We start from the raw sequence: 72,089 nt of genomic DNA on the forward strand, positions 1-72,089 counted from the left end.
CTGTTTTTGACGTGCAGACAGAATGAGAAAGTGTTCCAAAAAAAAGTTTGTGCACACTTCCAGAGCAGTGAAGGGGATGCCAGATTCATAAAGAACGTGCACCAGAATTCACGAATCTGGAGCACCCTGCACACTTCACAGGCAAACTTCACATAGTGGTCCACATTTATCAAAAAGTGAAGTGTGCAGGGTGTGCCAGATTCTTGAATTGTGGTGCATGTTCTTCACACAGTACAGAATCTGGTACCCCCCCCGGCACTGCTCTGGAGGTGTGCACCAACTTTTTTTTGGTGCACCTTTCACATGGGATGTGCAACACAATTCGGACACTGCATGATAAGTGTGTCACACAATCCAGCTGTGCATCGGAGCACCCCTTTCAGTACAGTATTTAATGTTGCACATTTGTGTCCTGGACACTTTATAAATACATGTGCAAGCAGTTTGAACTAACAAGAATGTGCAAAGTCAGACAAAAAAACTGGCTTTAATAAATGTGGGCCATTGTGTTTTTAGGTTAAGCATAACCAGAGATATACACTGTTAAAGTTGCAGTAACAAATGTGATTTTTAAATACAAATCTCAATGCCCAAATGTAACTTTAAGAGTAGAGAACTCCAGTTTTGTGGTCCGGATATCTCTGGTATGTGTTTCTAGGTGCCACAGTTCAGGAGATATGACCGTTTGAAGTGCGGTCTCCTCCGACCTGTCAGCTAAAGGAAGAAAGCATAAGGAGCTGCAGAAGACACTTTGCAAAATTAAATGCATCCTCTGCCTCCGTCTCTGAACCATGAAACCATGGTGATGGATTGATACTGTACATATTTATGTATGTTGGTGATGCAAATCAATGGGGGTCTCGTACAGCATGTACTCTGGACATGCCCTTTGATACAGCCCTATTGGCAAGAGATATGGGCTCTTTTCTACTGCTATAGATATTTTTACCCTCTTCTCAACCTATGGGCAAGAGGGCTACTAAGCTAATTCTGGAGGACCACAGCTACCCCTTCCCATCTGAACCTTCTCACCAGGATTCAGGAAATTTGCAGTATGGAAGTCTTGACTGCTTCTTTAAACAACCAGATTCCACTGTTTGATAAAACTTGGGAACCACGGGATAGATTTTGGATGGAGGAGCTGAGGCAGGAGGGAATGTAATTAAGGGTTGAGACTCCTAGTCTCTCCCTTTGTAAGTTGTGTCTTGTACAGGCAGTCCTCGGGTTACGTACAAGATATGTTCTGCAGGCTAAGTTGAATTTTTATGTAAGTTGGAACTGTATATTTTATTATTGTAACCGATGCCACATTTTTTTTGGTTTCTGTGACAATTGGATTTTAAAAATGTAGGATTGTCATAAGAACCAGGGTTACCAATAAAACTTAATTGCAGACACCTGTGATAACTGTTACAGCTGATTATTGTAGCCTAGGGATAAAGTACAATAAATTACCAACACCCAGAGGAGCGTTTATAACCAGTGGTCATCTGTAAGTCGGGTGTTCTTATGAAAGGGACCGCATGTATATGTGTGTAGCCCCCCTCTTGTTTTTATTTTTGTGTCATTGAGTTTATGTTGCAGGGATCTAAACACCTGACTGCCTTTGTAATGTTTAAATTGCCTTTCACCTAACTATTGGCCATTATGATATAATTTTACTATTGCTTACAAATGCAATTTATGTACTTGGTACTTTGTTCACTGTGTCTTATGCCATGTACTGCCTGACACTTATTGTTATATTGTAAAAAAATAAAAAAACACAATTTTAAAAACTGTAAACATAATTTTTCAGCTTATTGAAAAAAAATTTAATGGGGAAAAATTTGAATTGGAAAAATGACAAAAAAAATCATATTTTTTCACATTTTTAGTTATTATAGTCTGTGAATTATAAAAAAAAATTGTATTATTAAAATATCCTTTCAATTTAAAGTCTCACGTGTCATGAAAAAAAGCAAAGTAAAAATTGTTACGACATGTCAAGCGGTTCCAAAGATATTGCTATTTAAAGAAGTGAAGGACTTCAAAACTTGACCTGGACATTCAGACACGAATGACCCTTGGGCATCTGCTGTAAGATAGGCTGTACTGCTGTAAGGTAGGCTATGCTGCTGTAAGATAGGCTATTATGCATGCATAAAATTCTGGACATTTTTTGTAACTTTTTGGTAACAGTTTGTCAAGCCATCTAATATGTGCTTTCTGCTACATCTCATCTGCTTATAGTTCTCTTCATTTTTATAAATGATGAATTAATAACAATTGCAATCAACATAATTAGAAATTCTGCTATATAAAAGTGTAAATTGAGCAAAACCTTGCCAGGGGCGTTGGGAATGTATTGAAAATTGCAAAATGTGGTAAGCGATCTTCGCCTTGAAAAGTAGACTGTATGGCATTTTCACTGAGACTATTGTTAACTGTTATGTACTTATGAAACACAATTTGTCAATGGACATCACAGAGCCTAGCAAAATGTAGTATTTATTGCTTATCATTCACCCAAAGGAGCACGTGTTTGCCTTCAAAAATATAACCTAGCTGTGATAGAGCAGAAGTATGTCAGCCTAATACTTTACTGCAGTTATTAAAAAAGGTAGTTGCTAAATGGAACGCTGAACGCTTTAAAGCACTGTCTTAACTTGAGGGCATCTTTCTTGAAGCATATTTTCATTTCACTCAATAAATTATTCCATCCTGTTCACAAAACACAAATTACATGCGCTATTAGCATTTTCTAAGGCAACTTGAAGATCACAAGTGTTTTTTAATGTGGTGCATAGTACTTTAGGGGCTTTAATAGCTATTTGACAAGAGATTAGAGGTAGAAATATGGCATTTTATTAAAGTAAACATATCAGTATGCCTTGCATGATAAAATGAGCTAGTTTTCTTCACACACAAAAGTTTCTGTTGAGTGATACCTTCAAAATCCCTCCAGGGCACCCTATTATTCACTTTGCTCAGCAGAGAGAGCAACTGAAAATGGCCTCCAATTTTCAAAGAGTATTGCCTAGCCATTCTTTACTGTCAAAATGAAGAAGAGCATAAAAGTTGAGTCAATAAAGTAATATGAAATGCTTAATATAAAAATTCAAAAATGAATGATTAACCATAAAGATCTAACAGGAGCTACTGCAGCAGGGAAAAAAAATTAACATCCCCCCTGAAACCTATTAACACTAGCGATATACAATATAATTTCATGAAATATATTACCTTGCCTCATGCATTTTATGTGGAGCTTTCCTAAACCAATACATCATCACATATATTTACTTTCACTAATATCAAGCTTGTGGTGAAGTCACTCTTTTGGATGATCAATATTGTAGCTGTTCTCGATATATGTACAAAATGAAAGGGTTAAATTTTGGAAACTACACTTATTACCCTAATGTCCCCTGGCAAAAACACCTATCAAATTCAGCTCAGTTCATTAGTACTGTAAAAGCATTTTTGAGGTCATTTGTTAACTTGAAAAACATTGATATAGTATCAAAAGGAGACTTACATTGTTCTTCATGGTGGTATATATTATAAGAATGCTATATATCAATGTCAGTCAACTACAGGGTTCTAGCTTCAGAATAAACCTGATATTGCTTTCAGTAGATATTAAGGCTAACTAGTACTGACTAATATAGGGCTCTTATGTTTACCAGAGTAAGTCGAACTAACTAATTGACACTGGTATGAACACCAAGTAGCCTTGCAATGTAATTGTATTTATATTAAGCACTTGTACACATTTTGTGAACATAAAGGCATATGTGTTGACTTATAAAATCTCTTACTACAAAAAAATGTACTTTATTGAAAAAGTTACTTCAAAGGATTATTCCTGGTCAACTTTTTGCATTAGAGGCAGACCCCAGGGAACGTACAAGATAGGTTCTTTAGGTTTGTACTTAACCTGTCATCAGAAATAGACCTAATTAACTATTACCAGCATGTCGACAAGCAGCTGAACAAATTATAGGTCATGTTTCTTTCATGGCCCAGGTTTGTGGCCTCATCCAGAAAATCAACTTTGAAGTGAGATGTTAGTTGGTAGATTTTCTGTATGATGCCACCACACTGGACCATGAAAGAAACAAAAAATAGAAGATGCACAGCTGCTTATCAACATACCGGTGATGGTTTATTAGGCCAAATTTTGATAATAACTTCCCTTTTAGTTGAATTTGTATGTAATTTGGAACATGCATATTTTATAATTGTAGCTCTAGACAAAAACTGTATTTTTCCCTGTGACAATTGGATATTCACAACTATGTCCTGTCATCGGAAAAAGGTTTATAAATAAAACTTCATTACAGACACCTTGTAGCTGACCATTGCAGCCTGGGGCTAAAGTAAAGCATCCAAAGAGCTTCCTCAGAGGTCATAGTGGGCAGAGAGGTCCGTCTGTCACTAGCGGTCGTCTGTAAGGCGTGGGTATGCTTATGTCAGGGGCCGCTTCTATAATGAAGCTATTTATTTTGCAGTTCTTTTCACAATCTGCATTTTTACTCACTATTACTGCACTCAGAATTTGTGCTGCTGTTTTCAAAGTAGTCTTGTCAGCGGAATGCTGAATTTTATTTCCTACCATGATTAGAAAGGTTCCACACATAGAAAAAAATAATTCAGTGTAATAGTTTAGTACATATAGAAAGGTGTGTAAGAGGCATCAGAAAATCCACATCTATACATTTCCTTTGATATTCTATACAGAACCATGGGATCTATGTAAAGGACAGCAGAAGAAGAGAAACTCAGTCACCAATAACTCTAAATCTAAAGAACCTGACATATTCATATTTTTATTAATTAATTGTATAGTTCAAAATAAAAACATTTTAATGTCTAACACCTAAATATTTAGATTTGTTTGAATTAACAGCTCTGAATGGGAAATAACTACGATAGATGTGGTATATTGCCATTTATTAGCTAATTTATCACATGGATTGACAGATCCTATCCAAACCATCTCTTCCCTCCTGAACAATCTTTAAGGCTAATTTATAATAAGTCCTTCCCTAATGACATATGCCACATTTCCCCCTACCTATATTTCTCTTGTTGTCACTACCTTGCAGGGGCAAATCTTTTGGAGACAGAGAGCCCAAGCTACAACCAAAACCCACTTAGTCACTTAGTGCCAACATGACAATTTAAGCAGTAACTTATTGAACCCTGCTGTATCACAGGTTTCAATTAAATTTGGTGTCCTAAGTTCACCAATACAATTGAAAGATGATGGAAAAATTTGGATTGTAGCTTCCCACCAGGGTCCCCTGAAGAGGAAGGATCCGGTAACCCAGAGCAGGAGCTCCAACGATAATCCATCTCTAACCACACCTTCTTGATCCTCCTGTAGTCCTGGCAGCCAAGGATGTTGCTTTAAAATAGCACTGCGCTTGGCACGTCCTGTGTTGTATTGGATCACAGGGGAAAGCCTTCAGTCCTATCTGGCAAACTCTAAATTTGGGGGGAAGGCCTGGGTGCCCACAGAAAGGGCTCCGAGTGCCACCTCTGGCACCCGTGCCATAGGTTCGCCACCACTGGTCTAGTGTCTTCTTTGCAGGGTACCGAAGGGTTTTCTTTGTAGCATCTATATGATGGCCTAGTTCATATAAAATAGAGTAGGGTTCTTTTTATTGGTTTAGATTAGTAGACCTTGCAGACACCATATCAATTGAACTATAAATATACATTATTGATAAACCAAGAAAATAATTTCCAGTTTGTAGATCATATCATAGTAAATCGTGCATAGATGGGTTATTTGTTTGCCCCAGAGAGCTGTAGATCTAGGAATATTTAAGGCACTAGAGCTATTTTTGTTGGATAGACTTATTTCTCTACCTGCATCATAGTATTAATTCTGCATTTAAACTATGATAGTGTTGGAGGGGCCAGATCCTTATAATGTTGTTAAATACTGTTTTCAATGCTGTGACTCTATTCTAGCCGCTGCATTTAGAAAGAATTTGGATAACTAGGAGACTGCACAAGCAGGGAAGAGGTTAAAAAGTGTTTAATGCAGAAACTCTATATAAAAGGGATTGCTCCAGTGAGACATGTGATAGCTACATTGGGAGAGTGAAATGTGTTTTCCATGCTCATGCAAGTAGCATGACCATTGTTTGAAATCACTATTGCAAATTATAATTAATATTCATCAGGCTTAATCATTAAACTACCACTTTACAAAAAAGGTTTACCTAGTTAGAGGAGCTAACCTATTCGCGCGAGGAGCTGGGTTTTTTTTAAGAAAACAAACATGTTTTTCAACCTCCAAACAAACTCTTAAAGGCTGAAGGTGCAGTCGTCACACGTCGAGTTTACTGCATGCGATGTGTGACTGCACTCTGAAACATAAGCCTTCCCTGTGTTCTGGACTAATATTCAACCCTTCCTTGGCCGAACACTGTTGGGTAAACAGTTTATTATATTGTTTTGTTTGCAAATAATTATTTTAATGGTAAAATTTCTCTAACTTTTTTAGTAGTTTTTCTTTTTTTCTAAGCTACGAAGTTCAAGTCAAAAAGCAAAAAAGAGTTATTAAACTATTTCATTTATCAGCTTTGACATTTGATAGTTTGTTTCATGTATACAGCCGGGTGAAATATGTGCTTGTTACTATGTCTATATTAGAGACATCATTGGTAATAATGGACAATCGAAGTTGAATTATCTCTAATAGCCTCCAAGCCATCAATCAAATAGCATAGTGTTAGCAGTAGCAGGGTTTAGTAATGAGCCCTGTACAGTCTATGCTCACAGTGAAGGACCTTGAGTCACATCTCCTGCACCAAACCCAAGAGAATGGTACTTAGTGTATTTCAATGCACATTTGAGCACAACAGGAAGTAAACCTTGTGAAAGCTGTTGGTGCCTATCAAGGTCACAAGTTAACACGGTCATCTCCTGAGGGAGCTGGACTATGTATTCAGTCTATCAGACACCACCGAGTGCATCTTTTCTGGGAATTCCACAATAAAATGACTGTTATTTATCATTACAAACCCCTTTATCATTTAGTCAATAAAGGCCTCTCTCTCACTTTTTTCCATTGTGAGCACACAGAAATCTGTATTAGTCTCTCTTGGCCTGAGGGCAGGAGATGTCAAAAGCTAAATCATGATCTGCACTGGCTCTCTGGCTAAATTGTGTATGAAGACCTGAGGGTAAAAAGGTGGATTTGCTCATTATTTGAAACTGAAGGATTTTTTACCTCACTTCTTCATATTGGGACATAATATAACACAAATATGCATTTGGAGTATGAGACCTGAGTTATTCCATCTGAACTTATTCTGCTGTCTCATAGATAAATGCAATTTTTCTTTAGCTAAATTTTCATAATTGGTGAACGTGTCCAGGTATGTTTTTTTTACTAATTTTAACTTTTTCATTTTGATACAACACTTAAAAATTATCATCATGGTAAAATTTTCATTGGCACTTTTTAACAAAATTCTCTAGAAATGCAAATCCAGACAAACATATAAATTACAGTATATAATCTGAGTTTTTTGAGTTAGCATAGTGGTGAAAAAAGATTAAAGGTTTCTCTAGCAAAAGTAAGATAGAATAAAAGTACAAAATTCAGTTTCAGTCCCTCATACAAATTCCCCCCTTACCCACATGACCCTTCACCTACACAACCTAATTTGTTACTGTTAGCACCTAATAACTTTTTGCCATTTTGTTTTGCCGTTTTGTGGTGGTTTAACAGCTTTAAGCTTCTTATGTAGTGGGCTCCAAAAGAAAGTTTACCTTTTTTTGTGAAACATAGAGCTAACTGATCATTTACATATTTATAGACATTTTTCACTTTTAGGATTATTTGGGCAAAGCTTGTAAATACCTTATATACTCGAGTATAAGCCTAGTTTTTCAGCACAAAAAATGTGCTGAAAAACCCAAACTCGGCTTATACTCGAGTCAAAAAAATAAATATATCTAAACTCACCTTTCCAGCGACCCCTGTATATCTTCTGTGCAATCTGTCCGGCAGCGGCGGCAGGCTATATACACTGGGGCAGGGTCTGGCAGGCTATATACACTGGGGCAGGGTCTGGCAGGCTATATACACTGGGGCAGGGGCCGGCAGGCTATATACACTGGGGCAGGGCTGGCAGGCTATATACACTGGGGCAGGGGCTGGCAGGCTATATACACTGGGGCAGGGGCTGGCTGGCTATATACACTGGGGCAGGGTTTGGCTGGCTATATACACTGGGGCAGGGTCTGGCTGGCTATATACTGGGGAGGCTGTGACCAGTGCATTTCCCACCCTCGGCTTATACTCGAGTCAATAGGTTTTCCCAGTATTTTGTGGTAAAATTAGGGGCCTCGGCTTATACTCGGGTCGGCTTATACTCGAGTATATACGGTAGTTAAAAAAGGGGTCTAATGTACCTAATTTTCTTTTAATTATCATATTTACACATTGATGTGAAAAGTTGGTTCCCTATTATGTTATTTTTATTTTGATATATAACATGTAAAGGGATAGATGCTCATTTAGTGCTATTGATAGTGATAATTAATCTTACAAGTTTTGTTGAATAATTATTTTCACATTTGAATTTGAGAAGGAAACTAATTTAGGAAAGTAGTATATAGTATAGTTAGAGAGAGAGAGAGAGAGAGAGAGAGAGAGAGAGAGAGAGAAATACACCAAAATCAAAACGTGCCATTTAAATATTTTATTCAATGCATATACCAACATTAATTATAATTGTAAGCCCTGCAGTTGCATGTGTAGTCACTTTTCCTTTTCGTTTTACATATTTCTATTTTATTTTGTCGAAGGTTTGTCCAGGAATTCTATCTATACTGAAGAATAAAGCGACCTGAATATAAGCCAAGGCACCTAATTTTACTGCAAAAATCGGAGAAAACCTATTGACTTGAGTATAAACATTGGTCACAGCCTCCTCCCAGTGTATAGCTTGCAAGCCAGCCAGACCCCTGTAGTATATAGCCAACCCCAGTAGTACATAGCCAGCCTGCCCCCAGTAGGAAATAGCCAGCCTTCCCCCCAGTAGTATATAGCTGGCCTGCTCCCAGTTGTATATTGCAAACCAGCCACCAGTAATATATAGCCAGCCAGCCCCCTTCCCCCTGTATGCCCCGCAAAAAAATAATAAACAGAGTACTCACCTTTCCAACTCCCCCTGCAGGTCCTCCTCTTGCTTCCTGTCCATCAGTAGAGACAGCTCTGTGTGCGCTGCCCGTGCACACACTATAATGTCAGCTGCTCACATAGTCAGCGTGCGTGGACCCATTGCTGCCCACGCACACACTGTGATGTCAGCAAACAGCTAACATCATAGTCTTTGCACAGCCAGCATGCAAGGACATAACGCTGCTGGCGCATAGTAAACAAAGAAGGGGGGGAGTGAGTACTGGGTTTATTTTTGTATACAACCGAGTATAATCCAAGTGAGGATTTTTCAGCACAAAAATTTTGCCAATTAAGTCAGTTTATGCTCAATTATATTCTGTAAGTATTTTTATATATTTGGCTGCAGATCCTAGCTTAAAGTTAACTTATACTTACCTCTCTCTCTGCTCCTGTTTTCCTGCAATGCTGCCAATCACAGCCAGCTTATGTTTTTACATAAAGGGCAGTGGTACCGCAAGTCTACAGCTTTGCGTCAAGGGGAGTGCTTTGCATTTATTGGTAACTAGATCACGTAGAAAGCTATTATGTTCCCAGGATACATAAAGGATGGTCGCCCGGTAAGGTGTCCTGGTTTTTTCTCCCATAGGTCCTCAAGGATTAGGCGCGATACCACATATCCAGAATCACTAATTTATTGTATTTTTAAAAACCCTTCCCGACATTTGACGTAATAGTACTGCATGGCAGGAGGTGCGTTCCCACAAAATGCAGTACTATTACGTCAAACTTCTGGCCCCAGCTCCTGAATAGAGCCTGGGCCAGAAGCGGCGGGTGTCGGCTATATATTATAGCCGACACCTGCCTCTAACACCCGCGATCGGAGATTTCTCCGATCGCGGGTGGTAACCCCTAACACGTCGTGCTCGCGCTGACCGCGGTGTTGAGGGCATTTAAAGTGAATCGGACAGCCCCCCCCCCCCCCGGATCGCTTGTTCAAGCCTACCTGTAAAAGTAAATTATAAAAGTTAAAAACATTAAATAAAAACATTTTTAATTCACTTTATTTAATTAATTATTTTTGAGTCCCCTAAACACAAATATTCCCTATACACATGCAATAAAGTGAAAAAAGCACAAAATCCCCAAAAAACTCACATATTTAGTATCGCCATGTCCGTAACAATCCGTACAATAACTCAGAAACATTATTGGACCTGCTCGGTGAACGCCATAAAAACAAAACCCGAAAAACCCGCTAAAATGTAAATTTTTCATAAAATCTCTACACAAGAATGTTCTAAAAAGTGATCAAAAAAATTTATGTGCGCCAAAATGGTACCACTGAAAAGAACAACTCAACACGTATAAAATAAGGCTTAAAGTAGCTCTGTCAACAAAAAAATATTAAAGTTACATCTCCGAAAAGATGGCGATGCAAAAACAAATGAGATTTCCTCTATATTAGTTTTTGTCCAGTAAAATTGTAAAAATAAATGAAAAACTATATAAATGAGATATCACCGTAATCGTGGTGATCTGTAGAATAAAGATAATATAGTATTTTTAGTGTATAGTGTACGACCCCCCAAAAATACGAAAAGAAAGTAAACCAAAATTGACAATTTTCTTTTCACCCATACATTCAAGAGTTAATAAAATGCCATCAATAAGCTAATGACCCACTAAAATGAAGTATTTGTAAAGTGCATCTCAAGTCGCAAAAAATAAGCCCTTATATGTCCATATTGCCAAAAAAATAAAGATTGTATAGCCAATAAAAAGTGACAGTGCATAATCTGCTCTGAATGGCGCAGCTTCCCTTCGATGCCCTGGCGTGTGCCCATACAGCAGGTTACCACCACATATGGGGTGTTGTTATACGCGGGAGGGATTGGGTATCAAATTTTGTGGAGCGTTTTAATATTTTATCCACTGAAAATTTGTCCATTTTTTGAAAAACACATTCATTTAGCCAAAAAAATTTTACTTTCAAAATTGCATCTGATTTTGTTTTAACCCCTGTAAAACAATTAAAGGGTTAACAAACTTCATAAAAGTTTTTTTTACGTATGTTGAGGGGTGTAGTTTCTATAATGGAGTAATTTATGGGGTTTTACTTTTATTTAGGTTTCTCAAAGTGACTTGCAACCTGAGCAGGTCCCTCAATAGCAGGATTTCGCGTTTTTAATGAAAATGTGAAAAATCGCACATTACGTTCAAAGCCCCATAACATCCTACAAAAATAAGAGAATGCAAAAAAAACCTTGTCCACATAAAGTAGACATTCGGTGAATGTTAGTTATTATATAATGTTAGTATTTTTGCAGTTATGACTATATATGGAAAAAGTAGAACATTTTGAAGTTCGAAAATCAAGAATTTTTCAAAATTTTCACCAAATATCTGATTTTCTCATAAATAAATGCAAAACATACCACCAAAATTTTTCAACTAACATGAAGTCCAATGTGTCATGAGAAAACAATTTTAAAATCACTTGGATATGTTAAAGTGTTCCGAAGTTATAACCATTTATATTGACACAGGGCAGATTTGAAAAAATGGGCCGTGTCAGGAAGATGAAAAGTGGCTTCGGCGTTAAGGGGTTAAAAACATATAAATATATAAATTCATATACATTAGCAAGATGCGTTTCGAATCCGTAACGGATTCTTCCTCAGTTGCAGTCCGTTCCTGATTTGAAATGCGTCTTGCCAATGTATACTGCTAATTTGAAATAAAATATCTTTTACTTCATCAGCTGCCATTCCTAAAATGGCTGCTGATGGAGGGTCATGTGATCTTAAGAGTCCATGACCAATATATCTGCCATAATAAATACTATCATAAGGTCCTGGCAGTTAGACTAGTCATAGACAGTTATGATTACATGACCCTCCATCTGCTGCTATTTTAGGAACAGGAATGGCAGTTGTAGAGGTAAAAGGCCTCTCTGTACCAGGGGATTGATTTACATTTCAGGAAAGCAGTGCAGAACTTTTAATAGGTGTATACTGGTACATTACCTAACACACAAATTACAAAAGACATAAGGTAAAGTGTCCAGCCCCTTTAAGCTTAACTGACACCCTCAGCCCATATTTGAAAGAAAGACTTATGTTAATGACACTTGACATTGCACATGGCGGGAGACTTCCCACACACTTGAAGTTTACTCCAGCATTGATCATGCACCAGTAAAAATGGCATCTAGCAATTCACAGATTTCTCAGGGGCAGAACTCTATGGGGATGATTTACTTACCCTGTCCACTCACGATCCAGCGGCGCGTACTCTGCGCTGGATTCGGGTCCGGCCGGGATTTATTAAGGCAGTTCCTCCGATGTCCACCAGGTGGCGCTGCTGCACTGAAAAGCATTGGAACGTGCTCAAGTTCACCGGCCTATTCCTAGTGAAGGTAAGTGCAAGCTCCGCGACACATTTTTTGTTTTAAATGCGGCGGGTTTTCCGAATCCGTCGGGTTTTCATTCGGCCACGCCCCCCGATTTCCGTTGCGTGCATGCCAGCGCCGATGCGCCACAATCCGTTCGCAATGCGCCAAAATCCCGGGGCAATACAGGGAAAATCAGCGCAAATCGGAAATATTCGGGTAACACGTCGAGAAAACGCAAATCGGGTCTTTAGTAAATGACCCCCTATGTGTTATAGCTTAATAAATAATATATGCAACCCCCTGAATTATTAACAAACAGACCGCCCCATATATTACATTTCCTCCAAGAATTATAAACTAAAAAACAACCCTGCAAATTACCGTATTTTTCGGACTATAAGGTGCACAAAGAAGCCTATGATTTTCTTAGAAATCAAAAGTGCGCCTTATAGTCCGATGCACCCAATATATGAAATGGGAATAGCCATAGTGCAAATCACAGCTTATCTCCCTGTCCGACCACTCACCTCTGCACCCTGAGTCCTTGCTGCTGCTTGCAGAGGATGGTGCCGATCTGTGGCCTACGTTCTCCTCTGTACTCGTGTGTACAGGCGATCTTCATCATGCCCCCCGTCGTAGGTATGCACTCGGGGTGCTGCCGTGGAGAGTCGCTGCCGTGCATGGTCAGTTTACCAGTGCTGGTGGCGGAGCAGGCTCTCTGTGCGACCTCTCGGCATCCAAACCACGCCCCTGGACCCCTTCTAACCCAAGTAGCCGCCTGCGCCTTATGTATGGACCAAGACGTCTTTGCTGCTCTTTATTCTTAATGCGCCTTATAGTCCGGTGCGCCTAATCAGCCGAAAAATACGGTAATTATATGATATAACCTTATATACAGTGGTAACCTAATTGATTGTATTCCTCCCAAAATTATAGAATTGCAGCATCCCTTAATTTATTATATACTACCCAAGCAAATCATATTATATATAGCAACCCTATAAAAATTAACCCCTTAACGACTTGGCCTATTTTAGTTTTTTCATTTCCATTTTTCACTCCCCACCTTCAAAAATCTATAACTTTTTTATTTTTCCACATAAAGAGCTCTGTTATGGCTTATTTTCTGCGTAACAAATTGCACTTCGTAGTGACAGTATTTAATATTCCATGGCGCGTACTGGGAAGCGGGAAAAAAATTCCAAATGCAGTGAAAATGGTGAAAAAACACATTTGCGACGTTTTCTTGTGGGCTTGGATTTTACAGCTTTCACTGTGTGCCCCAAATGACATGTCTACTTTATTCTTTGGGTTGCTACGATTACGTGGATACCAAATTTGTATAGGTTTTATAATGTTTTCATACATTTAAAAAAATTAAAACCTCCTGTGCAAAACTTTTTCTTTTTAATTTGCCGCCATCTTCTGGCGGCAATAACTTTTTCATACTTTGGTGTACGGAGCTGTGGGTGGTGTCATTTCTTGCGACTTTTGATGGTGTTTTCATTTTTAGGACTGTGCGACCTTTTTATCACTTTTTATTAATTTTTTTATATTTTCCAAAATGGCAAAAAATGTTCATTTTTGACTTGGACGCTATTTTCCGTTACGGGGTTAAACGCAGTGAAAAACCGTTATTATATTCTGATAGATCGGACATTTTCGGTCGCGGCGATACCTAATGTGTTTAGGATTTTTACTGTTTATTAATATTAATATCAGTTCTAGGGAAAGGGGGGGTGATTAGAATTTTTAGGGTTTTTTATTGTGATTTTTTTTTTAAACTTTTTTTTACTTTTACTTTTACTATTTTTCAGACTCCGTAGGGTACTTTAACCCTAGGTTGTCTGATCGATCCTTCCATATACTGCTATACTACAATATGGCAGTATATGGGGATTTTACTCCTCATTCATTACAATATGCTGATAGCACATTGTAATGAATGGGTTAAAACGGCCTTCATGAGACCCAAAGCTGTCATGGCAACGGATCACCGCTCCCCGTGACGTCATCGGGGAGCGAAGATCCGCATCTTTTTGAAGCCTCCGGCAGCATTGCCGGCGGCGATCGAAGTGAAATCACCTGCGACTTACAAAGAGTTACCGGCTATGGAGAGGGCTCGGCCCGCGGGGTTAATATTACATGCAACAGCAGTCACTACCCCTGAAATTAATTATTTATACAACCCCCCTGAATTATACAATGTATAGGAATTCCCTCAAATAATTTAATTATTTACTGCACCTCCATATCTACATTGCAACCTAATTAATTATATATACACCTCAATTATAGTGAGGTGTATTATGTTAGGTATGAGGGGACTGCATATTCATGGGACCTCATGGGAAAAGTAATAAGAAAGTTTGAAGTGTTTAATATATTAACAAATACTCGAACATGTAATTGATATTGTTCCATCCATCACAAATGAACATAATATTGGTTCTGCACAGTGAATGTCATACTAAGCTGAAAATAGAAAATGTAAGAACTGACTCCAAATACCTCACTGCAATATATACAGGTACTTTATTTAATTAACATTAAAATATTAATAAGGAGATACATTGAGAATATAATTCATGGAGTTAAAACAACCAAGATAAAAACAGAGTGGGAGGTGGGGGGAAGGGTATGAAGAGATCCAACAGACCAATAAACCGATAGCAATAGTATATACCAGGACTGTATTTAGAACATCAAGGACGGGTGATCACCTAGGTGAGTGTTCATCAACAGTGGTTTTGTACAAATTAATACAATGATAAAAATTGCCCAAAAATTCATAAGTACATTTACCCCAGGACAGCACACGAAAAATGTTATCAATTTTAAAAGCAGTGACACTGAAACAAAAGAGCTAAAGAAGCTTTTTCATTATTAGAAACATAAATTTGCAAATAATCTGACCCACACAGATGATAATATAATAAATTGTATGACCTAGCGCTGCTTTTTCTGCATGCTGCAAAGAGTTGGCTCATACATTGCTATTTTTTCTGTTATATAACAATAATGTTTTTAGTAAAAACTCTTCCTAAAACGAAATGGTGTATACCTTGAAAAGTTGACTGCTTTTTTTGGACTGGTATTTTGTCAATACGGCTGGCAAGTCTCTGGGTAAAGGACATGATGAAGCGCTGAAAGCTTGATTATCATTGTGTTGCGGTTGTTTCAGGGCACTGATGAATCCTTCACAGCCTTTTTTTTACTATCTACAGTCTACAGTTGCTGGGGAGGACAAGAAAGACTCATAAAGATGACATGTTTGCTCTCCAGCTCCCTGATGGGGCTTCTATGTATTACCTGGATCTAATTATCTCATCTCCAGTTGACAGAGAGGTTTCCATAGAGCACTTTCCATCACCGGGAACCTTACCCAGGCTTCCAATGTTTTAAATTGTTTAAAAACACCAGGGAGATTACACTGTGCAACCTATATCCTTAGCTGTCTAATGACTTGATATATTTTTGGACCTTCTGCTCATTGGATGAACAAGCCAGAGCAAATCATGTATTGACCTCAAAGCATTTATAAACTGTGGAACATTATATTCTCATCAGAGCCATAGGGCCAGTAAACTATAGCTTCTCAGCAGTGAAACATGGTTTTGGTTATGCACTGTGTTCCTAGGGATGCACCAAAACAATAATATATCATTCGAGGCACACGTCGCCTTCTTTATTGAAAGGCAAAACAAAGAGTTGAGGACAAAAATCATTACTTCTTTAGCAATTTTTCACAAAATGCTTTTGTTTTATACTTGACACACAGAAGGGACTATACGCTGCAGTGAAAATGATGTATAGCTTGGTGACAAATGTAATTTTCTTTATAAAGCAGCAGCCATAAGGATATACACAGTTCAGGAAGTTATTTTGCCTTTTGAATTCATTTTTTAAAATGCATATAATCTCCTTACTTACAGCATTGGGTTTACATACACAACTACTTTGTAAACATGCAATTCAATGGCCTCATTGAGAATGTAACAACTTTATTGCACAATGAATGTTTTTCTTGCCTAGGGCCAACAAAGACTCACATCCCAAGGAAGCATGCAAAGGAATTAAAGGCAATTGCCTAAGTGATATAAGCAGCACAAAAAATATATATACATGTCAAGGCACAAAGATAACATTTTCTTAAGTGATATTTTCTACAACTGGTCCCCATGGAAAGGGTTTTATTTTGTACTTCCCTGGAAAGGGTTTTATTTTGTACTGTTTTCCCTGAACATATGTTTTGCACGGGGTATATATATATATATATATATATATATATATATATATATATATATATATTTATTTATATACACCGCAGATCAAAATTAGAGAGCACACAATTCCTAAATGTAAAGGTCAATGTGTGTATATCCCAACATAAAAGGTAGATGAATTTTCGGCACACACAATGAGTTTTCTTTGCTTAATTAATTTTTATTTGTAGTGAAAAGATTCATAGTAATCGGCCTTCACCATGAAGTAGTTTTGTATCATAACATCTTTTTTCAAACATAAATAGATCAACAATTATTACGACATTTCGGTCATCTCGACCTTTGTCAAGTGTGATCTTATTTTTTCTCATTTCAGAAAAAATAGAAATATTGAAATAAGTTTCTCCCCCACTACTTCAATCCGGATGGAAGAATATCAATTTTTTCATGTATATCAATGAACCTGTTTTTGATTTATATCGAAATTTTTAGTTGCTATGCTTAAGATTATGTGAATGTTTTGATCTTTTTGCGATCCAGATCATTTATGATACAATCTCTTTATTAAGATATACACTCTTACCTTTATTCATAGTGCTTCCTATTCATCACGACTTTCACACTACAACACTAAGTTCTTTGACATGCGCAGTAATACCCACACGAGGCGCCACACATAGTGTCTCTCTTCTTTATAACAATTCTTATTTTATATAACTTTATATTACACACAAGTCTTCTTTTGACTACATTCCATATCTTAGCTTTTTTATTAATATACACACTTACCTTTACAAATAGCGCTTCCCTGACATACTGCAACACCAAGCCTCCAGTCATGCGCAGCAGCGCCTATATGTTGCGCCACATATAGCGTTCTCCTTCCCCATAGCAACCTGTCTCCCTTCCGGTCATGCGTATCTGACTCTTGATGACGCCGAGTCAGTATATAAATAACGTGCGCACATGCAACTAGTGCTTCTGCCTCACCTCAACTCCATATACCTCCATTACAAAGTAAGTCTTCTACAACAGATTTCTTTTAACTCCTACATGCTGCTTATGTTAAATCTTGCTTTTACTAATGAGATGCTTTTGCAACTTCCATCCACCTCCCTGTAACCTGTTATTCCCCTTCACTCTGGCACTCAGAGCTTCTACATAGTTTTACCTGTTTCTAGTTACTACTTTATCTGGATCTTTCTTAAAATACCTGTCTAGAAGAAATTTTCTCTTTTCATGAATCACAATTATGTGACTCTTTCTTAATACGAAATTATGTTACCTAATCCAGACTATTATAAATATATATCTACTGTTATGTACTTTCTTTATGATGTTTGCCATTCATTTAACGTGAATAACACTATATATATCCTTTGTATAACACGATTATGTAGATTTACATATAGAACGATGTAACGACCCTTCCTAATATCTTGTTTATTATTAATTTTTCAGAATAAGATCACACTTGACAAAGGTCGAGATGACCGAAACGTCGTAATAATTGTTGATCTATTTATGTTTGAAAAAAGATGTTATGATACAAAACTACTTCATGGTGAAGGCCGATTACTATGAATCTTTTCACTACAAATAAAAATTAATTAAGCAAAGAAAACTCATTGTGTGTGCCGAAAATTCATCTACCTTGTATGAAGTGGACCGAGAATCCCAATTTTTTTGAGCACCACACATTCCAGTAGAGTGCGGTACCTCTGCTACTACATATTATATCCTAACATAAGTCATATATCAGTATTTTAAGCTTTTTTTTAAGAATAAAATGCAAATGAGGTAATTGAAAAAGAACACTGATTAGAATTAGTGAACACTTTCAGATACTTGCAAGTTTATTGGTGTTAGTCTGGTGCCTGGTGCTAACTTCCTTAATTATCCGACAAACCCTATATAACTTACAGCCTAACTTTGATGTTTTCACTTACTTTTGAAAATCAGTGTGCCATTCTAAAGTGACTGAAACCTTCCTGCAGCAGGTTGTCCAGGTGAAGGCCAAAAGGGGTGACTCTATCAGCCATAGCAAGAGATGTTGGTTTTTTCAAGCCTGTGATTTCGAGAATATTGCAAACTTATGTTTGTCCTTTGGAAGACAAATGCAAGAGAGGACAGGATAATGTGGAGAATTTCCATAAATAGTAGTTTCAACAATACAGCAGAAATTGCTTGCCAGTTCAGTACTGAACAGGGTAAGAATCTGTCTCATCATACCGTGTCTCAACTGGAAACCCACTCTGCAGTAACCAATCCCCTGAACAGCCACAACAGTGCAGGATGACACAGATGGACACAGTGGTCTGGAGCACCAATGTAGTTTGACCAGCCACTGAGTCTGTCATCTTGTGCACCATTAACCTCTACTAATAGCCTCTGCTGATGCATCAGTTGTTATATGCCGATGCGGAAGTGCGTCAGGCAGGGAGCTAGCGAACCATCACCTGTACACAAACTAGTTAGCTAGACAATCCAAGAAGGAAGTGAAGTTATAGATACTTTAAGTTATCCACTAGGCACTTGGTGAGGTCTCTCCATATATATAGATATAATTCTGTTGTATCAATGTGTGTCTAAGATATACTATTTACAGTGGCTTAAGCTAAAGAAACACGTGCGTGCAATGCCTTCTATTAAAAATATTATTTAAAAAAACCTATATTTCCATGTGAAACTGCATTAATCCATGCTCAGTCTATATGGTTAGCGCAGTGGCGCTACATTGTTATTGTGTTTTACATTGGAGTTCTACTTTTATTTGTGGCGCTTAGCATTCGGGTGCAGGCCACTGATTTACACCAGAGGCAGCATATTTTTCTCCCCACTCATTTCTTATAGTTCTGTCTGGGCTTTCTTAAATCTAATAAATGGATCTCTATATACCGAAACCCATATTGTTACCTTCACCCTGTGTATGAATAAATAAAAACATTAAATTTTCTATTTATCAAACATTATTCACACTCCAGGAACACATCAGTTCAAATATCAAAAAATGTTATCAATAAAAATCTCTTTATTCTAAGAAACCAAAATATAAAAAATGTGAAATTTTCAAAAAATATATCACAGATGGCAACCAAACATATTGAATTATGCAATTCTCTGACACATATTTTATACCCTTGCAAACTTTTTTGTTATTTATATGTTTAGATGTCTAGTAAATACTATATTATTGAATATGTTGAGAATAATTTTGCCACATTCCTGATGCAGCTGCTCTACTTTCATTATCTATACTGAGACAGTGTATTCTCATTTTTCTGTAGTGTCAATCATAATCTAAAGTATGGAGCGCATTGCCCTGATCCTCTATTAACTCACTGCATGAACCTGTCCATCTCATAGCATAACCCCATGACACATATTACCTAGATTGTGTATCGCTTCAAAGATGTCACATACTATCTTATTTATTAATTGATATTAGGAAATACTTTTTATCTATCTATACATCTATAATCTATATATCCATCTATTCTCTTACTGTTATTTATCTCTAATCTATTATCTTTCTGTTTATTATTTATCTTCTATCTGTCTATTATCTATTTATAGATATCTGTCTATTTTTCTATTCTCTGTCTATTATTTATTTCTAACTTATTATCTATCTGTACATTATCTATCAGATATCTGTCTATTTTTATCTATCTGTCATCGGTCTGTTATATATCTATAATCTATCTATATTTAATGTATCTGTTTATTATCTCCATATATATTTTATCTATCCTTTATCTATTATCATCTATTTGTCTATCTTTTCCATAATTATCTACTTTATACCTATCTCACGTTAATCTATCATTCATCTTTCATTAGGATATTTGCATTTTTACATTAAATGTAACGTTCGCATTCTGTAATCACATGGAATTATGTGTCACCTTTGGTGTAAAATAGATGATAATAGAACAAATTTGAATACACCTTTATGCTTCTACAGTGCAATTAAACATATTTATTTGTCCAGGAGCACAGGTGAGTGGACTTATAAAAATCACTGCAAGACAAGATGTATTGAAACCTGGCACCAGATGACAAATACGGCCGAGGTGCACCAAGAAGAGATGTATTGATTTTTAAATGATTAATAAGGAGAATATAATTGTGTTTCATTAAGATGGATGGGATTTCATTTAGTCTGTCTTCTCTTTTTCCACTTCAGATGTGAAAGGAAATCAAGCCATCATCAGCGGCACATCGTGTTAGTCTGCCATGGCAACAAGGTCATTGATTGAGTAAAAGTACTTTTGGAAAAGGCTAGCTATTTCTTAATGTGGATTACTTGTTACTAGAACAGCCACGATGTCTGGGGGAACAGGCCAAATTTTATATAATTGCTTAGAGAGTCACAGGAGACTTCTACAGCTGCTCTGTCTTATTACAGCTATAGTTTTTACCTCTTTTATAAGGTAGTGTATAGATGAGGGTGTTCTTTAGTCTATATAGTATAGTCTATACAATATTGTAGTATACAAGTATTTATTACACAACATACGTTTCATAAAACAGTAAAGCAACATCAGGAAACATTTAGATTTGTATGCATCTCTAGATATGTAGGGGCTCATTTACTTACAATCCCGCTGTAGTTCACCGAAAGTGCTTTGTTCGACAATAATGCACTGTGCCGTGATAAACTAAGATTGTGCGCCCGATATCCTGCATGTTTCGCTTCCCTGCTCAGGTCCGATAGAGTTCACCATCTTTTTAGTGGTGCATCTAAGTGCTTGGGTTTGCAACACAATTTGAAAGTTAAATCGCAGCGCTCAGTCCGAATCTCTAAGATACCTGTGCAAGCCGTGTAATCCCTGAAAAAGGTGCACAGTCCAACTAAATTGAGCAGCGCAACCCTTAGTAAATGAGCCCCATAGTGTAGAGCTAAAAGGTTTTTTTACTATAATTCATGCACAACTTCAGGTTCTAAAAAGGAAGAGAATAATGGAAATTTAATGGTGTTGTGAAATGAACACTTATATCGGTTCCGATACTGGTCCTCTGCAGAAGCCTGCTTTGCAGATAAGACAAAATTTTCTGCTTTGTAAGGTCATCCAATTTTTTAGTCCATTTAATTTTTTTTTACAGGGTTTTCACAATCATATACAGGTGTCAGTATTGGAGGGGAAAGGATTGTAAAGCCCCAATACTAAATCCCTCAACTGTCTCTGCCTACTTGACGACTACCCTAAAGGAAGGTCTCCAACCAGGTGACAACAATTCGGACACCAATCGATCAAAGCCTTTCCAATGAACCAGATACTAAACACCTTTCCTGACCTTCTAGTAATCCAGGATCTTGGAGACCACAGTTCTCAACTGTCCAATAACATCATTTAAAACAGGGTTCTCAGAAGAGGAATTTATTACTTCAACAGGCTTTTATGAAATACATTGTGTATTTTGAAACTCTAAGGTAATCAAGATGGAATGACACTGGATTAATCACTTTGACAATTTTATAGGAATCAATTCACCACAGAGCCAGCTTACCTGAAGGAACCTAAAAACCAGGACCCTGTGACCTCCCCTTGTCTGCATATTTTTTGTGAAGGGCCTGAGACTTTTCCAGGATCTTTAGAACCTGTGTCCAAGCTGTTCACAACTTCTTAGACTCATTCGACAGGTTGTTTAGGGTGGCAGAGGAGAATGACAAATAGCTAGGTTGGAACCTGTAATTAAAAAAATATGTTGACAGTCTAAGCATTAACAAAAAAGCAGATGAAATTAACAATTTTATATCCAACATGGTAAAAAAGGCCCTCAAAAATGCAGCAATTGGCAATATTAATTATACAGGCTACAGCTGACCATGGATTTCCACTCCACACAGCATTCTGTCTGTCAATAGTATAACATGATCAGGTCAATGAGCATAACATCTTCCGGTCCCTTTATGATACCCAAAGATCTGAAAGTTATCTGCTGTTTCCTGGATTTTTTTAGTGCAATAACATAGATGATTTTTATAATCCAGTGAAAACATGATTTTCCTTTTATAATTTTGTAAATTATCCTTTTTCATATTCATGTTTTAATGGTAAATGCTACTACGAAGAATTGAAAGTTGTTACAATTATGACTAGTTATAACATGTAACCAGTTTTCCACCACTGTTCTCAATTCATCTTAAGGAAGATGTGTGGTTCTCTATGAGCTAGAAATCAATGGCAGACTGCATTATATAGTATTCTGTATTTCTACAGTAGAGCTAGAATATTTTTAGTAGGATTGTGTTGAGAATATATTAGTTCACATAAGTTTGCATTTGAAAGGATTCAATCTCTAAATCGCAAGCAAAAGATTTATATCTAGTAATAGTTGTTAAACTCAACTACAAATGGTATTCTGTAGGATGAACATACTAAATCAAACTATGAATACAAAGAGATTAAGTGGTTTTCCATATGTGCCAACACTGATAACTGAGGATGGAGCCATTTCAGCAGTGCTAAACTGGTAGTGGATGTGAAACAATGCTTGACAATATATTTCCACAAGCTCAGTTATATAGTCTGCTGAGCTATTCGTGTATATATATCAAAACCCTTTGCTTGTAACATAAATTAGGAATTTTTTCTCCTTCATGGAAATCAGCATCAACTCTGGAATGATATACCAATCTGTATAGAGTATGTTTTTTTTAGCCATTTCCCTAAAGGAAACTAAGCTAAAATGAAAACGTGAATTTTTTTTTAACTTAGTATGTTTTCACTTTTTCTGGTGGTTCAAGTTGTATATTTTGTTGGTGTCTGTGATGAACCATCACTATTGAATTGTAAACATGGGGCATCTACGCTAGAGAGCCTCACAATTTAGTACATAAAACCCTGCCCATCTGCCAATCAAAAGTGCAGTGCAAACATAAAAACATACAATTGTCAGATAAAAAATGGTTACACACAATACATATATAAACAGTTATAATAATAAAAAGGGATAAAAACTAATAGCTTTGTTAATGAATAGTAGCAGTTGTTTGGCTGTGGATATCTTCACAGGCAGCCCCTTCATGCAATGATGAATTCCCCAAATGACTGACAATGGGCATTTGCATACCCCATAATTTATAGTTGGTGGATTTTACTCCCACCTTCCTACTTGTGACGTCACTGAGAGAGGGATATGCTGATATAAAATATAATGCTCCTTAGTGAGGCACATTTTTAGGTGAGTTGTTATAAAAACTCATAAAAATTTCCAGAAAATGGTTAGAATGGTGCAACCATCTTCATTTCACTGGGTACCTTATTTTTTATCATACTACACAAAATATGGGGCGGCTAAGCTTGAAATCCCAAATAACTTAAGTCCTTTAATTTAAAAGGCATGTAAAAATAAAAACCCCTTTACCCTACACTGGTTGTGAGGCCTCCAGTGTATTTGTAACTGGAATTTGTAATTCCTTTTATCCTCATTGTTACACTTTTGGCAGGAATGAAGATACCCCAAGCTCTTCTCTTTTGCTCTCATGCACAGGACACAAGGTCTGGAGCATTTTATTTTTACCACCAAGTATAAGACAACATTCAGTGTCAGCCTGGAGTGTTTGGGGCCCACAAGTGAAATCTTTTCATGTGTATATAGGAATCATCTGATTGGTCACCTGAATTTTAAAATCTATGAGTTTATTTAGGGACTCAGCAAATAATTTTTACATGTAATTGACTAAATATAAAGATTATTGTATAGATTAGTAATTATGTTTTTATTGTATACCTAATCAATTTCATGTTTTTCAAGTGACCTATAAGTTTAATAAAGCTATACATGCACATAAAGACATTCATCCAATATTTATCTGGTTTCTTGTATGCAAGTAAGATAAGATAGATAAGATATGATAAGATACTAATCTACTGGGGTAAATAGAACACCCCATTTCATTAAAACTTTATAAAACAAAATCTACATACACTTACAGAATATTATAAAAACTATTACAATGCTAGACATGTAAAATAGCACAAATGGAATAAGTACATAAATATATTACAAATAAAAATGAATATTAATCAGTTAATTATTGTTATCCTGGATACCCATACTTAAGCAATTTGCAGGATTATTAATGAGGTAGAGGAAGTTAGTCATACATTAATTTTTTATCAATACATCTATCACTTTTAATAATAATGGATGATGATGATATTGCAGATGGCACTGGATGTGTAACATACCATGAGACTTACTTAACATATCAAGAACAGTTTCCCACCCTTGTAGTGTTTCCCCTGTGATACGGCTACATTTCCTGATGAGTTTCTTACATTTACTTAAATAGTTTACTGATAAGCAGGACCTTATGCACAAGTGCCATAAAATAGGGTGCTCATAATTACCAACTCATATAATGTAACCAGAAGCTTGGTATTAATGTCAATTGACTTTAGTGAGCGGAGGATGAACAAATTACCTGCTGCCTACTTCCAAACCTTATCCACTTGTTTCTGCTTTTCATCCATTGTGACTCCAAGACATTTATAATCCTGAATGTGTTATTTTAATACCCCCTGCACCGCTAGGGGCTCTAAAGGTTCACTCCTATTTTGGTAAAATCAATTATAGCCCCCTTTGTCTATGCAAGGTTTAATTTCAGGCCATTCACAGTACACCATTGAGCAAAGGAAGCACAGTGCTCTTGTACACTGCATCAACTCTGTTCCAACAAACAATAGTGTCATTGGAGTAGTATTGCAGAAACATGCTTGGTCGTTTCTCCTAAAATCACCAGTATATACTGTAAACAAGAAGGGTGCTAGAACTGTTCCCTGCAGAACGCCCACTCTTGATAGAACCTCACTTGACCAATGCCTGCCAAGTCTCAGCAATTGTTCTTTGAGCCACTGAACTTTTGCAGATTTTTCTGCTAATAACTCAGGAGTAATGCAGTTGAAGGCACTGATAATGGAAAAGAAAGCAGATTGGATCACAGTGCCAGGTGTGTACACATGAGAATGTACACAATCTAGTAGGTATATCAGTACATCATCAGTTCCTAGGCCGAATAATAAGCAAACTGTAGAGGTTCCAAGTGAATTATCACTACAGCACTAAGCTGGGTCAAGTAACTTTTATTTCTAATGCTGTCAGCACTGTTTGTCTGTAATCATTTAAATTTGTTGACATCTCAGACATCATCTCATTGCAAAGCTGTAAGCCAACTGGAGAATATTGATAGTTATTACAAAAATAGACGAAAATTATCTAGGAAGATTGCAATGCTAAAGCCATTCTCTCTATGTCCCGTAGTATAAACAGTGATTTTACCACCTCAATACCAGTTATAATTGATATAAATCATTACATCACCTCCTTTTTACTTCCCACTGTAGTATCTGACAAAATTATTTAATTTTTACACAAAAATTCTAGTCTCCAGGGGTCTGTCGGTGGTTCCATCTTTATAGCCTCTTGACCCAAGCTAATAAGAGCACCAAATTCATCAAATTGAATTCATTAAAGTTTTTGTTAATAACTCCATCTTTACACCTGGAAACAAGGTTCTACCAGCTAAAGAACATGGACAGCTCAATGTGAAGTTGTTAGCAGAGTTTGAAAAGTTTGTGGTATTGGTAATGAAAGAAGTAATGATAGCATTAGCCACAAAGATGGCTACCACAGTGCAAGGAATTAGTCGAGTTGTTAGTACTATAGAAAGAACCCATGACCTTACAAATTGCCAATCAGCTATTGTCCACTGACAGTACCACATACCTTACTTAAATGATAAAAGGGTGTCGGGGTTCCCAATGCACAGTGTGCAGCACCCTGCAAACACTTTCTTGTGCCTGAGGCTGTGCTTACTTCCTGCCATCTACTCCAACAGTAGGCACTGACCATAGGGAAGACTGACCCACTACTGCCCCAAACTCTAGGACCCTTATTGTACCCCTCCTGAAATGCCCTCCTTCTTCTGTGAAGATCTCAGTATTACGCCAGCAGGCAGCTGTCTGGCAGGCACCTTAAAGCTGAGAACTACTGGGCTATTTCTCCAATTCAAACAACTTTCCTCCACTTTCCCTACAGGAACAATTCTGAACATAAGATGATGCCTTCCTACAGAAACAGATCCAGATCACAATACCTCCAAGATAGAGCATCTCACAGTGCCGGTGGCAATTCTGTTGACATACCAGACAGGACCAGCACAACATCAATTGGGACCTTACCACCACCACTTTTCCTGACCATCCAAAGGCTGTGCAGCAGATGATAGGAACAGGTCTAGGAAATATTGGGTAAAGGTGAGGGGGATGCTTTGTAAGCAGATACAGCGTGACAGCAGAGACACATAGGTGAACAAACTCACAAACCAGAAATAGAGTGAACAGAGTGACGAGCGAATAAATGATGGTCCAACTAAATGCAAACCGGATGGACTATCATGCCGCTGCAAGCTGCTGTGGTAACCATGCTGGTTCAGTATACCTTTAATTTTAAATAAATCCCCAACAATGGCACTAGCAAAACACCCCCACACCATCACACCTCATCCTTCATGCTTCATGGTGGGAAGCCACGCATATAGAGTCCATTCGTTAACCTTTTCTGCGTCACACAAAGACACAATGGCTGGAACCAAAAATCTCAAATTTGGAATTTCCTGTCTTTAGCAGTGGTTTCCTAGCAGCTATTTTACCATGAAGGCTGCTGCACACAGTCTCCTCTTAACAGTTATTGTAGAGATGTGTCTGCTGCTAGACCTCTGTGTGGCATTGACCTGGTCTCTAATCTGAGCTGCTGTAAACCTGTGATTTTCTGAAACTGGTGACTCGGATGACCTTATCCTCTGCAGAAGAGGCGGCTCTTGGACTTCCTTTCCAGGGGCAGTCCTCATGTGAGCCAGTTTCTTTGTAGTGCTTGATGGTTTTTGCAACTGCACTTGGGGACACTTTCTAACTTTTCCCAATTTTTTGGACTGACGGACCTTCATTTATTAAAATAATAATGGCCACTCATTTTTCTTTACTAAGCTGCTTTTTTCTAGCCATAATACAAATTCTAACAGTCTATTCAGTAGGACCATCAGCTGTGTATCCACCTGACTTCTGTACAACACAACTGATGGTGCCAATCCCATTTATAAGGCAAGAAATCCCACTATCCCACAATTAAACCTGTGATGTGAAAACCCAGGGCACCTGTGATGTGAAAACCTTTTCTGGTGACTACCTCTTGAAGCTCATCAAGAGAATACAAAGAGTGTGCAAGTCTCTCAGTGACTTTCCTCTCAGAAAACCAGGGTGGTGACTTACCTGCTGTTACTCACTGCTCCCATCCTTTCTCAATCAGTGCTTCTTACACCCAAATTGGGCAAAGATTGTAGAGAAAGAGGGAGAGCACATACTTATAAGATAATCACTATGCGATGTAATAAATGTTTGTATATGTAAATGTTACCAGATAAGCCAGCATAAGCCTCTCAAATGCAATATCACAGGCCAAAAAAAAAAGGAAAATAGAGGGGAAAACGCCAACTGACATACAAATTAATAAAAGGAACAAGCCAGGCAATATGTCCATGATTAAGTAATTATGATATAAAATAGGATGCATAACTAGAGTATTGCAGTGTGCTGTAAAATATCATATAGCATACGCCCCACAAAAGGGTTTTGCTCCCAAATCATGTAAATAGTGACAAATTCAACAATGCAATGTTAGATAAAGTTAGAGGGAAGGATAAGGATTGTATATTAACGGGCGTTCTGCCCGATGCGCGTTTCAACCACTGTTGGACTTTGTCAAGGGGTATAGCCAGGTAATAAATGCAAGGTATTTAAACCAACTCAGGACCAATCGTATTCTTGTATATAACAGACAATGTTTAGCCCACCTGTGTGTCCGGCGCATGATCGGCTGCATGTGATTTCTGGCGGAGGTAAGTAGGGGCCCATGATGTCAACCAAGGTGGAACAGCATCCACCCCACGTGACACCAGAGACACACCTCCCACCATCTGTCCAGAGACACAACAGCAGATAGAGCATGCACATCAGGGGTGCTCTCACGTTAAGTGCCGACAAACATAGAATTAATTAAATCACAATGAATATTGTAGTGGTATGCGGACAGTCATTAGATCACATTAAACTACAGTCATAATAGTATTAAAACAGTAAATATTTACCAAAAATAAATATTTATGATCATGATAAACAGAATTACATAGTATATAAATAGTAACATACAGGAAAAACATGCTAAAGAGAAACTGCATCGATTCCTCAATTTTTTCTAGACCTCTGCTTGCTGTTATTATATATGAAGCTATATTGTTTACTTCCAGTCATGTTATGTTAGACAGGTGCGCAAGTCATTAGCATCAGACAGCTCTGATTACTGTCTATAACACTTACGAGCCGTGCACCTGTGTGACATCACATGACCTGGGACAGATTTCTTTCCAATGCAGGTAAACTTTCTGTAGCACGTAGGATATATAGAAAGTATATTTTATTGATAAATTGTATACCTTTCCTTCATACAAACAATAACATTTATTTGCTGAAATAGGATTACTTCTCACCTGATTCACTGCTTTTTGGGAAAGGGAGATTTCATTCCAGTGCAGTGCTGATGCCTGTGACTCTTAGTAAGGTCTTCTGCACACAAGCGTATAAAAAAGGGTGTATTTACATCATTTCAAAGGGCAATACGGCCATTCCTTTTAATGGCCGTATTGTGAGCCATACCATACCATTTCCATTCCGTATGCCACATGTTTATGGGAATGTATAAAATATTGGTTGCATATGGTTGTGCACCCTATGCTGCCGTATGTATGTGCAGTATCCAGAACCAGTGTGAGGTGCATTCCAATAGTCAGTCATCCATCATTTGCCAGCCCACCGTATTTTATACAGGTTAAAAAATGTGTTGTATTTATGACCAAAATACAGCTTTATATACAGAACAAGAAAAAACATACGGTTGTGTGCATGAGGCCTAAATCTGCTGTGTACCAGCTGTGGGAATGTTAAGACTGAGGCAAGATGCACCAGTCCTTAATACCGTATATACTCGAGTATAAGCCGACCCGAGTATAAGCCGAGACCCCTAATTTCAACACAAAAAAACGGGAAAAACTATTGACTCGAGTATAAGCCGAGGGTGGGAAATGCATTGGTTACAGCCTCCCAGTATATAGTCTGCCAGCCCCTGTAGCATACAGCCTACCCAACTCCTGTAGCATACAGCCTACCCAGCCCCTGTAGAAGGAAAAAAAATAACACTGTACTCATCTTTCCGACGTCCCCCATAGGTCCTCTTTTGTCTCAGACTGTCTCAGACAGAAGAGGACCTGTGGGGGACGTCGGAAAGGTGAGTTTTGTCTTTATGTTTTTAGTTGACTCGAGTATAAGCCGAGTTAGGGTTTTTGAGCACAAATTTTGTGCTGAAAAACTAGGCTTATACTCGAGTATATAAGGCAACCCCCCCCCTTTATGTTAGAAGTTTTGTTTGGAAGTTCTGTGAAAATGTTATGATGATAATTTAATATTCCACTCATTGGGCTGAGAAGCACTACAAAAACATTGCACCATTTTTTCGATGTTTTGTCAAAATAAAACATCTCCTTTTATATAGTTGATAAACTGCTTCACTACAACATTGTGCCTCTGACAGTTTCCCATCCAATGACTTCGCGAAAGGTGACCCCCATGTGCTGCTGCCATTTAAATGCCTGTTTAATATTGCTGTATATAAAATGAGCAATCAGAGCTGGACATGTTTAAATTTCCTAATAAAAAATAAAAAAGGAAAAAAAATATTAAAAAATGTATTTTCCTCATTAAATTTAGAAAAAGTGTATATGAAAAATATTGCCACATCGGTAATAGTTGATTTAATGCTATGGGACAATGAACACTATGAAAAATCCATAATAAAAAATCTAAATAAAAAGTAATCAAAAAGATAAATGTATTCCAATATAGAACCAAACTAGCAATGACTGCTCTCAAACTGTCACATAAACTGCAAGGGCAACACAAAAACATTATTTTAGAATCAATTACTAGTTTTCCATGGAGTTATGGTCAGAGGTTACTTTACTAACATCTTATATTGGTCATCTCAGAACAAAATAATATTGTACTAGGCCTAGAGAGACCATTGTGAAAGAATAAATACACTTGATAGCAAGCTGGTTAACAGGCCGCTATTCAGGAACCTCACTTAAGTATTATTAAATACATTCATGGTTAAACCTAGGCTCGGCTAAGCTACATGGTTGAAGAAGAATGTAATATAATCTGGGCAAAATTCACTTAGCATGCGATCATTTACGTTTAAAAAAGAAAAGCAAGAGAGAAAAAGAATAGGTGCACATTGCTTCTATATTCCTGCGGCATCCGTAGCAGCTGCCTAATGACACATGTATCATTATATCCTGAAGTAGTTGCAGGGCATAAAACAGACTTGATTACACTACAGACAATTGTTTCACAATAATTCTGGGCTATTTTTCATTAGCTGTCTTTCCTTACAGCAATGTAGGGGATCATTTTTTAAAATGGAAAAGAAATATCAAATGCTACACCTCTCATAGATTCCCTTACAGTCTGGGATTTTTAATAATTCATCATGTGAAACATCTTAAACAAAATGTAGTTTTTTTAGGAAAAAACCTGAAAGGAGATAAATGGAAATAACTTGTTTTATATACACTGTGCATTAATGCAAATAATTGGTCCATTTGTTGTTATTGTAAATTTCTACATTGCCCTTAACTTTCTAGTCCACAGGCTATTGTTATTTTTCTACACAACAAAAGGGGAAATGATGACAAAAGTTGGATTAATGCTGGTGTTTACACTTATCTGAATTTCTCTGATGCCACAACTACAACCCCTATTATTTAGACAGCTAAAGATTGAATAATGACATAATTAAGGAAATCCTGGATGTTCCCCTGGCAACCAGGTGGTCACCAGTTATAAATGAAATCACATGTTGCTGTAAGACCTAGCTGTTCCCAAGTACAGACTCATTACAGACAGATTGATCCATTGTTCTCACAGTTCATTGACACACTGCCCTGAGACAAATAACATAATGTACAGAGCCTAATGCAGTAAAGCGTGTCCCTAAATGTTGTGGACATGCCTGTAAATCTAATGACAATGAATCACCCATACTGGCCTGTGCTTGAACAACATATTCTATGACTATAATATCGGATAACCACTTTTCTTTGCCGTAGTACCTAGAACTTCATGTAATAGAATTTGTTTTATACAAAAAGTTTGACATAAATGAAAAATCTTGTATTTCCAACATATAGCATAAAATCAGTTAAATGAACCAAATAGATGTTTCGTTTTTCAATCAAAATAAATAAATATTTTTTTGTAATAAAATAATAATAAATTAATAATCTTTATTTCTATATTTGTACGCTGCAGCCCTTTCCCTTTTTGCATTTCCATTTTTTACTCCCCACTTTCCAAGAAGAATAACTTTTAATTTTTCAATTTACAGAGCTCTATGTGTCACGGGTGTTCCCTTGACCCATATCGCGGGCCACAGGCTCACCCATGCCCCTCACTGGCCGCTGGCGCCACTAACTTGCGTTCGCGTCCCCGTGTCCTAGGGCACATGTGCGCCTACTTCAGGAGATTTAAAGGGCCAGCGCACCATTAATTGATGCTGGCCATTTTGCCACAAGGCTATTTAAACTTGCCTCTCCCATCACACCCTGTCGGATCTTTGTGCCTCCCCAGCGATATTCCTGCATTCCTGTGTGTTCCTGCACCTGAGTTCCCGTGTTCTGTGTTCCTCCTTTCCTGCATTCCTGTCTTCCTGTGTCCCGTGTGCCTTTGTCCCCATCTGCCTGGACATCCCATTGCTGACTTCAGATTGGACTTGACCTTGCATCTCGGCCACCTGCTTTGACTCTGTACCAGACCACGAGACTGCTCAGGTACCTCGACCTTGGCTGCCAACGCAGGCTAGTCGCTCCTGTGGAACAACCTTAGCGGCAGGCTCTGGTGAAGACCATGTGCCACTTAGATTCCGGTTCCAGGTGCCGGCTAGAACCACCTCCCGCGGTGGTCCAGTGGATACACTCATCCCGAATCCTGACAGTGTGATGGTTGGTTTTCTATTGAAGGTGGAAAACAACTCTAATTGCAGTTAATGGGGCACATTTACTAAGAATGTAGGAAAATGCACTAAAAGTGTTCTGCCCGTGTTTAATGCTCGGTACGCCAGAAATGTTTAATATGTCCCTTCCCTGCACTGGCCTGACAGAGTTCACCAACTTTTTTGTGGTGCTCCTTTAGGGTGTGCAACAGACTTTGCATGTGAAATCAGGCGCACGTCGGAGTAAGTGCCGGAATGCCCATTAATTTGTGTTGCATGGTGGCTATTGTAGCTGCGCCACAAAAGTGCTGCGTGCGACACATTTGCGGTGCAATCCCTATATCAATTGCCATCCTTTATCAATTGTCATCCTATATAGAACTACCAAATTCTTTAAAACAATTAAAGCATGTAACCCCTTGTAACCAATTCCAATATACTATATTCAACTTTAATCCCACTCCCATCATTCTCTCCTTGCTCCTAAAGATGTTTTAAGAGGAACTTTCACCACATCACTTATATGGAGATGAATAAACACAGACGAAAGGTAATATTTAAGCAGCTACCTACTCCATTCAACTGTTATATACTACGGCTCCTGGGTCCACCTCAGGAGTTTTGGACACACTCATTTTGGCAGCAGTCTGGCAAAGGATGAGATCAATCTTTTTAGGAAATGGAAATAAAAAGCATTCCTGAGAACAACCCTTTCATGACTGGATGCACTAACCAAATGCCTTTAAGTGCTAAATGGCAAATCCTGTGCGTGGATCTGCCATTAATGCATCAAAAAGGAACAAATAAAAGATCAAAGATCATAACTTGCAACTGGATATTGTGGAAGAAAGAAATGGAGAGGTGACTGAGAATTTGTGGCTTTCTTCATGAGCTTCAATGGGAGCTGTGAGAGTAGCAATTCTCAAACTTACAATTGAATGTTAGATCTCTTTTTGTCAATGTGTGTATTCCTACGTGGTCTGGCAAGCTCAGCACTGACTGGATGATGTTACAGTACACTCACCGGCCACTTTATTAGGTACACCATGCTAGTAACGGGTTGGACCCCCTTTTGCCTTCAGAACTGCCTCAATTCTTCGTGGCATAGATTCAACAAGGTGCTGGAAGCATTCCTCAGAGATTTTGGTCCATATTGACATGATGGCATCACACACAGTTGCCGCAATTTGTCGGCTGCACATCCATGATGCGAATCTCCCGTTCCACCACATCCCAAAGATGCTCTATTGGATTGAGATCTGGTGACTGTGGATGCCATTTGAGTACAGTGAACTCATTGTCATGTTCAAGAAACCAGTCTGAGATGATTCCAGTTTTATGACATGGCGCATTATCCTGCTGAAAGTAGCCATCAGATGTTGGGTACATTGTGGTCATAAAGGGATGGACATGGTCAGCAACAATACTCAGGTAGGCTGTGGCGTGGCAACGATGCTCAATTGGTACCAAGGGGCCCAAAGAGTGCAAAGAAAATATTCCCCACACCATGACACCACAACCACCAGCCTGAACCATTGATACAAGGCAGGATGGATCCATGCTTTCATGTTGTTGACGCCAAATTCTGACCCTACCATCCGAATGTCGCAGCAGAAATCAAGACTCATCAGACCAGGCGACATTTTTCCAAATCTTCTACTGTCCAATTCTGAAGAGCTTGTGCAAATTGTAGCCTCAGTTTTCTGTTCTTAGCTGAAAGGAGTGGCACCCGGTGTGGTCTTCTGCTGCTGTAGCCCATCTGCCTCAAAGTTCGACGTACTGTGCGTTCAGAGATGCTCTTCTGCCTACCTTGGTTGTAACGGGTGACGATTTGAGTCACTGTTGCCTTTCTATCAGCTCGAACCAGTCTGCCCATTCTCCTCTGACCTCTGGCATCAACAAGGCATTTCTGCCCACAGAACTGCCGCTCACAGGATGTTTTTTCTTTTTCGGACCATTCTCTGTAAACCCTAGAGATGGTTGTGCGTGAAAATCCCAGTAGATCAGCAGTTTCTGAAATACTCAGACCAGCCCTTCTGGCACCAACAACCATGCCACGTTCAAAGGCACTCAAATCACCTTTCTTCCCCATACTGATGCTCGGTTTGAACTGCAGGAGATTGTCTTGACCATGTCTACATGCCTAAATGCACTGAGTGCTGCCATGTGATTGGCTGATTAGAAATTAAGTGTCAACGAGCAGTTAGACAGGTGTACCTAATAAAGTGGCCGGTGAGTGTATGTTGAGTTAGGAACCTAAATAGAGATCCTGGAAGTAGATAAAAAGAACTTTCTTTGTCTGGCAGCTGTTGGATGATGGAGAGGACAGGTAACAGAAGGTCAGAGACAGACAAGTGTTCAGATAAGGACTCAGAAGGACAAACAACAGATACAGAAATAGAAAGATTAGTAGGACGGACACAGTTGCCATCGGGGGTGGGGGGGTCCTGACTAGAGAGGGAACCAAGGCATCCGGAGAATCATAAAAGTAGAGGGGCGCCAGCACAGCCTGCACTCCGTTGAGTACAGTACAGGCTGAGCACATCCCAGCGTTCTTATAAGTTTGGGATATGGCGGGTGAGGGGAATGTAAACAGATGCGCAAGAAGCACTGAAATAATATCGGTAAATGATAAAAGTTTGCCAGTATATTTTGTGGATTACACAGCAGGGTGGCAACAAAGTTAATAAGTTTGATGTGGAAGCCATGAAAACAACCCAAAATTTTGCCTGACACAGCTCTTTTGAAAAGGGGACCATGTATGGAGGCAGTGAACTAGTAGTAGATTAAAGGTGCTGCAGTTAAAACTATGTTAGTTGGATCTTGAGATGGAGCTGGCGCTCCGCTGCCAGGCGAGCTTTCGCCAATCCAAGCCCCTGTCTCTAGGCTACTCCCCAAATAGCACTTCTAAGAACCTTTTGTATAAGATCAAGTACAGTAGCGTTCTTATAAGTTTGGGATATGGCGGGTGAGGGGAATGTAAACAGATGCGCAAGAAGCGCTGAAATAATATTGGTAAATGATAAAAAAATTGCCAGTATATTTTGTGGATTACACAGCAGGGTGGCGACAAAGTTAACAAGTTTGATGTGGAATCCATGAAAACAACCCAAAATTTTGCCTGAACCAGTTCGTTTGATAAGGAGACCATGTATGGAGGCAGCTATATGGACGACTTTTGGAGGCAGCTATGGCGATGACGTGTGGAGGTAGCAATGGAGACAACGTGTGGAGCCAGCTAAAAAGACGACATGTGGAGGCTGCTATGGAGACAATTTAATTTGGATAGTGCCTGTATGTGGCAGTCCAAAAAAGTTTTCAAACCAGAGGAGCAGGTAGGTGGTCCTCCAGAAAAATTAAATAGATTGAGTGCCTGTATGTGGCACTCCCAAAAATAGCTTAAAACAGAGGACTGGGTAGGTGGCCCTCCAGAAAAATTAAATACATAGAGTACTATAGCTAGAGCCAGTTGGCCCTGGCAAAAAATAGCCAGTTTCCTCTGCTTTAGTGTACAAAGAGGAGGAGAAGGAGGACAATGAGGAGGAGGAGTGCATACATTATTCAGGTTGAGCTTCTTTCACCTGGTGGAGAATGAAAATCCGGAGAAATCCAGGCTTTATTCATCTTGATAAGCGTCAGCCTGTCAGCGCTGTCAGTCGACAGGCGTGTACGCTTATCGGTGATGATGCCACCAGCTGCACTGAAAACCCGCTCGGACATGACGCTAGCGGCAGGGCAGGCAAGAACCTCCAAGGCGTACAGCGCCAGTTCGTGCCACATGTCCAGCTTTGAAACCCAGTAGTTGTAGGGAGCTGTGTGATCATTTAGGACGATGGTATGGTCAGCTACGTACTCCCTCACCATCTTTCTGTAAAGATCAGCCCTACTCTGCCGAGACTGGGGACAGGTGACAGTGTCTTGCTGGGGTGACATAAAACTGGCAAAGGCCTTGTAAAGCGTATCCCTGCCAGTGCTGGAAAAGCTGCCTGCTCGCCTACTCTCCCTTGCTACTTGTCCCGCAGAAGTACGCCCTCTGCCGCTAGCGCTGTCAGAAGGGAAATACTGTTTCAGCTTGTGCACCAGGGCCTGCTGGTATTCATGCATTTTCACACTCTTTTCCTCTCCAGGGATGAGAGTGGAAAGATTTTGCTTGTACCGTGGGTCCAGGAGAGTGAATACCCAGTAATCGGTGCTGGAATAAATTCTTTGAACGCGAGGGTCACGTGATAGGCAGCCTAGCATGAAATCTGCCATATGCGCCAGAGTCCCAACGCGCAAGAATTCACTCCCCTCACTGGCCTGACTGCCCATTTCCTCCTCCTCCAACTCCTCCAACTCCTCTTCTTCTGCCCATACACGCTGAACAGTGAAGGAATGAACAATGGTCCCCTCTTCTGTCTCGCCAACATTCTCCTCCTCTTCCTCCTCATCCTCCTCCACCTCCTCCGATATGCGCTGAGAAACAGACCTAAGGGTGCTTTGGCTATCAACAAGGGAATCTTCTTCCCCCGTCTCTTGTGACGAGTGCAAAGCTTCCGACTTCATGCTGACCAGAGAGTTTTTCAACAGGCCAAGCAGCGGGATGGTGAGGCTGATGATGGCGGCATCGCCACTGACCATCCGTGTTGACTCCTCAAAGTTACTCAGCACCTGACAGATATCAGACATCCACGTCCACTCCTCATTGTAGACTTGAGGAAGCTGACTGACCTGACTACCAGTTCTGGTGGAAGTTGACATCTGGCAGTCTACAATCGCTCTGTGCTGCTGGTAAACTCTGGATAACATGGTTAATGTTGAATTCCACCTTGTTGGCACGTCGCACAACAGTCGGTGAGTGGGCAGTTGGAGGCGGCGCTGCGCTGCCCTGAGAGTGGCAGCATCTGTGCTGAACTTCCTGAAATGCGCACAGATGCGGCGCACCTTCGTGAGTAAATCAGACAGATTGGGGTATGTCTTGAGGAAACGCTGAACTATGAGATTTAACACATGGGCCAGGCATGGCACATGTGTCAGTCTGCCGAGTTGCAGAGCCGCCACCAGGTTACGGCCATTGTCACACACAACCATGCCTGGCTTCAGGTTCAGCAGTGCCAGCCACAGATCGGTCTGCGCCGTGATGCCCTGTAATAGCTCTTGGGCGGTGTGCCTTTTATCGCCTAGGCTCAGCAGTTTGAGCACCGCCTGCTTTCGCTTAGCGACGGCACTGCTGCTGTGCCTAGAGCTACAGACTGATGGCGCCATGCCCACGGATGGTAATTCGGAGGAGGAGGTGGAGGAGGGGTGGGAGGAGGAGGAGGCATAGTAGTCCTTTGAGACCTGGACCGAGGTAGGCCCCGCAATCCTCGGCGTCGGCAGTATATGACCAGCCCCAGGGTCAGACTCGGTCCCAGCCTCCACCAAGTTAACCCAATGTGCCGTCAGCGATATATAGTGGCCCTGCCCGGCAGCACTCGTCCACGTGTTCGTGGTCAGGTGGACCTTGTCAGAAACGGCGTTGGTCAGGGCACGGATGATGTTCTCTGAAACGTGCTTGTGCAGGGCTGGGACGGCACATCGGGAAAAGTAGTGGCGGCTGGGGACCAAATACCGAGGGGCGGCCGCCGCCATGAGGTTTCGAAAGGCCTCGGTCTCTACCAGCCTATAGGGCAGCATCTCCAGGCTAAGCAACTTGGAGATGTGGACGTTGAGGGCTTAGACGTGTGGGTGGGTTGCGCTATACTTCCTTTTGCGCTCCAGCATCTGGGGTATGGAGAGCTGAACGCTGGTGGATGCTGTGGAGGATTGTGGAGGCAAAGATGGGGTTTTCGCATGGGAGGTGTTGGGGCACGGGGGTCCTGGGCAGGGGGCTGACTAGCAGATGACACAGGGGAAGGAGCAGTGGTGTGCCCGGCCGGAGGTGAACGGGTTTGGTGCCATTGAGTGGGGTGTTTAGCATTCATATGCCTGCGCATACTGGTGGTAGTTAAGCTAGTAGTTGTGGAACCCCTGCTGATCCTGGTTTGGCACAGGTTGCACACCACAGTCCGTCGGTCATCCGGTGTTTCCTTAAAGAACCTCCAGACTTCTGAAAATCTAGCCCTCGCCACGGGAGCTTGAGTACAGGAAACATTTGGCGCTGATGCACCAGCTCTGGCCCTGCCTCTCCGTCTGGCCCCACCACTGCCTCTTCCAACCTGTTCTGCTATAGGACTCGCCTCCGTCTCAGAAGCACTGTGTTCACCCGGCCTATCAACCCAGCTTGGGTCTGTCACCTCATCATCCTCTGATCCCTCAGTCTGCTCCCCCCTCGGACTTCCTGCCCTGACAACAACTTCACCACTGTCTGACAACCGTGTCTCCTCATCGTCCGACACCTCTTTACACACTTCTTCCATTACGTCAATAATGTCATCATCACCCACAGACTGCGACTGGTGGAAAACCTGGGCATCGGAAAATAGCTCAGCAGCAACCGGACAAGTGGTTTGGGACTGTGGGAAGGGTCCAGAAAACAGTTCCTCAGAGTATGCCGGTTCAAATGCCAAATTTTGCTGGGAGGGGGCAGACTGGGGGGAAGGAGGCTGAGGTGGAGGAGCTGGAGGAGTGCTGATTTCGGTGACATGGGTGGACTGCGTGGAAGACTGACTGGTGGACAAATGGCTCGAAGCATTGTCCGCAATCCACGACATCACCTCTTCGCACTGTTCTGGCCTCAACAGTGCTCTACCACGAGTCCCAGTAACTTGAGACATGATGAACCTAGGGAGTGTAGCTCTGCGGCGTTCCCCTGCTCCCTCATCAGCAGGTGGTGTCTCACCCCGCCCAGGACCACGGCCTCTGACCCCTGCAGTAGTTGGACGCCCACGTCCACGCCCTCGTCCTCTACCCCTACCCCTCGGGTTAAACATTTTCCAAATTAAAGTGTAAAATTTAAGTTTTTTTTTTTGTGTTTATTTTTTTTTTATTTAAAACAAAACGATGCTATCCTATTGCTACGGCTAGTTTCTAACCTACACTGACAGCACACAACTGGATTTTGTGCTGTGCCTGATGACTTTGAGTTATAAAAAGAAATAAAGGTAAAAAAAAAATAAATCAGCAGACTCTGCCTAATTCCAATCAAACCCCTAATAAATTGTCCCACTTCGGTGTTTGAGGTGGATATGCGTGTCACTAAGAGCTAAACACAACGGTCGCAAGTCTCCCAGCAAATTCCTCACAATATGGTACTAGCTGCACTACTAATGCCAGCAAGCCCAGCCACAAGCAAACAAAAAAAAGGAAAATATAACGCTATTGTAGGCCTAAGTAAGCCGTTGGGGTTCTCCTATGGCTATTTTGTAGCCTACAATGAAAGCACACTGCTTTGCAAGATGACTTGAGCTATAAAAAGAAATAAAGGTAAAAAAAAATAAATCAGCAGACTCTGCCTAATTCTAATCAAACCCCTAATAAATTGTCCCACTTCGGTGTTTGAGGTGGATATGCGTGTCACTAAGAGCTAAACACAACGGTCGCAAGTCTCCCAGCAAATTCCTCACAATATGGTACTAGCTGCACTACTAATGGCAGCAAGCCCAGCCACAGGCAAACCAAAAAAAAGTAAAATAAAACGTTATTGTAGCCCTAAGAAGGGCTGTTGGGTTCTTGTAGAATCACTCCTGCCTAACACTATTCTAATAGAACACCCTAACGCTTTCCTTGACCAGCAGCAGCTTTCTCCCTAGCGGCATCCAGACAGAGAATGATGCGAGCAGCGTGGGCAGGGGCTAGTCTATTCCAGGGTCACCTGATCAGGCCAGCCAACCACTGCTATCGACGTGTAAGGGTACCACGTCATGCTGGGTGGAGTGCAGAGTCTCCTGGCTTGTGATTGGCTCTGTTTCTGGCCTCCAAAAATCACAACGGCGGGAGATGCCATTTTCTCGAGCGGGAGAAGTATTCGTCCGAGCAACGAGCAGTCTCGAGTACACTAATGCTCGAACGAGCATCAAGCTCGGACGAGTATGTTCGCTCATCTCTACCCATTTTCAAATCTGCACCCCTCGAACTATTAGAAACAGCTTTCAGGAAGATTGTTAACCCCTTGAGATCTTCATAGTAATTGAATCAAAATGGAGGTGAAATTTAGAATGGTCAAATTTTGTTGGTTATATGTTCATTTAGCCCTAAAATTTACACATTTCCAAAAGATAGAAAGAGAAAGCCCACCTTACAATTTGTTATGCAATTTCTCCCGAACACAGATCCCCCACATGTGGCCGTTACTTTTTTTATGGGTGCACGACGAGGCAAGAAGGGAAGGAGGGACCTACATCTTCCAGGATTTTAGTTTCCTCATTGGCCCATTTTGCAGGCTTTAAAATTTTAGCTTTTTCATTATTGGGGCCATGTGATGGCATTTTTTTGCGGGACAAGATGCTTTTTCAAGCGTTACCATTTTGGGGCTGGTATCCCCTATTATTGAAAATTTAGGAACTTTTTTTGAGGTCAGGAGTAGAAGGGCATCAATTCTGTACTGGATTTTTAACTTTTTTTTCTTTTTTTGTGTTCACTGTATAGCCTAATAATCATGATTTCTTTATTCTATGGCTCGATACAATTACGGGGATACCAGACTTGAATATTTTTTCTTATGTTTTACTAAATTTGCCAAATAAAACCCTAACGTGGGGGAAAATCTATCATTTTTGCATCGCCGTCTTCCAAGTGGCATAACATTTTTACTTTTTTGGTGACAGAGCTGGTTGATGGCTTGCTTTTTGCGAGACATGTTGTACAACAGTATCATTCTGGAGTACATATGTTTTGTTGATCACCTTTTTATTGAATTTTTTGTGGGATTCAATAGGTAAAAATCATAATTTTTGGCGTGTTTTTAAAGTTTTTTTTTATGGGGTTCATTGTACAGGTTCAATAATTATTTACTTTTATTTTACGGATTGTTACAGACTAGAGATGAGCGAGTATACTCGTCCGAGCTTGATGCTCGTTCGAGTATTAAGGTACTCGAGACGGCTCGTTGCTCGGACGAGTATTTCCCCTGCTCGAGATCGAGCATTTAATTAAAAAAACACAGTGAAGAACAATGAAGAATAGAATAAAAACAGTGAACACAGTGAACACAGGATCATTTAAGTGAAAAACACAGTGAAGAACACAGTGAAGAATAGATTACAGATGTTCGGCACATCTGCTTACTTGTCGGAAGATACGCGCGGAACGGTGCGAACAAAATAGTATGTGAAGAACAATATATATGTGTGAAGAACACGGTGAGCAGCACAGAGACATGGGGCAGCGGCAGCACGGAGACATCAGGGAGCGGCACGGAGACATCGGGGCACGGAGACATCGAGGGGCACGGAGACATCGAGGGGCACGGAGACATCGAGGGGCACGGAGACATCGAGGGGCACGGAGACATCGAGGGGCACGGAGACATCGAGGGGCACGGAGACATCGAGGGGCACGGAGACATCGATGGGCACGGGGAGACATCGAGGGGCACGGAGACATCGAGGGGCACGGAGACATCGAGGGGCACGGAGACATCGAGGGGCACGGAGACATCGAGGGGCACGGGGAGACATCGAGGGGCACGGAGACATCGAGGGGCACGGGGAGACATCGAGGGGCACGGGGAGACATCGAGGGGCACGGAGACATCGGGGCACGGAGACATCGGGGCACGGAGACATCGAGGGGCACGGAGACATCGAGGGGCACGGAGACATCGAGGGGCACGGAGACATCGAGGGGCACGGAGACATCGAGGGGCACGGAGACATCGAGGGGCACGGAGACATCGAGGGGCACGGAGACATCGAGGGGCACGGGGAGACATCGAGGGGCACGGGGAGACATCGAGGGGCACGGAGACATCGGGGAGACTTCAGTGGAAGAAGAGCAGCGGATCCCGGGACAGCGTATCTCCCGACAAGTAAGCAGATGTGCAGAACATCTGCAATCTATTCTTCACTGTGTTTTTCACTTAAATGATCCTGTGTTCACTGTTTTTATTCTATTCTTCACTGTTCTTCACATCTGTTAACTTGTCGGGAGATAATATACGCGCGGAACAGTGAAGAATAGATTGCAGATGTTTGCATACATCTGATCACTTATCAGAAGACATTCTTTTTCAATTAATTAACACATTTTATTCCCGAACCATGGTCCCTTTGAAAAATGCTCGAGTCTCCCATTGACTTCAATGGGGCTCGTTATTCGAGACGAGCACTCGAGCATCTGGAAAAGTTCGTCTCGAATAACGAGCACTCGAGCATTTTAGTGCTCGCTCATCTCTATTACAGACGCATTGATAATATATATGTGTGTGTTTATGCGTTTTGAGCGTTACATGTCTATTTATATGTTTTGGGGCTTATGGGCATTTTTATTGATTTGTAAACTTATCTTTTATTGAATAACATTTATTTTTATTTTTTACTACTTCCACCATGGGACATGAACACGCACCATCTGATTGCTTGTTTATGATAATACTCTGCAATACTGATGTATTACAGGGTATTAGCTGTGTCAGCACATGCATAGGCTGACACTGCACCTTTAAGATTACATCACTGATGCCATCTTAATGAAAGTGCCTTCAGGCATCTCGGGGTCCTGATCGGACCCCAGGGTGCTATTGCAACGATCGTCACCCCCCGAAAACGGCGGGGGGGCGATCGTGGGGGAAAGACGCTGCAAAGGCACTGACCACGGCATTAAACAGGTTAAACACCCGCGATCGAAGCCCATTGATTACTGCTGACATCCCGCGACCCCCGATGCCGGCTTGGTTGAAACACTGCTGTCTACACGGTGGCCTTAATTGGCAGTCTACGTAAGGAGAACTCTTACTTCCCGACAGTCACATAATGACTAGAAACAATATTATTCCTCATGTAAACACACTGGACTACTGATTTGAAAAGTTTGATACACTTTAAGAATTTTTATATCCTGGGGAAAACAAGTATTTCCCTACAAGACACAAGTCAGGAGAAATGTCAATTGTGTGTGTGGAATGGATCAGAACAATTCCTTATAGGGGAATTTTACAAAATGTGTGAAGAGTAGAGTTAGTATAGGGCTGTATATGACACTGAATTAAAGTCCTTATCTGTATTGTGCACCATGACATTTTGTTAAACACCTTCCAGGTTTTGTTAATAGAATTTGTCAGATGTGACCTCTTAATATTAATGCATTGAATTATTGAGGATGAGTAGCACACAAACCCTTGTCACCTGAAATGTTAATAATGTAATTTCATATAGACTAATTATTCAGAAAAGATAACCAAACAGTAAATCAGCCTTGCTTAATTCAGGCTAGTGACATTCAGGTTTTGGAAAGACTTTTTTGCCCTACGATTATATTATATGTGAGTAATGATGTACTTTACACTGGAGAGGACATTACACACTGTTTTTCCAGTCAGATTAAAACATTGAATTGTATGGGTAGATTGGACTTCTCTCATACATTTCAATAAGAAAGAAGTATGTCCACTCAGCATGGACATCTAGGATGGCCTCAGAAAGACCTAATTTTCCATATGCTTTCAATGAACAGTATAGTAGGCTTATTGCATAACTCACTGTAAAGTGTTGAAGTCGTGATAAGGCTGTGAAAAATAGAATATAAAAATATTGAAGAATGAGCCTTAACTTGCTGATATGTGAGGGTGTTGACTTCTGGGACCCCGACTGATCTTTGGAACAGGTTCCTGTCATCCTCTTGTCTTGGAGAAGAAAGCCAACCATGCACATTGCTTCTCTCTTTTTTAATTTATAGAACTGACTGACATATATAGGACAGTTCCATAGAGAATTAACTCCAGTGGTCAAATCAAGGATATTAATTTATCTTCGCACAGGTCCAACAGGATGGCCACCTAATAATTAACACTGATGACCATGGGAAAACAAAAATTTTAAGTTTCTTATCTTCCTTTATTATCAACATCTAGATATCCTCTGTCTTCTTAACACAAACGTAATACTTTATCCCATAGAGTAAGAAATAAAAAGTCTGAATCAATAATTATAAAAGTTGATTTTAGAAGCAAGGAAGCCATGTGTAACCAATATAAGAATATTATGGAAGTCACAGAGACACAAATGTGTCTGAGGTAAAACTATTCTAGTTGCCCATGGAAAGCAATCAGAGCTCAGCTTTAATTTTATAAACAGATGTTGGAAAATGAAAGCTGAGCTCTGGAAGGTTGCCATTGGCAACTAGAACAGTTTTGCTCTTAGACACTTCTATAATTAATTTTTCCCATAATGACTGGCTGGATCTTTCATGAGAGTAAGTCTCCCTGATCTATCATAAAGGATTTTGATGGTTGATTTTCTTTAACCACTCACCCCTGTGGGATCCATGCCTGGTTCATCTTAATGAATGTAAGAATGTCTGTGTTTGCTTTCTATAGGTGGATCTTCTTGTTGGTGATGAAACCCTAGGTGCTATACACAAACTATGACAGCACACTTGCTACATGGTAGGCCACCACCTCCAAGGCATAGAGAGCCATGCTTTGGGATCATTTACAATATGGTCTATTTGTAGTAAATAGAAAAATATGGCTCTCCAGTGACAATACTACACATATAGATATACACCTGACATCTATATACAACAAATATTAATATAAAAGTTACCAGCAATGACACATAATAATATCCTGCACATATAATTATATGCCAAAAATGAATATACTGCAGCATAAATATATATCAGCAGTAAATCAGTCAAATATAATGTCCCCTAGATACACTGTTACCTCTCAAATGTATTATAACATATACTACTGTATACTTATCCCTCTTTAATTCATAGTTAACACTAGCAAATCCTATTTAATTTAGATAGCAGGGCCTCAGTATATATGTAGCCCCAGTACATGCCTTCCATTATATATGTAGCCCCAGGCTCCCATTACATGCCCAGCACTATACAGGTAGCCCCCACATGTGCCCCAAGAGTATACGGGTAACCCCAACACATGGATAGGATGGTGCGTACAGAGTGGGTAGGCAATCAACTACTCCTCGTGCTGGCTCTGGGCCTCTAGAAACCCAGTGGGCCTGGAGCACTTGCTCCCCCTGTCCCTCTCTGGTAGCCCCCCCACTGGTTGGCTGTCTAGGTTGTTATAAACAGAGAGTACAGAGCTGGAAAGTGCTATGTGGAGTGCCCAGAACCTGTAACTTTTCCATGATTTTCCAGCTCAATGCTCTGCCAAGATCTCCCAGTGCATGAACAAACATACCAAAGCTAGGAACTTGTTGAAAAAAACTTCCACATTCAGCACCACAGGAAATCTCATTATTAAAATCTTTCTATATTCATGCAATCCCCATACATATTGCTTACCGGGTTGTACAAAGCATTGCAGACCAATGAGTTTCAACTGTTTAAATAGACGGTTAAACCGTTGGTTTGTAATGCATCTTAGACTGCTGTAAGTAATATGTATATAGGTTGCATAAATAAAGGAAGATTTTAATAAGAAGATTTCCTGTGGTACTGGATATGGATTTTTTGGGATATTTGTTCATGCACATATTGGCAGAGTGGAATTTCTTCCCGTTCAATAGAATGGGATCAATGGCTACAGTTACTTGAAGCTCAATGCTCTCAGGTTATATGGACAGACTCTTCAAGGTGAATACAATTTGTATTTGTTTAAAAAACAAATTTTTGTATTCAGAGTTGAACATGTAGTAATTATAGAGAATCTGAACCTGTGATACAAAAAACCATTGAGGTGCTTTTGGATAAATGTAAACTGAGCATGATAATTGATATATTGTAAAACACATCTATATATCTATATGTATTGTTGCTATAGATCTGTATTAATGTATTTGGAAAGCCAGACCAGTTTCCAGCGGAATACTGATTTTAAAGTACTATAGATGCCTGTAAGTAATTATGTGATAAAATGTTAGCATGGCAGTTCTTACTAAACAAAGAGCTGTGAGTACTGACATGTCATTTCAATAATGTTTTCTTGCATCCATACTAAAGCCTGAGAAAATTTCTGGCGTATTTTGAGGTTAACCTCAAAGCTGGTTGGAATCAAGTTTTGACAGATTCCGGTAAGAGGAAATCCTTTTTCCTAAATCACTTAAATGAAACATATTTGTTCAGAATCTGGACTCAGATAATGTTCTCATTGTAATTGAAGCAACAACCTAAATATCTTATTTAATTTGTTCTAGGACTTCATTGTTGCATAAGGTACATAATGAGATGTTGGGGGGGTTTGCCCAAATTCATACAATAAGTCACAGTAACCGACTAGGAGTCTGTACATGTACTTGGGAGTTTCTATTAAAATATTCATAACATTCTTAGCATACCGAATATTAGGAAACAATACAATATTGTGACTTTGGGAAATTAATTATTTTTAATAATTATTATAACAATTGATCTGAGATGAACAAGGACGAATGCCATATATGACAAATAATTACTGAATGTCTGAGTTTGGGAACAATGGTGCAGATTTATCAGAAAAGTTGTAATTACAATAATTACATTGCAGAGTTAGACAGTCTTATGCTATACCAGGTTTATCAGTGTGTCTTATGCTGAATGGTAAATCTGTAGTTTAACCCCTTCCCGCCGCGGCCCTTTTTCAATTTTGCGTTTTCATTTTTCACTCCCCACATTCAAAAATCTGTAACTTTTTTATTTTTCCATGTACAGAGCTGTGTGATGGCTTATTTTCTGCGTAACAAATTACACTTCAAAATGGTGGTATTTAATATTTCATGCCGTGTACCGAGAAGTGGGAAAAAAATTCCAAATGCAGTGAAATTGGTAAAAAAACCGAATTTGTGCCGTATTCTTGTGGGCTTGGATTTTACGGATTTCACTGTGCACCCCAAATGACATGTCTCCTTTATTCTTTGGGTCGGTACGATTACGGGGATACCAAATTTGTATAGGTTTTATAATGTTTTCATACATTTAAAAAAATTAAAACCTCCTGTACAAAATTTTTTTGGGGAATTTTGCCATCTTCTGGGGCTAATAACTTTTTCATACTTTGGTCTATGGAGCTGTGGGTGGTGTAATTTTTTGCGGATTTTGATGACATTTACAATGCTATCATTTTCAGGACTGTACGACCTTTTGATCACTTTTTATAGAATTTAAAAAAAAAAGTTAAATGGCAAAAAAGTGCCATTTTCGACTTTGGGCACGATTTTCCGTTACTGGGTTAAAAGCAGTGAAAAACCATTATCATATTTTGATAGATCGGGCATTTTTGAACGCGGCAATACCTAATGTGTTTATGATTTTTACTGTTTATTTATATTTATATCAATTCTAGGAAAAGGGGGTGATTTGAATTTTTAGGTTTTTTTATTATAATTTTTTTATTTTAACTTTTTTTTTATTTTTACTATTTTTCAGACTCCCTAGGGTACTTTAACCCTAGGTTGATTGATCGATCCTATCATATACTGCCATACTACAGTATGGCAGTATATGGGGATTTTACCACTCATACATTACCATGTGCTGACAGCACATGGTAATGAATGGGTTAATCCGAAGTAGCTTCGGGTCTTCGTGAGACCCGAAGTTACCATGGCGACGGATCGCCGCTCCCCGATTACGTCACGGGGAGCGACGATCCACGGAAAGATGGCGGCGCATGCGCGCCGCCGTCTTTTTGAAGCCGCCGGCACCTCTGCCGGCGGCGATCAGCGGTAAAACACCCGCGATCGGTGCCGGCAACGATCACGGGTGTTACCGGTAAGCCTTTGCTGCCCGCGAGCCCTCTCCATGTACCGGGACCCGACATGTGACGTACTATTACGTCACATGTCGGTAAGGGATTAAGACTGCCTAGTTGTACTTTGCACCTCCCATTACATGGCTTAGTTTACGCTGCTCAAAAATTCTGGTGCATTAGCATTATTTGTGGTGCATGAACTTATTTGCACACTTAATTTCCAGGCACTTTTACAACTGGTGTGATAATGTCTAAAACCCTGGATAAATGTGGTTTATTTCATAAATCATAAATTTGCCCCAATATCTCTATTTCAATGGGAAATACAGGCATCCATTTAATTGTCTCTATTTGCGACGGAACCATGATTCGGCCAGGCACTCATCTATCAATGGAGAGGGAAAGGGTAAGGAGCGCTCATTCCCCTACTTTTCTCCACTGTGTGCTATGCCCGGATTCCGACCCGAGTGAGCACATGGTCATGTGCAAGTAGCCTTTGCACTTATTTTCCTGTTATAGTAATGAATAAGTTGGTCCGCAATTCCCTTTTTAAAATTGTCATATCATTAAAAAGCCTCTTTCCTTGTATCTCATAGCACAAAAACTAAGCTGTGTTGCAGTTCCCCACAGAATAGGTGATCTGCAGTACACCTATGTAAGAAAAAACATTTGTTCTTCAGAGATTCCCTTTTAGGCTTTTTTGCACAATAGTGAAATTCCTACTCCTAAATTCTGCTTTGTTAACCATTCCTCCCAATGTAGGACTTTCCAGATAAACAACCATGATTGGGCGATCAAATATATAATGTGGCTCTTATTATGATCTCTATGATTCATACAAAAATAAGGGAAGAGCACTCTGTTCTGTGCTTCATGATTATGGAGTGTTGCAGTCAAGGGTAGCATCTGCTAGAGGCTTAAGATGTTTTGTTAGGCTGCTGACTACCCTGTCCACCAAATGTCACAAATGTCACATTGTCACATTGGCAATAGTGACCACTGGATCTCACACATTTTAAATTGATGGCCTAAACTCAGTTTTTTTTACTTCCTAGTTAGGAAAAATTGAAAATGTGGGAAATTTGACATAAAAATTATACAATTTACCTACAATGGTATTTCATTAAATATCAGACCTTGAACTAGTGAACTGACTTGATATTAATTCATCTCAGTAGTTACAGATGTGGTCTGGTAAAGTCCTATCAAGTCCATGTACGACAAGTTCTTAGGCACTTAAGGGCCAATCGTCTCTGTGCTAAACTGGAAAAGTGGCAGTTTCATTAGAAGAGTCTTCCGTTTCTTGGATACATCATCTTCGGTGAGGGCTTACAGATGGATTCAGCCAAGTTATCTGCAGCACTTCAGTGGCCTCGCCCAGTAGGACTTTGTGCCATACAGAGATTCCTGAGTTTCGCTACTACCGGCAGTTTATACCACATTTTTCCTCTCATATGTCTCCCATTGTGGCCTTAACTTGTAGCCGAAGAAGCATTTTTTGCAAGCTTAAATCTGCCTTTGCTTCTGCCCCTGTCCTTAGACAGCCTGACACTGAGAAACCATTTGAACTAGAGGTGGATGCTTCCTCTGTAGGTGCTGGAGCTGTTCTCGCCCAGAAAGGGCACATAGGCCGACACTCACTTGTGGGTTTTTCTCTAAAACCTTCTCTACTGCCGAGAGGAATTACTCCATTGGAGATCGTGAACTTCTTTTCTATTAAACTTGCCTTGGAAGAGTGGTGCTATCTTTTGGAGGGAGCTCGTCATCCAGTCTGTGTATATACGAACCACAAGCACCTCCTGCACCTCCAAACTCCTCAGCGCCTCAACCTACGACAAGCTCACTGGTCCCTTTTCTTGTCTCGTTTCAATTTCCTGATCCACTTCCACCCTCCTGAGAAGAATGTCAAGGCTGGTGCTTTCTCTCGTGCCTCCGATGTAGTTGGGGAAGAACTGGCTCCGCAGCATGTTATCCCTCCTGAAAAACTGATTCTTGCTGCTCCAGTGGATCTGTGGCAGCTCCCTTCTGGAAAGACATATATCCAACCTGCTTGGCGGAGAAAGATATTGACTTGGGGACATTGCTCTCGAGTGGCTGGGCATCATGGGGTGCAGCGTTCAGTAGCCCACATTTCTCATTACTATTGGTGGCCGGACCTAGTCAAAGATGTGCGGGAGTTTGTGGGTTCCTGCACGTCCTGTGCTCGTAATAAGCCATCTCACCTAAAACCTGCTGGTCTCCTGTTGCCGTTACCCAGCTGCCTGTGATCTTAGTGGCCATGGATTTTTTTACGCATCTGCCATTTCGTCTGGAAATTCCGTCATCTGGGTGGTAACTGACAGGTTCTTGAAGATGTCTCATTTTGTTCCGATACCAGGTATGCCGTCAGCTCCTCGTCTGGCCAGTCTGTTCCTGCTCCATATCTTCCAGTTACATGGACTCCCTCTGCATATTGTCTCGGACCGTGAGGTTCAGTTTGTTTCCATATTCTGGTGTTCCCTCTGCAATCAACTGCAGGTCAAGCTGGACTTCTCCGCATATCATCCCCAGACTAACGGGCAAGTGGAGAGAGTCAACTAAACTCTGGGCTGTTACCTTTGTCACTTTTTCTCTGCTCTTCAGGACGACTGGTCCACCCTGTTACCCTGGACAGAGTTCTCCTACAACTCTTTGGATTCTTGGTCTGCTGGCGCTGCCCCGTTCTTTATTGTTTTTGGACGAATTCCACGCCCACCGCTTCCTCTGTCTGTGCCCTCAGATGTCCCTGCAGTGGAGGAATTGTTGCAGGAGATTAAATTGAACGAACATGTCAGTCTCTGCTTCAGGCATCAGTCTGCATCGATCGATAGAAGAGGACCTGCCGGGGGGGGGAGTTCGGCCGTTGAAAGCTGAGTACACGGTTTGTTTTTTTTCCTGACTGAAGTATAAGCCAAGTTAGGGATTTTCAGCACATTTTTTGAGTATATATGGTACTTATTTAAATTTAGAAGAGCAAGCTCTGGACCCATATCAACTTCTAGGTTCCATATTTTCCTAATCAATGCCAAAACTTCTTCCCACAAAAATTTGATATTGGGACCTTCCCACTACATACGTTTTCACATCGCCAGCAACATTCTGATTATGTATCTGAGAATTAGGCTAGTCTTAAGAGTGATAGATAACTTCTTAATTGCACGTGTCTTAATATGATTTGTGCAATAAAGTATCTTTTGTGATAGATACACGGCTTGTTGCCAGCTGGTTAGCGGAAATGATTTCCCAATTCCTTCTGCCATTAAACCATATATCCCAAATCTCTCTGCAATTCATTGTAAAGTATGAAGATACCTCCTTTGAGTGAAGTATTTATGCGTAAAACTTTATTGAATTAATTAGCATAATGTTAAAAGTTTATTTTAGAATGAAGGAGGACATGGGTAAAAAATATAAAAAGATTACCACAGTCACAGTGCATGGATCTATGAGTAAGTGCCCCTGGTTCATCCTGCTTGATTTTGAAAGTAGATTTTCGTTAATTTGTAGACCTCCTGTATAGACTTTTTGTTGTACCATTGATTCATTTAAAAAAATTAAATAGTAAAATGTAATCAACTTTTAGGGTATTTTGGTTGAAAAATCCTGTAACTATATAAATATAATATATAAACGTAGTACATGGGGTGACTTATAAATTACAGAGATTAAAATGATTTAGTGCAGTAAAACATTTTTTAATGGAATTAACTTTATTAGAAAGTTGGACCTAATTTTTGCTTCTCTGCTCGTCTTTTGGAAGAATGGTCTTAATTGAGTATGATATATAGTATCCATTTCTGTTTACCATATACGGTTACAGCTAGAAATTAAGTAAGTCCCTAAATCATGAACTATTCAAGATACAGAATTGACATCAGTTTTGTAAAATATTAAATTTATAGTGAAATATTACTATTTATATTTAATATATACATATATGAAATTGGCATCGCTATATAGAAATTAGGGTGGCACTTTATATAAATGAATTAAGAGGCTTTTATATGCCTAAGAAGTGGTGCTGTATATAAATTAAAGGAAATCTTCCACTACATAACATTAAAATTAAGTTTAACCCTTAAGGCCTTAACCCGTTAATGGCCTTCAGGACACAGACCTTTTTAGGTTTTTTTCCTGCTCAAATTCCAAATTGTCTTTTTTTTTCTGATCCCAGCTCTGGTCTTCTTTAATATTGACATGCTGGGACCGACCTAAAAGCAAAAAAGACTGACAAATGGCAGTCTGGAGTGCAGTCTTTTTATTTTCAGGCAATTCTGCCAATTTGGTCATTCCCTTTCTGTCCTGCATGGGTTTTCCTGGTAGCTCTCAGAAAACCCAAGTGTTCTCTACAAAGTTCTGTACTATGTGCATTAAAGGGGAACCTGTCTGGAGTCTCCTCCACTGAGGCTTGCAAGCCTACTCATAGAGGGAAAACACATAACTTTGCTTTGGTTTAAGGTGGCTGGTAGTAAGTAGTCAGGAAAAACCACTGTTAAGTTAGAGCTCAGCCAAGCATTTATTATTTTGTGTTTTGCCTGAACTTTAAAGCTTTATGTTTTATTTTTGATTTTTCCTACAACAAAAACAAGCAAAGTCCTGTTTATTAACCAAAACATTTGTGTCACTGTCTCTGCATTTTGGACTTGTTTCTTTGTTGTTGTAGCTGCCGAGCTAATCCTCACCTACGGTGTTTTGGTAGCGGGCATATTAACCTGGTCTTAGAGGAAACCTACCATGTGGAGTCTACCACCAGAAGTAGGTCTGATAGTAGATTCCTTCTGCCTGCCTCTGGCTTAATCTGTAATTTAATAATCCTTGAACCAAACCTCACATTCTAAAAACTTTATTTTAGTAATATGTTAATTAGCTTCAACCTAGTAGCTAATTAACATATTACTAAAATAAAGCTCCATGTGCCCGGCCAGGCTAGTACATGCCCCAGTAGATTCTTTAGTTAATTTACATATTACTAAAATAAAGTTTTTAAAGGACACCTGTCATCAGGTCTGTGTCACTTGTCCTGTCACTACTACCTGTTGGAGCAGCTCACAAGGATCCCATCCCAGGCTTTATTTAGTTATTTCATACATTACTCATTGTAAAATCATCTATTTTTTATCATGTAAATGAGGCTGGTCACATGGTCAGAGGCAGGGATGTCACCCCTGTTACCCCTCCCCTCTCCTCCCCTGCTCATGTCTGTGTGTGATGTATAGTAAAGCATTGCTAGTGTGAGTGCTGCATCTGCTGACATGCTGCATCCTCCTAATATACAGGTGAGAGACACAGACATCAGCTACACATGAATCTGACATGTTCTGCTGTAACATGGCTGCCTGGAGCTGCTGTATCTCTCCTAAACACACACACATGCAAACACAGGCTGCAGGGGGTGTGGCCACCAGCACCAGGAAGCACATCATTATACAGCCTCACATCATTATACAGGCTGTCAGTCATGCACTGGGGGTGTGGCTGTGCCTCCCACTCATGAATAAGGTGGACAGCTTGAATATGCTAATGACTCATTGGACATTTCACAGGTCATTTGCATACAGCTTTAGGACCTCATTGCTTAGGTTTACAGGCATGTAGAGGGACAATGAAGGGATAGAGACAATGCTCTCTAATGGCAGTTTATGAAAATATATTTAGTTTAGGGGGGTTATTTTGCATGACGGGTTCTCTTTAACAAGTATGGTTAGGTTCCAGGATTATTAAATTACATATTAGGGCAGAGGCAGGGAGGATGAATCTACCATGGTAGATTCCTCATGATAGGTTTCCTTTAAAGAAACATACACCTATTTTTTGTCATGGATGAAAACTGTGAGAGAACTCCATGATGGGTGATTGTGTTAAGCAGTTTGGACAAGCCATCCTTCACCAGCAGGAAATGGTGATGCAGCAGCAGCAAGCATTTGAGCAGGCTGAGAAAAGGCAGCAATAAGCCAAGACCAATAAAGACAAGATGGATCGCCTGTTGGTGGCTGAAAACGTTTGTTCTTGGTGAGACAGTGTCATTCTGGAGCAAGCTCTGGCGTACATGTGACTCAAGGAATGTCACCTTCAACAAGGGCAATGGTACAAGCTTCTCTCCAAAAGATGACTGCCACAGATGATGTGGAAGCAAATGTTTTGGACTTTGAGAGAATTGCAAAGTGTGAGAAGCTACCAGCCAACCAGCGGGCAAATGTAGTAGCTCCATTGCTGACCAGTGAGCCACAAAAGGCATACTGTGGATGAGCAAGACACTACTACTTAAAGTTTAAAGTGGAGATCCTTGCCAGACTCAAGATGAACAAGGGTTCAGATCATGTGCAATATTGGATTTTCTCTGAAACACAGATGCATGATCTCATACATCTTGTAAATAAAGGGCTGCATCCTGTGGAAGCCAGGTAAGAGAAAGAGTGATATTGAACAATTTTATCAGATCTCTTCCTCCTAGGATCCAACTTGTGTCCCTGTACTATCAGGGACAGCAAATTATTCAGGTCAACTGGCAAGACTGTACCTAAAACTAAAAGGGTGAGAAATGTGTCCAGGGAAGGTGACTTACAGGGGGAACAAGTAGCTGTGCCAAGTAATTCTATGGAGACCTTAATAACAGGGTCTCAAAATGGTGATAGGGGCTTTATTCGTGCCAAAAACACAGAAATGTGGTTAAGACTAGAGATGAGCGAACATACTTGTCCGAGCTTGATGCTCGATCGAGCATTAGCGTACTCGTAACTGCTCGTTGCTCGGACGAGTATTTCGCCCGCTCGAGAAAATGGCAGCTCCCGCCGTTTTGCTTTTTGGCGGCCAGAAACAGAGCCAATCACAAGCCAGGAGACTCTGCACTCCACCCAGCATGACGTGGTACCCTTACACGTCGATAGCAGTGGTTGGCTGGCCAGATCAGGTGACCCTGGGATAGACTAGCCGCTGCCCGCGCTGCTCGGATCATTCTCTGTCTGGATGCCGCTAGGGAGAGAGCTGCTGCTGGTCAGGGAAAGCGTTAGGGTGTTCTATTAGCTTACTGTTAGGCAGGAGTGATTCTACAACAGCCCTTCTTAGGGCTGCAATAACGTTATCCTTTTTTTTTTATTTGCTTGTGGCTGGGCTTGCTGGCACTAGTAGTGCAGCTAGTACCATATTGTGAGGAATTAGCAGGGGGACTTGCTACCGTTGTGTTTAGCTCTTAGTGACACACATATCCACCTCAAACACCAAAGTGGGAAAATTTATTAGGGGTTTGATTTCAATTAGGCACAGTCTGCCAGTTTCTTTTTATTTTACGTTTATTTTTTTCATAACTCAGCGTCATCTCATCTTGCATAGTAGTGTGCTTTAATACTTGGCTAGAAAATAGCCATAGGAGAATCCAAACGGCTTACTTACGCCTACAGTAGCGTTATATATACAGGCGGTCCCCTACTTAAGGACACCCGACTTACAGACAACCCATAGTTACAGACAGACCCCTCTGCCCACTGTGACCTCTGGTGAAGCTCTCTGGATGCTTTAAAATAGTCCCAGACTGCAATAATCAGCTTAAAATTGTCTGCAATGAAGCTTTATTGATAATTTTTGGTCCTATTACAGCAAAAAAATTTGAAACTCCAATTGTCACTGGGGCAAAAAAAAAAATTGTCGGGAACTACAATGATAAAATATACAGTTTCGACTTACATACAAATTCAACTTAAGAACAAACCTACAGTCCCTATCTTGTATGTAACCCGGGGACTGCCTGTATTTGATTTCTGGTTGATCTGCTGGTGGCTGTAGTTGTTGCAGTGCATCTACTAGCAAATTGTGAGCAATTTGGAGTGAGACTTGCGACCACTGTGTTTTGCGCTTAGTGACGCACATATCCATCGCAAAGACCGAAGTGGGAAAATTTATTAGGGCCCGGGGTTGGATTTCAATTAGGCACAGTCTGCCATTTCCTTTTTTATTTTACGTTTATTTTTTTCATAACTCAGCGTCATCTCATCTGGCATAGTAGTGTGCTTTAATACTTGGCTAGAAAATAGCCATAGGAGAATCCAAACGGCTTACTTACGCCTACAGTAGCGTTATATATATTTGATTTCTGGTTGATCTGCTGGTGGCTGTAGTTGTTGCAGTGCATCTACTAGCAAATTGTGAGCAATTTGGAGTGAGACTTGCGACCACTGTGTTTTGCGCTTAGTGACGCACATATCCATCGCAAAGACCGAAGTGGGAAAATTTATTAGGGCCCGGGGTTGGATTTCAATTAGGCACAGTCTGCCATTTCCTTTTTTATTTTACGTTTATTTTTTTCATAACTCAGCGTCATCTCATCTGGCATAGTAGTGTGCTTTAATACTTGGCTAGAAAATAGCCATAGGAGAATCCAAACGGCTTACTTACGCCTACAGTAGCGTTATATATATTTGATTTCTGGTTGATCTGCTGGTGGCTGTAGTTGTTGCAGTGCCTCTACTAGCAAATTGTGAGCAATTTGGAGTGAGACTTGCGACCACTGTGTTTTGCGCTTAGGGACGCACATATCCAACGCAAAGACCGATGTGGGAAAATTTATTAGGGCCTGGGGTTGGATTTCAATTAGGCACAGTCTGCCATTTCCTTTTTTATTTTACGTTTATTTTTTTCATAACTCAGCGTCATCTCATCTGGCATAGTAGTGTGCTTTAATACTTGGCTAGAAAATAGCCATAGGAGAATCCAAACGGCTTACTTACGCCTACAGTAGCGTTATATATACAGGCGGTCCCCTACTTAAGGACACCCGACTTACAGACAACCCATAGTTACAGACAGACCCCTCTGCCCACTGTGACCTCTGGTGAAGCTCTCTTTAAAATAGTCCCAGACTGCAATAATCAGCTTAAAATTGTCTGCAATGAAGCTTTATTGATAATTTTTGGTCCTATTACAGCAAAAAAATTTGAAACTCCAATTGTCACTGGGGCAAAAAAAAAAATTGTCGGGAACTACAATGATAAAATATACAGTTTCGACTTACATACAAATTCAACTTAAGAACAAACCTACAGTCCCTATCTTGTATGTAACCCGGGGACTGCCTGTATTTGATTTCTGGTTGATCTGCTGGTGGCTGTAGTTGTTGCAGTGCATCTACTAGCAAATTGTGAGCAATTTGGAGTGAGACTTGCGACCACTGTGTTTTGCGCTTAGTGACGCACATATCCATCGCAAAGACCGAAGTGGGAAAATTTATTAGGGCCCGGGGTTGGATTTCAATTAGGCACAGTCTGCCATTTCCTTTTTTATTTTACGTTTATTTTTTTCATAACTCAGCGTCATCTCATCTGGCATAGTAGTGTGCTTTAATACTTGGCTAGAAAATAGCCATAGGAGAATCCAAACGGCTTACTTACGCCTACAGTAGCGTTATATATATTTGATTTCTGGTTGATCTGCTGGTGGCTGTAGTTGTTGCAGTGCATCTACTAGCAAATTGTGAGCAATTTGGAGTGAGACTTGCGACCACTGTGTTTTGCGCTTAGTGACGCACATATCCATCGCAAAGACCGAAGTGGGAAAATTTATTAGGGCCCGGGGTTGGATTTCAATTAGGCACAGTCTGCCATTTCCTTTTTTATTTTACGTTTATTTTTTTCATAACTCAGCGTCATCTCATCTGGCATAGTAGTGTGCTTTAATACTTGGCTAGAAAATAGCCATAGGAGAATCCAAACGGCTTACTTACGCCTACAGTAGCGTTATATATATTTGATTTCTGGTTGATCTGCTGGTGGCTGTAGTTGTTGCAGTGCCTCTACTAGCAAATTGTGAGCAATTTGGAGTGAGACTTGCGACCACTGTGTTTTGCGCTTAGTGACGCACATATCCATCGCAAAGACCGATGTGGGAAAATTTATTAGGGCCTGGGGTTGGATTTCAATTAGGCACAGTCTGCCATTTCCTTTTTTATTTTACGTTTATTTTTTTCATAACTCAGCGTCATCTCATCTGGCATAGTAGTGTGCTTTAATACTTGGCTAGAAAATAGCCATAGGAGAATCCAAACGGCTTACTTACGCCTACAGTAGCGTTATATATATTTGATTTCTGGTTGATCTGCTGGTGGCTGTAGTTGTTGCAGTGCATCTACTAGCAAATTGTGAGCAATTTGGAGTGAGACTTGCGACCACTGTGTTTTGCGCTTAGTGACGCACATATCCATCGCAAAGACCGAAGTGGGAAAATTTATTAGGGCCCGGGGTTGGATTTCAATTAGGCACAGTCTGCCATTTCCTTTTTTATTTTACGTTTATTTTTTTCATAACTCAGCGTCATCTCATCTGGCATAGTAGTGTGCTTTAATACTTGGCTAGAAAATAGCCATAGGAGAATCCAAACGGCTTACTTACGCCTACAGTAGCGTTATATATATTTGATTTCTGGTTGATCTGCTGGTGGCTGTAGTTGTTGCAGTGCATCTACTAGCAAATTGTGAGCAATTTGGAGTGAGACTTGCGACCACTGTGTTTTGCGCTTAGTGACGCACATATCCATCGCAAAGACCGAAGTGGGAAAATTTATTAGGGCCCGGGGTTGGATTTCAATTAGGCACAGTCTGCCATTTCCTTTTTTATTTTACGTTTATTTTTTTCATAACTCAGCGTCATCTCATCTGGCATAGTAGTATGCTTTAATACTTGGCTAGAAAATAGCCATAGGAGAATCCAAACGGCTTACTTACGCCTACAGTAGCGTTATATATATTTGATTTCTGGTTTATCTGCTGGTGGCTGTAGTTGTTGCAGTGCATCTACTAGCAAATTGTGAGCAATTTGGAGTGAGACTTGCGACCACTGTGTTTTGCGCTTAGTGACGCACATATCCATCGCAAAGACCGAAGTGGGAAAATTTATTAGGGCCCGGGGTTGGATTTCAATTAGGCACAGTCTGCCATTTCCTTTTTTATTTTACGTTTATTTTTTTCATAACTCAGCGTCATCTCATCTAGCATAGCAGTGTGCTTTCATACTTGGCTAGAAAATAGCCATAGCAATAGGATAGCATCGTTTGGTTTTAAAAACTAAAAAACACACAAAAAAAAAAAAACACAAAAAAAAGGTAAAAAAAAAATTAAAGTTATAACTCTCATTTTCAAAATGTTTAACCCGAGGGCTAGGGGTAGAGGACGAGGGCGGGGACGTGGGCGTCCAACTACTGCAAGGGTCAGAGGCCGTGGTCCTGGGCGGGGTGAGACACCACCTGCTGATGAGGGAGCAGGGGAACGCCGCAGAGCTACACTCCCTAGGTTCATGTCTGAAGTTACTGGGACTCGTGGTAGAGCACTGTTGAGGCCAGAACAGTGCGAACAGGTGATGTCGTGGATTGCCGACAATGCTTCGAGCAATTTGTCCACCGGTCAGTCTTCCACGCAGTCCACCCATGTCACCGAAATCGCCACTCCTCCAGCTCCTGCACCTCAGCCTCCTCCCCCCCAGTCTGCCCCCTCCCAGCAAAATTTGCCATTTGAACCGGCATACTCTGAGGAACTGTTTTCTGGACCCTTCCCACAGTCACAAACCACTTGTCCGGTTGCTGATGAGCAATTTTCCGATGCCCAGGTTTTCCACCAGTCGCAGTCTGTGGGTGATGATGACCTTGTTGACGTAGTGGAAGAAGTGTGTAAAGAGGTGTCCGACGATGAGGAGACACGGTTGTCAGACAGTGGGGAAGTTGTTGTCAGGGCAGGAAGTCCGAGGGGGGAGCAGACTGAGGGATCGGAGGATGATGAGGTGACAGACCCAAGCTGGGTTGAGAGGCCGGGTGAACACAGTGCTTCTGAGACGGAGGAGAGTCCTCGACCAGAACAGGTTGGAAGAGGCGGTGGTGGGGCCAGACGGAGAGGCAGGGCCAGAGCTGGTGCATCAGCGCCAAATGTGTCAACTAGTGAAGCTCCCGTGGCGAGGGCTCCTGCGGCGAGGGCTAGATTTTCAGAAGTCTGGAGGTTCTTTAAGGAAACACCGGATGACCGACGGACTGTGGTGTGCCACATTTGCCAAACCAGGATCAGCAGGGGTTCCACCACTACTAGCTTAACTACCACCAGTATGCGCAGGCATATGAATGCTAAACACCCCACTCAGTGGCAACAAGCGCGTTCACCTCGGACGAGTGCTGCCGGGCAGGGCCACTATATATCGCTGACGGCACATTGGGTTAACTTGGTGGAGGCTGGGACCGAGTCTGACCCTGCGGCTGGTCATATACTGCCGACGCCGAGGATTGCGGGGCCTACCTCGGTCCAGGTGTTTCAGGCCTACTATGCCTCCTCCTCCTCCCACCCCTCCTCCACCTCCTCCTCCGAACGACCATCCGTGGGCATGGCACCATCAGTCGGTAGCTCTAGGCACAGCAGCAGTGCCGTCGCTAAGCGACAGCAGGCGGTGCTCAAACTGCTGAGCCTAGGCGATAAAAGGCACACCGCCCAAGAACTATTACAGGGCATCACGGCGCAGACTGATCTGTGGCTGGCACCGCTGAACCTGAAGCCAGGCATAGTTGTGTGTGACAACGGCCGTAACCTGGTGGCGGCTCTGCAACTCGGCAGACTGACACATGTGCCATGCCTGGCCCATGTGTTAAATCTGATAGTTCAGCGTTTCCTCAAGACATACCCCAATCTGTCTGATTTGCTCACGAAGGTGCGCCGCATCTGTGCGCATTTCAGGAAGTCCAGCACAGATGCTGCCACTCTCAGGGCAGCGCAGCGCCACCTCCAGCTGCCCGCTCACCGACTGTTGTGCGACGTGCCCACGAGGTGGAATTCAACACTGACCATGTTATCCAGAGTTTACCAGCAGCGCCGAGCGATTGTAGACTGCCAGATGTCAACTTCCACCAGAACTGGTAGTCAGGTCAGTCAGCTTCCTCAAGTCTACAATGAGGAGTGGACGTGGATGTCTGATATCTGTCAGGTGCTGAGTAACTTTGAGGAGTCAACACAGATGGTCAGTGGCGATGCCGCCATCATCAGCCTCACCATCCCACTGCTTGGCCTGTTGAAAAACTCTCTGGTCAGCATGAAGTCGGAAGCTTTGCGCTCCTCACAAGAGACGGGGGAAGAAGATTCCCTTGTTGATAGCCAAAGCACCCTTAGGTCTGTTTCTCAGCGCATATCGGAGGAGGTGGAGGAGGATGAGGAGGAAGAGGAGGAGAATGTTGGCGAGACACAAGAGGGGACCATTGTTGAGTCCTTCACTGTTGAGCGTGTATGGGCAGAAGAAGAGGAGTTGGAGGAGTTGGAGGAGGAGGAAATGGACAGTCAGGCCAGTGAGGGGAGTGAATTCTTACGCGTTGGTACTCTGGCGCATATGGCAGATTTCATGCTAGGCTGCCTATCCCGTGACCCTCGCGTTCAAAGAATTTATTCCAGCACCGATTACTGGGTGTTCACTCTCCTGGACCCACGGTACAAGCAAAATCTTTCCACTCTCATCCCTGGAGAGGAAAGGAGTGTGAGAATGCATGAATACCAGCAGGCCCTGGTGCACAAGCTGAAACAGTATTTCCCTTCTGACAGCGCTAGCGGCAGAGTGCGTAGTTCTGCGGGACAAGTAGCGAGGGAGAGTAGGCGAGCAGGCAGCTTGTCCAGCACTGGCAAGGGTACGCTTTACAAGGCTTTTGCCAGCTTTATGTCACCCCAGCAAGACACTGTCACCTGTCCCCAGTCTCGGCAGAGTAGGGCTGATCTTTACAGAAAGATGGTGAGGGAGTACGTAGCTGACCATACCATCGTCCTAAATGATCACACAGCTCCCTACAACTACTGGGTTTCAAAGCTGGACATGTGGCACGAACTGGCGCTGTACGCCTTGGAGGTTCTTGCCTGCCCTGCCGCTAGCGTCTTGTCCGAGCGGGTTTTCAGTGCAGCTGGTGGCATCATCACCGATAAGCGTACACGCCTGTCGACTGACAGCGCTGACAGGCTGACGCTTATCAAGATGAATAAAGCCTGGATTTCTCCTAATTTCCAATCTCCACCAGGTGAAGGAAGCTCAACCTGAATAATTTATCCACTCCTCCTCCTCCTCATTTTCCTCCTTCTCCTCCTCTTTGTACAGTAAAGCAGAGGAAACTGGCTATTTTTTTACAGGGCCCACTGGCTCTAGCTATAGTACTTTATGCATTTAATTTTTATGGAGGGCCACCGACCCGGTCCTCTGTTTTAAACAATTTTTGGGAGTGCCACATACAGGTACTCAATCTATTCAATTTTTCTGGAGGGCCACCTACCTGCTCCTCTGGTTTGAAAACTTTTTTGGACTGCCACATACAGGCACTCAATCTATTCCATTTTTATGGAGGGCCACCTACCTGCTCCTCTGGTTTGAAAACTTTTTTGGACTGCCACATACAGGCACTCAATCTATTCCATTTTTATGGAGGGCCACCTACCTGCTCCTCTGGTTTGAAAACTTTTTTGGACTGCCACATACAGGCACTCAATCTATTCCATTTTTATGGAGGGCCACCTACCTGCTCCTCTGGTTTGAAAACTTTTTTGGACTGCCACATACAGGCACTCAATCTATTCCATTTTTATGGAGGGCCACCTACCTGCTCCTCTGGTTTGAAAACTTTTTTGGACTGCCACATACAGGCACTCAATCTATTCCATTTTTCTGGAGGGCCACCTACCTGCTCCTCTGGTTTGAAAACTTTTTTGGACTGCCACATACAGGCACTCAATCTATTCCATTTTTATGGAGGGCCACCTACCTGCTCCTCTGGTTTGAAAACTTTTTTGGACTGCCACATACAGGCACTCAATCTATTCCATTTTTCTGGAGGGCCACCTACCTGCTCCTCTGGTTTGAAAACTTTTTTGGACTGCCACATACAGGCACTATCCAAATTGAATTGTCTCCATAGCAGCCTCCACACGTTGTCTCCATTGCTACCTCCAAAAGTCGTCCATATAGCTGCCTCCATACATCGTCCCTTTATCAAACGAGGTGTGTCAGGCCGAAATTTGGGTTGTTTTCATGGATTCCACATCAAAGTTGTTAACTTTGTCGCCACCCTGCTGTGTTATCCACAAAATACACTGGTAAACTTTTACCATTTACGGATATTATTTCAGCGCTTCTTGCGCATCTGTTTACATTCCCCTCACCCGCCATATCCTAAACTTATAAGAACGCTACTACACTTGATCTTATACAAAAGGTTCTTAGAAGTGCTGTTTGGGGAGTAGCCTAGAGACAGGGGCTTGGATTGGCGAAAGCTCGCCTGGCAGCGGAGCGCCAGCTCCATGCCAAGAACCAACTAACATAGTTTTAACTGCAGCACCTTTAATCTACTACTAGTTCACTGCCTCCATACATGGCCGCCTTATCAAACGAGCTGTGTCAGGCAGAATTTTGGGTTGTTTTCATGGCTTCCACAACAAACTTGTTAACTTTGTCGCCACCCTGCTGTGTAATCCTCAAAATATACTGGCAAACTTTTACCATTTACGGATATTATTTCAGCGCTTCTTGCGCATCTGTTTACATTCCCCTCACCCGCCATATTCCAAACTTATAAGAACGCTACTACAATTAACTTGGTGCAGGCTGGGACCGAGTCTGACCCTGGGGCTGGTCATATACTGCCGACGCAGAGGATTGCGGGGCCTACCTCGGTCCAGGTGTTTCAGGCCTACTATGCCTCCTCCTCCTCCCACCCCTCCTCCACCTCCTCCTCCTCCTCCGAATTACCATCCGTGGGCATGGCGCCATCAGTCGGTAGCTCTAGGCACAGCAGCAGTGCCGTTGCTAAGCGACAGCAGGCGGTGCTCAAACTGCTGAGCCTAGGTGATAAAAGGCACACCGCCCAAGAGCTATTACAGGGCATTCCGCATCAAACTTGTTAACTTTGTCGCCACCGTGCTGTGTAAGCCACAAAATATACTGGAAAACTTTTTTCATTTACGGATATTATTTCAGCGCTTCTTGCGCAGATGTTTACATTCCCCTCACCCGCCATATCCCAAACTTATAAGAACACTACTACACTTGATCTTATACAAAAGGTTCTTAGAAGTGCTGTTTGGGGAGTAGCCTAGAGACAGGGGCTTGGATTGGCAAAACTCGCCTGGCAGCGGAGCGCCAGCTCCATGCCAAGATCCAACTAACATAGTTTTAACTGCAGCACCTTTAATCTACTACTAGTTCACTGCCTCCATACATGGTCCCCTTATCAAACGAGCTGTGTCAGGCAGAATTTTGGATTGTTTTCATGGCTTCCATGTTAACTTTGTCGCCACCCTGCTGTGTAATCCACAAAATATACTGGCAAACTTTTATCATGTACCGATATTATTTGAGCGCTTCTTGCTCACCTCCTTTGGTTCCTCTCTGCCACCCATTGGTTTGAAGCCTTAGTCCATTTAGGGTATGTTGCCATGCCACTCTCTAGCCTGCCGCTGCTGCCGCTGCCTCTGCATGCCGTCCCCTATAGTGTCAGGGTCAATTATTGGATGTTTTAGATGCTATCTAGCCTCATTCGGTCACTCTGTCATGGCCATGCTGTTGCCCATAATTTTGGCATAATGGTGCGATTAAGCAGACTCAGAGGCATCCATGCATGCTGCCCCTGCTGTTTCCTGTCCATTTCCGTGGTGTTTCCATCCTTTTCTGAGGTTCCCAGGTGTTTGGCCAAGCTTCCCTGTGCAGAGCCTTGGTCCCCTTGAAAAATGCTCGAGTCTCCCATTGACTTCAATGGGGCTCGTTACTCGAAACGAGCACTCGAGCATCGGGAAAAGTTCGTCTCGAATAACGAGTACCCGAGCATTTTAGTGCTCGCTCATCTCTAGTTAAGACGTATCTCTCTTGGTTTGCAAGACCAATTTACTTTGCAGAGACTGAGTGAGAGCCTCAAATGTGTACTGTTATAATAGGAGGCTGTGCCGCAAAGGCACTGCTGGACTTTGGGAGCTTAGGGACCCTGGTACATGGCTCTCTGGTAGACCCTGGTTTGTGCAGTGGACATAATGTTTAGGTACTTTGCAGACATGGAGAGACCAATAATAATCTTACTGCAATTCTGCAGCTTTCCACAATTTGACTGTGGTCAGGTTGCTAATGTGCAGTGTAATATTGGGAAGAGACTTTCTCCTTTTCTCATACTTGTGGCAACACAAAAATGTATGCTCTACTAAAAATGTGTCAGTTGACAATGTAAGTTCTGCAGTTAACCCTGAACCCTTTGACCCAGGCAGTGACCAGTAGTGATGAGCAGACCCAAAAGCACCAAGCTGCCTGATTGACTGCAAAAGCAATTAGGTGTATAGAGGAGGCTGCTCAAAGTGATTGTTTACATTTTCATTCAAAACACAAAGTGACACTTTTGAGTGACCTGTTCAGGTTTCAAGTAACTTTGAAAGGCCTAAATAATAGTAAAACTCCATAAATCACCCCATTACAGAAACTACATTCCTTATCGTATGTAAAACAACTCTAATAAAGTTTGGTAACCCTTAAGTGTTTCACAGGGGTTAAAATAAAATGGAGGTTTTTTTTGGAAATTGAAATTGCTATTTTTTTGGCTAAATTGATGTGTTTTTTTTTTAATCACATGCATTCACAATTACCGTATATACTCGTGTATAAGCCGAGTTTTTCAGCACAAAAAATGTGCCCCTCGGCTTATACACGAGTCTGTCAGTCAGTCAGTCAGTCAAAATTACTTTAAAAAAAAATAAACTTATATACTCACCCTCCGGTGGCCCCGATGCGCAGCGCTGCTCCCCCGATGTCCGCGCGGCTCGTCTTCAGGCATCCGCGCCCGTCTTCAAGGAAAAAATTCCTTCATCATGGCATGCCAAGGATTTTTTCCAAAACGCGTAGGCAATAACGCTGCATATGTCTGTGTTCTCCAATGTGTTCATCTGCCATTATGAACTTTTAACTATATGATATAAATTTTTGCGTTTTACTTATCCTGGATGGTTGTGTGAAGCTGGACTTAACGTACATTTTTTATGTGGTGGACATGGAACTAAGTTGTCCATGCTCTAACCTTACCAGATGCTGCTATGTGATCCCCAGGTGAGCTAACTCTACACTTTCATTGTATCATCAATTCTTGTTTCGATTTTTAGCATTTTTTAGGCTTTTCCCTGTACCATAAAAAATAAATTACCTTTATTCTATAGATCACTACAATTATACCAATACCTCATTTATTTAGTTTTCTTTATATTTGTCCAATTTTACTGAAAAAAAACTAAAATAGAGAAAATCACATTTGTTTTAGCAATTGCCATAACAAAGGCATAACTTTAGAATTTTTGCAGAGCTAGTTGAGGGCTTATATTTTGTGTGATAAGCAGCTCTTTTCAGTGGTACCATTTTGGTGCTTGTAACTTTTTATTAGAAATGTATATGTAATGCCAGTGTTTAGGGGACTTTAACTTTCTTTTTTTCAAAAATATTTTATTCACTGTTATATTTATTTTTCACAGGTTGGCTTGAAGCTCATATGCATGGGTATTGCAGTGTGTTATGTAGCCCACCAAGGCTGTTGCGCAGACTCAGTGAGTTACAGTCGGGTCCTGCCAAGAGGCAAAAGATTTGTGTAGCCTCAGGTACTCGCCGGGCCCCGGGCTGCCATTGCAGGATCGGATCCCCCGGTAAGTAGTACAGGTGGTCCGAACCACATGGAGAATGGCCACATGCCCTTTGCACGCCACGGCCTTGATTAACACGCATGATTGGAGGAATCTCCTATCACTGGTGTTACAGCAGGATGGCAGCTGCAATGCAGCTGACACTCGCTCTGTATGGTGCCGACTCTACTCATGAGAGTTCCTAGGCGAAGTGTTAAAATGATGTTCATTGTGCAATCTGACGCCTCTGATGTGAGATAAGGTATAGTACTTTCATAGGAGGCTGGGGGAGAAAAGAAGCCTGTAATAAGCTTTAATTTTCACCTCAGACAGCAAAAAGGCTAGAACCCTGTTTGGAATTAGGATTTAGTTTACTTTATATTAATAATTCAAGGAGCAAGTATATATGGTATGACACATTTGAATATATATTCAAATATTAATATATTCAAATATGTAGATATATTAAAAAACCATCTTCTCCTAGAAGGTCTAAAAATTGGTTTGTGGTGGTTATCAAGTTTAGGCCATGCTGCCATGTTTGTTCGTGTTAAGAAGGATTTTTTTTTTCCTGAAAACCCCTCCAGCAAACCATACTTGTTTAGTATTTTTCAAATAGTATTGTGATTTACTTGGATGTGATTATTTTTAACACATTCTCATTGTTCTCACAATCTGGCCCAAGTTTGAATTTGCCAAGATGTCCATTACTTGAAGCATGATCAACTGTCTTGAATGTTTTTCACTTAAATAATCTGTTTAAGTTTTGGGCAACAACTATTTTTCTTTAACATTATTAGCAGAAATGGTGTAGGAAAAAACTCATATTAGGGTTAAGGGTTCTGGATCAGATTGGGGTTCAGGGTTAAGGAACTGGCAGATTTGGGGTTCCAGACCATGCGGGATATAGAATTCCAAATTAGGCAGGATAAAAGTTCTGGTTTCTGCATCAGGTTGGGGTTCATTTTAATGATTCCAGTTCTAGTTCAGACTGTGGTTCAAGGTACCGGCTCAGGCTGGATACATGCTCCAGGCTCGTGCACATGAACATCCGTGCAGCTGATTGAAATGGGCTGTATCTTGACCTGTTCCCATGGGTTGCACACAATGCAGAGGATAGGAGTCCTGATTATATAAGAAATATACTGCAAGGATGTCCTGTCTACCAGCCGAACACCTGTGACTGCAATGTAATAGTTAATACAGTGTTGATGCAGGAGACAGGATTCTTATCATTTGCACTTAGTGCAGCCTGTGAGATTAGGCCAACATACAGCCTATTTCAATGAGCACTTTCATGTGCATGAGCCCTTAGATAAAGGTTTGGGCAGGGGGGATCTGTGGGGCACATTACAGGGGGATCTGTGTGGGGCATATTACAGGGGGATCTGTGTGGGGCACATAACAGGGAGGCTGTGTGGGGGGGACATCACTGGGGATATTACAGGGGGGCTGTGTGTGGGGACATTACAGGCGAGCTTTGTGGGGCTCATTACTGGGGGACATTACTGGATGGATGTGTGGGGACATTACAGGGGACTGTGTGGGGGACATTTCTGAGGGGATGTGTGGGTGACATTACCTTGGGAAGGGGTGTTTGGAAGACATTACAGGGAGCTGTTTGGGTGACATTACTGGGGGATGAGCGGGTGACATCACTTGGGGGGGTGTGGGCGACATTACTGGGAGGACTATGTGGGGGACATTACTGGGAAGACTGTGTGGAGGACATTACTTGGGGGCTGTGGGGACATTTCTTGGGGCGTGTTCACACGTGGCAGTATGAAGGGCCTAGGTTTGATCTCACATGAGTTTCCAGTGATGGTTATGTGATGGATAAGAGCGCCTGGTGTCTTGTATTTGTTTAGATGCAAACCTGTGAGCGCAGCCTTGCAGTATTTTGGGAGAGTGTTAGGGGCAGCAGCAGGACAACACTGTCAGGGTGCAGTCACAAGTTGCAGTTACAACTGCATCACAATCAGCTTTTAGGTGGTTTTAGGTGCAGTTTTGTCTGAATGGGTGAATTTGAGTTTGAAGGGGAAACCTGCTCCACAAATGTCTTTCACTTGATAAAATAATAAAACTGCACGTAAAACCTTCTCAAAACTGATTGCGATGCAGTTGTAACTGCAACGTCTGAACGCAACTTCGGAGAACCAAGATTTCGGGACAATGAAGGACATAAGATGTCTGTGCGGTGAACTCCACAGGAAGGAGACGTGGTGATGCTGGGCCTAAGGGTGGTGGCACATGGAGCGTTTTGATCCAGGTTTTAGTCCGTTTTTTGAAAACGCATCCGTTTTTGTCCGTTTTTAATTAAGATAATTGGGAAAACCGAACAAAAATGAATACGTTTTTAACAGATTAAAAATGCTTGAGAAAAAACAGGTTCAAAACGTCACCACCCTAATAGTGAAGTGGACATGTCACCAGCAGTCACTGGATGTAAGTCAGGATTTCTCCTGTGTTTCTGTAGCTGTATATACCCTCAGTAAAGTTGTTATTGGCACAACCATGTGTGAGGGGGTTATGTACAGGAGGGGGCATTACTGAAAGTCTGATACAAATGCATTGGGGCCCGTGCCCCAGATCTTTTCCCACCCTAGCAACGCCCCTGGGTTTGGGGTTTCAGGTCCAGTAAACCCAAACAGACAGACGTACTAGTAGTCCTAGGATAAGTATAACCAGAACTGAGTAAACTGGGGATTGGCCATTAAGCAGCTTGGCCCTACATCACTCAGTCCATAGTTAGGACTAACACTGAGCTCCAGAAGGAATCACCCACCATGCAACCGGAACCAATTTAGAGAGCTCTGACACCTTGATCCTCCAGACCAACAAACAAGAACATTGGGTAACTCATCTCTAGTGGTCATATTAGTCAAAGAACACTTATTTAATGGCACTGGATTAGAAACACCTAGTTGTACATATCCCTTTAAGTTCTATATAAAGAATAGGGTTGTGCTTAAGTTTTTATACACATCTTGATTTTTGACAAAGTAAAAAAAAAGAAAAAACTAATCTGTCAAGAGTTGCACTTCAACTGCAGTTTCTTAAGTCCAGAGCTGCATCTGCCATTAGGCAAATTGAGAATCTTGCCTCAGACGGTAAAAGACAGAGACTGTGTAATACTGGGGCAGGCTGTGTGCATTCCTGGGGAAGGCTGTGTGTGCTAGATACTACTGGGGGTGGAGTGGCTCTATATACTCTCTTTTATGGGGGATCTATATATAGGGGCTAGATTTGGAGTACTGTATATCATTTAATTTGGGAGTATGTATATGGGAGGCTGTTATAAATAAATTAGGGGAACTGTATATTCTGGGTTCTGTATATACTATTTTTATTCAGGGGGCTATATAAAGGATGCTTTATGTGGTGAAATGTTGATAATATATATTTAGGAACTCGATCATTATATTGTTGGTGTGGTTTTGTTAGGGGCACTGTGTGGAATTGTCCTGTCAATAAACAAAAGTTAAGGTGCTTTATTTCATATGTCCGCAGACAATGTTTCAGCTCACAAACACAGGAGCCTTTCTTTTTTCTAATTATATATTTATACACATTAAATGGCAGGGTCCATTTAAATAGCTGGCAGTGAGTTCCTATCAAAAACCACTAGATAATCAGACAGTTACATCAATAATATAATATAATAATCAGAAGGAATATGCAATGGTATGTCTGGTTCCTGTATTTCAATTAAGGTAAAATATACATTAGCTTCATTTCAAGTATATTTGTATGTAAAATAATTCCAGCTTGTGAAAAATGACAAAACCATTATTAATGTGGCATACAAATACCTTGGCATAGGGAAGGTTGATTTATAATCACTTGGTGCATAGACCTACAGAAATACAACAATGTATCAAACAGCAATAGCCTGCCTTACCCCAATGTCTGCATTGACTTTTTCTTATTTTCTAAGTTTCTCTTTTATTACTGTAAAACTACAGTTATCTATTACTGCTGTTCTTGGGTCCCTTGAGGATCTAGTCAATATATTTGGTAATGACTTTTAGAAAGGAAAAGCAAACAAAGAATTTCTTCTGTTTTGATAAATGCACATGTGAACTCTCATTTGGATGTTGCTTGAAGAGCTGCATTGTACTTGCAGAAGCAAAAAGCATGTTCCTGGTTAAAAACGCTGGAGAGGGGATAATGCAAAAAATGAAAAAAAAAATAGTATCCATTATTTTACATAAAGTGATACAGATTTCTAATGGACCATTCCAGGTTAAACCTGCATTTCTCAAAGAATAACAAGGCTGGAATACCTTAGCTTGGTAATCTCTGTCGTTCCCTTACCCTAACGTACCTGGTAGAAAAACTAATACATACATTACACACATTGGGGCACATTTACTTACCCAGACCAAGGAGTTCACACAAAGCGCATTGTCCGCCAATAATGTACTCTGCCGCCCAATATCCTGCATGAGTAACTTCCCCGCTTAGGTCAGACGGAGTTCAAGTTCAACTTTTTGGTGCATGTAAGTGCATTATCTTGCTACACAATTTGAAAGTTAAATCCTGCGCTCAGTCCAAATCAGTCGGATCGTCCAATGTGGCATTGGCCCCCCGATTTCTGTAGCTTAAAAAATTATCGCAGCTGCGCCACAATCCGATCTCTTGCAACTTAATCTCAGTGCAAACCCCGGTTAAATACCTGTCAAAGCTGCGCAAATTCTGAAAACAGCGAACAAACCAACGAAAGTGTGCACGCGACGGAAATCGGGGGGCGTGGCTGAACGAAAACCCGACGGATTTTGAAAAACTGCCGCATTTAAAAATCACCCACGATGGCTTGTGAACTCCAGTGCGTTCTG

General features: G+C 41.1%; 1 long non-coding RNA gene across 2 annotated transcripts; it reads right to left on the bottom strand.

The window, feature by feature from the left end:
- Nucleotides 1-2,880: 2,880 nt before the first annotated feature.
- Nucleotides 2,881-46,280, bottom strand: LOC140134067 (uncharacterized). Of its 2 annotated transcripts, XR_011856062.1 has the most exons (5): nt 46,238-46,280; nt 22,271-22,449; nt 18,706-18,860; nt 15,595-15,767; nt 2,881-3,033 (listed from the first exon to the last, which is right to left on the bottom strand). It is a non-coding gene; the product is annotated as an uncharacterized lncRNA (long non-coding RNA). The 2 variants fall into 2 exon arrangements; XR_011856061.1 differs by lacking the exon at nt 2,881-3,033 and having other exon boundaries at nt 15,342-15,767.
- Between the last annotated feature and the right edge of the window lie 25,809 nt (nt 46,281-72,089).

The sequence above is a fragment of the Engystomops pustulosus genome, chromosome 5 (assembly GCF_040894005.1).
Source record: "Engystomops pustulosus chromosome 5, aEngPut4.maternal, whole genome shotgun sequence".
Taxonomy (NCBI): Eukaryota; Metazoa; Chordata; class Amphibia; order Anura; family Leptodactylidae; genus Engystomops; species Engystomops pustulosus.